Genomic DNA, 72,089 nt, shown 5'->3' with positions numbered 1-72,089 from the left:
TGTTAACTTGAGTAGCTGACAAAATAAGAGCATCTACATGTATTTCTGAAATAAAAGTAGTCTATAATCATTACAGTGATTTATAATTGTAAACCCTCCACATTTTCTTCCAAAATTGCCATTTTGCGGAGGGGTTATTAGGGGGAGAGCAACATTTTGAGCCAAAATTGGGGATAGTTGAGAGGTTTGGATATTCCTAATTCTATAAAGCGATTTATTTGCATGTACCTCTCAACCTCTTAATGCAGGAAATCTAGACAAGGCCAAATAAATATATTGGGGGAACATACAAACAGTACTAAAGTTTGTTCTTGTATAAACTTAAGACAATTGATAGAATAACAGGTCTTGCTTGAGCATACATTTTTCTGAAGGTTATAATGTCTGAAACTCAATGTCTGTCATTATTTAGTGACTTCATTCCTAAATGATTTGCCAGAAAAACACAAATTTTATGAGGAACAAACCAAAAATAAGAAGGAAAAATCTATTCATTCTGCAGAAATCTGGACAGCTGAGAGATATAGTTTAGCCAGGGCTGTCTGAGTTTGCTGCCCTTCCCCCCCCCCTCACAAAATCATGGTCGAATGGAGCCTCCCCCCTGCAGCCATTCCAATGTCCCATTCTTTGGTTATTTTGCCCCATTTACCATAAACAAGCTGTAATGTGCATACTGCTTTACTTCTACAATGATTTGGATTTCATTTGAAAGTTTTATTTTGCATTTTACAGCACAAACCCTAATAGATATCTGCTGAACAATGCAATGCAGTCTCCCAATGAAAATAGATTTAGCATTAAAACTTCTCTGCCCTTGAAACTCACATTCATTGAAACAGCATTGAAAACAACATTCAAAGAAAATACATTTTGCCAGTGGCAGATAAAGATTAACTTTGGGATATTTTCAAATCATAGGCCCCTTGAACACAAAACCTACACATGCTCTTTGATACACCTTCCTGATTGTATTAAATTATATTCCTTGTACAATACAATACAGTTGTTAGAGGGCATTTTAAATTTTTTGTTTTGAACAGTAAACAATGAAACAAAATGCATGCACCAATAATGACAAAACTGCCCAATTCAGAACATTCCCATCAAAAAAGTCTACTCAAACTTACATTTCCATCATAAAACTCCACTCAGACTTCTACAGTCCACCAGTATCAGTAAATATGCACCATCTCTGAAGAAGTAAAAGTAATCTAAATTCCGCATTAAATAAATCTGCAACTAATGAAAAGGTTGCTGCTAGCAAACAACTTTATATGTCATTGTTTCATCTACAAATAAAGTGGTTGTTGCCCTTGAGGAATAAATTACCCATGTTGCATTAAAAAATGATAAGCTAGTAATATCACAGTAGGGAATGGATGGCAAACTGATAACAGGTTCATAGTTACTAGGTGTCTTCGCCAAAAAGGACTGCAGCATCGACCCCATTTACAACACAGTACAGTATCAGCACTGCATCTCCCTACTGAGGGAGTAGAACCCACAGCCTTCTGCATCAGAAGAAGTACACTACCTGTCGTGCTATTAACAATGCAAGTAGACTCACCATAAGCAGTACTAAACATTTGTTCCCCTGCAGCTCTCAGCTCCTTGTAAAATCTATTCAACACTCCGCTGTATCGCTGAACTTTGCAGCACAAGAAATCTGGAAAAAGCCAACATTTATTGGGGGGACAAAAGCCCAAAAACCAGGGACACATTTTAAACATTGCTTGTATAATGTTGGAAAGTTGCTACAATAAAATGCTGTGTTACCACTATACATTTCACTGTCAAGTCTTGAACCCAGGGGAACCCTGTGGCCAAATCAGCTGCTTTGTGAAAGAGAGGAAGACTGAAACTTAAATGACTACCATTTAGTGAATTCAGTTCTCACCATAGCTGTCAACCACTTAGCACAAAACACCTGAACAAAGCCAATAATGGGGAAATACAGTCCCCAAACATATTCAGTGAATTCAGTTCTCACCATAGCTCTCAACCTTAGCACAAAAAACCTGGACGAAGCCAATAATGGGGGAATACAGTCCCAAAAATAAGGACAAATTTCAAATATCTATGTTAAAACAATGAGTGAAAAGGTCACTTAAAAACCAATCAATAAAAACAAAAATGAAAACTCCAGCAAAGCCAAAACTTCCACTGCGTGACCTCCGAAACCTCTTGTATCAGAGGCACATGGGATATATGCAAATGAACCTTATGAACATCAGGTGTTTCAGCTCAATGGCAATTCTGAATGCCCATGGCTTGTTTCGTCATTTTAATGGACAATTTCAGGCCAATAAAGCCAAACCCAATTAGCTGTGGATATACATATTTCGGCCTTGTTCTGACCTCATCAGCACAGCACAAGCAGAGTGTTTGACTAAGCATTAGAAACACAGGGCTTTTATACCCAGCTGATGTCCATTATCATTAGGGTCTCTGCAAAAATATCCCAAACAACAAACTAAAACAATGAGTGAGAAGGTCACTTAAAAAACAATAAGTAAAAGCAAAAATGAAAACTCCAGCAAAGCTAGAACTTCCACTGAGCACTGACTTTGCCAGGAGCAACAAACATACAGAAACCACAGATTTTATGAGGAACAGAACAAATATGATGCAAAAATCTGCAATTATTTTACAAATGGTGGTGGGTAGGGAATTCAGGCCCTTACAAGGTACAGGGTTCAAGCCTAAGTATTCTCTACCCACCACCATTTGTTCTCTCTAGCCACCAGTATGCAGCAACTGGGGCATTTCACACACACACACACACACACACACACACACACACACACACACACACACACACACACACACACACACACACACACACACACACACACCTCCATAGATCAAACTCCATTTGTCTGTAGCACCCTACCTCCATAGCAGCAACTCAGTTTGTCCTCTATAGCTAGCAGCAGATCAAAATTCATTCCTGTAGCAGCCCACACAAGGTGTTCTGGTTTCTCTGCAGCAGCTCACTCTAGAGAGATCAACCTCCGTAGTAGCCCGTGCAAGCTGTTCTCCCACGAGACGTCATGAGAGTAGGCTGGAGCCTCCAACCTGCGGGTGATGCAGTCCGGTGTCCTTCCAGTCTGTGCGGTCATCACTGCACAGACTTCTGGGCTGGTAGGGCAAAGATCCCTTTCTTCAGTATCTGGACTGCCTAACACAGCAGTCTGGAGTTCTGAGTACAAAGCATGCATGCGGGCTTGGAGTTCTGAGTATCAGGAACTCCAAGCACGCATGCGTGGAGTTCCGGGACTCACAATTTTTTTTCTTTTTTCTTTCTACAGGTGGGGGGACTCTTTTTAATTTTTATTCTTGTCTTTTTTCTTTCTACAGGTGGGGGGGGGCTGCAGTCCTATAGTCCTATAGCACGAGCCACCCCTGGCAAACTGGGAGCCATAACTGACTCTCCGGCTGACACAGACATCCTCCAAAAGTTCCTTGCTGAGATGGACACCTGGTGTCAAAGTCATGGCCTCAAGCTAAATGCCAGAAAATATATAGTCATCCCATTTGGGAAAAACAAAACACCCACGAATTACCACATAGGTGGCAGCCCCCTTAATACAGAAGAGGTAATAAGAGATCTGGGAACCCAGGTAGATAGTAATGCTGGAAAGACCACAAAAGTACCTCACCAAGAGGATTACTGGCCTCAAACATATGTCCTATGCAGCCCAACTGAAAAAAACTCCAGCTGTATTAAGTGGCATATTGCCTACTCAGAGGTGATCTCTGCCTGTCTTACAAAGCCTTGTCCAACTCAGAATTGATGGACATGCTCCACCTAAAGAAATCCAAGTCACTGTGAGCCACTCACTCTAGTGAGCTAAACCTCACCACAACAATAAATAGAACATACTGGAGGGATAGATTCCTGTCACAGAGACTCCCCATGCTTTGGAATAAAATTCCAAACTACATTAGGCAGAGCCCCTCACTAACACTCTTCAAGAGAAATCTTGATGAGTGGATGGGTAACAGAAAATACACCCCTGGGATCACTTCATTGGCTCTGCTTGACAGAGGATCAGTTAATTAATTAGTGGGGCAGCAAAAGCCGACACACTCTGGCTAGGCTTATAAATGCCCTCGGGCAGATAGCGTAGTACCTACCTATGAACCAATGAACCTATAAAACTAAATTTGAATAGGTCAGGGCTACTGTAGCTCCCAAAGAGATTCTGCTATTCTGTTTATAAAATGCTGAGTTGAAAAAAATGTTGTTTAATAAAGAATCCAATGCAGTGCAACTGGTGTTAATACTAAAGCTGCTCATAGTAGTTTTGTTAGATAAAAAGGTTCTTACAAAATCAATACCCTCCTCATTTGGTATACTGGTAAATAGTGAATTAATGCCATTTATAAACATAAACTCATTACCAGTTATGTTGCAAACCTGCAATTTTTCCACAGAATCACAGGAATCATGAATATAGAAATCCAAATTCTGTACTAATAGTTGAAAAATATTATTCTAAATATGTAGACATACATTCTGTTATACACCCGTGTTCTGCTACAATAGGTCTAAATGGCAAATTCCTGTTATCCTTATGACGTTTGGGGATGCTGAGCATAGCCCCTGTTCTAGGCTTCTCCACATACAAAAAGTTGTAAAAGATTGTGTCTGTATATTTATTAGATAATAATTCCAATGAGTTATTAAATTTACAGTGTGAGGCACGGATATCAGAAAGATTAATCTTATTATAATCTGTAACATTAGCCAGCAATTTCTCTGTGCCTTTGTGATACTGTTTAATAGACACAATAAACATAGCACCCACTTTGTCCACCTTCATAAATTGGACTTTATAGGTTCATAGGTTCATACTAGGCTATCTGCCCTAGGGCATTTATAAGCTTAGCCAGAGTATGTTTGGCTTTCGCCACCCATTTTAAATTAATTTTGCTATGCCCTTTTTTGAGACTAGTATACTGTGCCTCTGTCTAACAGTGACACAGAAGTGATACCCAGGGTAAACCTACGATCTCCCATCCACTCATCAAGATTCCTCTTGAAGAGAGTCAATGAGGGACTCTGCCTAACCTGGGCTGGGATTTTATTCCAGAGTGAAGGGAGCCTCTGGGTTATGAATCTGTCCCTCCAGCATGTCCTATTTATTTCAGTGCTGAGGTTCAAGTCTCTTGAGCGTGTAGCTCAATGGGATTTGGATTTTTTGAGGTGCAGCATGTCCCTTAATTCTGGGTTGGACATGGCTTTATACGTCAGGCACAGGTCACCTCTGAGCAGGCGGTATGCCACTGAGTAGAGCTGGAGTTTCTTTAACCGGGCAGCATATGGCATCTGTTTGAGCCCTTTGATCCTCTTGGTGAGGTACTTTTGGGGTCTTTCCAGTTGCTGCAGGTGTTTGGTAAGGTACATCCCAAAAGGGGCATTGTACTCGATTATGGGCCTGATGAGGGATGAGTAAAGAGGCACGATGACCTCCCCTAATATAGATGTGAATCCCTTCATGATTAGGTGGGCTATATAAAATGTTTTTCTAACCACTTTGGCCACGTGGTTGTCAAATGAGAGATTGCTATCAACTTGGGTCCCCAGGCCCCTAATTACTTCTCCTGTACTTAATGGATTACCACCTATGTGGTAATTTGTGGGCACTTTGTTTTTGCCAAAGGGGATGACTATACACTTTTTGGTGTTTAGCTTGAGGCCATGGCTCTGGCACCAGTTGTCTGTTTCTATGAGGCCCTTTTGGAGGATGCTTGTGTCAGCTGGAGAGTCAATTATGGCACCCAGTTTGCAGTCATCTGCGAACTTGGTCAGCCACAGTCCTTCTGTGTTGGCCTGTACCTCCGAGAAATATATACCGAACAAGAGAGGTCCCAGGACTGAGCCTTGTGGGATGCCACTTGTAACTGGTTTGGAGTATGACATGGCTCCAGCAATTCTAACCATGTGGGTTCTGTCCTTGAGCCAGTTTGCAACCCATCTAGTGACATAGGGGTTTATATTTAAGCTGGTGAGCTTATCTATAATGCCCGAGTGGGGTATTGTATTGAAGGCTTTTGTGAGGTCCAGGTAGGCTGTATGGACCACCTTCCCTTCGTCAATGGCCTTGGTGACTGTTTCAAAGAAGTCAACCAGGTTTAAGAGGCAGGATCTGCCCTTAACAAAGCCAAACTGGGTAGGATCCAGTGTCTGTAGGTCCCCAATATCTTTATTTATGAGGTCCATGATGATCCTTTCCATAGCTTTGCAGACCAAGCTAGTCAGGCTTATGGGGGCGATAGTTTCCAGGATCCGTTGAGGCACCACCTTTGTGGAGAGGGACCACTGTTGCTGTATGCCACTCTTTGGGTACATATCCTGTAGTAAGGCTGAGATTGAACAGTAGTTTTATGTTTGGGTTTAGCTCTTCTTGGAGTTCATGTAGGATGCAGCCTGGGACACCGTCTGGTCCCATTGATGCTGTTTTTTGCTTTGGAGAGGGCGGCTCTTACCTGAGCATCTGAGATGTCAGGGGGGCAGCACTCTGCTGGGATAGATATTTGCCCTTGGGGGGGGGAGTTTGCGCTGAACCTGTCAGCTAGGATGTTGGCAATGTCTGTGGGTTCGGTGTATTTTTTGTCATTTTGGACTAATTCTGAGCATATCTGGGAATTCCCACCCAGGTTCCTAACATAACTAAAGAAAGCCTTGTGATTTTCCTTAGCGGCCTGTGCAATTTTTCTCTCGAAGCTGGCCTTAGACGATTTTATGAGTGCCCTTAGTTTTTTGCTAATACTGATCAGAGATGCCTTCCCTTTTTGGGATTTTGCTCTATCATGTAGTAGCTTCCTCCTTCTATTGTATAGTTTGCTTATGGCTGTGGTCCACAAGACAGGACGTCTGCCTTTGGAGGATTGGGTCTTGGTTTTATTTGGGATTGCATGATCCCTGCATTCCTGAAGGTGTTCATAGAATGCATTTATAAAGGATTCTGCAGTCTGGGCTGTATTTTCCACAGGCCCGGGGGCTTTGAAGGATTCCACCTCAGTTTTGAGGAGTGTGAAATTTGCTTTAGAGAAGTTTTTCACTGTGGTTTTCTGGGCAGGGGGTGGGGTCGGGATGTGAATATCCAGTGAGATCAGTTTATGGTCTGATCTTACCGGTGAGGGATACACTTCTGGTCTGGAGCATAGAGTCCCCATGTTGGTGATGATCAGGTCCAGTATGTTTTCCCCTCTTGTGGGAGCGGTAACAAGTTGTTCCATAGCATTTGAGTTTATGAATTCTTGGAACCTTTGGGCTAGGGTGTTGGAGCCAGAGTAATGCTCCCAGTCTATGTTTTGGTAGTTGAAGTCACCCAATATAATGGTGTTTGGAGAGATCTTCATATTTTCCAGTGTTCTCAGGAAGGCCGAGTGGGGTTCCTGGGTTTGGGAGGGTGGTCTGTAGCAGGCTATAAACTGGAAGGCAGTTTTACCCACTGTTAGTTGCACATGGATAGTCTCTGATGCTTCGTGCTTTGCCACCAACCTGGAGGTGTGGGTATCTTTGATGAATATCGATACTCTCCCTCCTTTTGTGGTTATGTCCAAGTTTTGGGGCCGAAAAGCATGGTATGAAGTTTAACCTGGTAGTGCTGGGGTGCTCCCGGAAGCCCTGAACCAGGTTTCTGTTACTGCAGAGATATCGATGTTCTCCATGCTAAAGAGAGTTTCAAATGCGTGCATCTTGAGGTTTAGACTTCTGGCGTTGAGTAGCATTACTCTTAGTTTCTTATCCCTTGTGATACCTATGGAGGTGGGTTTATCTTTTGAGCCTTGCCTAAAAAAGGCACTATGGGGGTAGCAAGAGCCTTTGCCAATATCCGAAAGCCCAGGGGTGACAGGTGCAAGCCGTCCCTAGCAAAGCATCGTGACTTGTCGAGCATATCATCCCAAACTGACAGGCATTGGATCCCCTTTGAATGACACCAGTACTTAAGCCAGTTGTTGAAATTGATCATCTTGTCTTCATATTGTGGCATCATTCTTGGTGAGGGTAAGATGCTACTCAAGGTCAGGGTCATACCGGCCTGGGCTACATGCTCAGAGAGCTCCTCTATGTCTCTTTTCATGTAGTCCAGGGAGGTACGTCTCAGGTCATTCACACCAGCATGGACAATGACTGAGTCATATTTGTACTTGCCTTGGAGTGACCTGAGTGCTTGTGTTATGTGGCGGATCCTAGCGCCCGACAGGCTGCTCACCGTGACCTTCTCCTTGTTCAGCCTAGTGAGCGGGACGTCAGTGTGCCTGACGATAGAGTCACCAATTACAAGTGTATCAGGTGTGTTGTTTAGCCTTAAGGGCTGTGACTGTTTGGCACAGTGGCTTTGTGAGATATGTGTTGCACGTGTTTTGTTTTGGAGTAACGGTTGCTTGGGTGTCTGCTTTGGAGGTCTCTGCTGCTTAGGCAGATCTTTATTTAGAGCCTCTGAGTATGTTTTTGTGTGATTATGTGTTTGGTTTGCTGTTGTGGTAGGTCTATGTGAGACTGGAATTGTAGTGAGTGTGGTTTCTTTCTCCTCCTGACTGGTTATGCCAGTACTGAGTTGAGAGAGCTTAGCCTCCAGTTTGGCTATATGGTTGCATCTCTCACATGTGTTGGAATTTGTTGGGAGGAGGAGAGGGTTGTCTGTGTACATGAGGCAGTTGTAACATTGCCTCAAGATTCCCAGGTTCACCAGCTGGACCGGAGAGATTGACAACTGACATTTGGACATGCTAGAATAATATTGGGAATTCCTTTATAATTGAAAACAAGGGCCAATGGGGAGTGAGGGTGTAGAGCTTTTAATTTTTAGTGTTTACTTGTATAATTGCTTTGGTGAGCAAGTGCCAGGTAACTTAAGTGCAATGTGTTACAGGTAACTTAAATGCAAAAATGACAAACAGTAACTTTGTTTCAAGTGAAACAAGGAAATAAGTACAGTAAGCAATGCAGATATCACTAGATATTACTCATGTTCTTTAACTGTTGAATTGCTTCTAATTCCTGTTTATTCAAATTGCTCTGAGGAAAAGCAGTTTTGTTACTTTTTTTTTTTTTGCAGAATATCTTTCTCACAAAATGTTATTAAAATATTTATAGTAGGAACCAAAGGTGGATTGTATTCACTGAGTTTGTGAAGAGCATTTTGAGAAATGCAAATGTTCTGAAGCAAATATTCCACATTTAACTTCCTGGTGAACAACCTTAAATTAACTAATGAGTCCACTAAGTTAACTCTTTTTTAAAAATTAAAATCAAACATCAGATCATATAATATCTCACCTTTAACAAAGAGTCATCATGAGGTGAAGGCCTCATTTCTAGTGAAACAAAATGTTTTACTGATTGTCAACTCCATAGTGAGATAGGCAGATTCCCCACTCACTAGGCTGGACAAAGGCAAGGTGACAGTGAGTTGGATTTCCAATGCCTCAAAGGCCATAAGGACCTTTGCACCAGAAAAATATAACCATCACATGGTAGTTGAGCATGTGGGGTAAATGACTTGGGGCATAAAACCCTGAGGGAGATGCACAGAGACACTCAAATATCACAAACAAGACCCTAATATTTTTTTTCAAACACCTTTATTGAATTATCACTTGTAACATAGGCAAAGTTACATTCATATAAAAGTAATCAAACTATATTAACATAAACATGTAATCCAATGTAACTACTGTCTGTTTATTTTAACCGTGGAGCTTTTCTCCCCAGGCCTCCGCTGAAAGTGGACCTACGTCCAGTCGGACACTCCCAGTTAACAAATGTAAATAAATAAATAAATAAATAAATAAACATTATGCTGCACATATAGTGCTATATATTATATAACCTAAGCAATATTACATAAATTATTCAATTTCTGCCTTTTTTTAAACAAGACACATCTTTAAACCATCACTTACTACATAGGCAATTGTAAATTTATATTATAAATGAAAACAAACCACATCCATCGACATAATCCTAGTTGCAAGCATTTTACATCACAAACCATACTGACACACTCCCATTTGCAAACTTTATACATCACATATAATCTACCCAATCTTTTTCACTCAAACATTACATAGCTCATTTAAGTCCTGTTGCCTTTTTAAACTTCATCCCACCCTTGTATGTATTGTTCCCACAATTCCTATTTTTTTCCTATGTAGTTTGCTCCTACCCTTTTTTAAAGATCTCAACTTCAGTTGTTTTATCTCTCTTAATTTCAGTATATTTGGTTTAGATTTTGATTTCCATTTTCTAGTAATCGCTTTTTTGGCAGCCACCATTATTAGACACAGCATGGCCTTACCATGTCTAGTAAATTCTGATTCTGTATCATAGCTGAGAAAAATCATCTCCCTGTCCACTCAGCATCTCCAACAGTGCATCCCACAGGGAATCCTTAAAGTCCTCCAATTTACCACACTCCGAGAAAATATGTTCCTAATTACCCCTTTCTTCCCCTTCACACCTCCAACATTTGTTGTCTGCCTGAGGAAAAATTCTCTGGAGTCTACCTGGGATATAAAAATATCTATGTAAACATTTTCAGGCAAAAATCCAACATCTTTCAGATTTTGTTGCATATTTAGGGCGACATACATATATCCTTTCATTGTTTCTTTGTGAATTGCTTATCCACTCTCTCTTCCCAATCCTTTCAAACCTCCTCTGATTCTTATAGTTATGTAAAATTTTATATGCTCTACTAATTATTCCCTTTTTAATGAAAGCTTCTATTCTAGATTATATTAAAAACTCTATCGGTGCTAGACTTTTGTTTAGAAAACCCATATTTCTTTCTCTTTGCCTGTACTCATAGATTCATAGGTGTGTACTAGGCTAATGGCCCTGGGGCCTTTACAAGCCTAGCCCATAGAAGTGCCCTGGCATTGTGCCACCCGTCGTTAGTTCCCAGTGCCTCTATCAAGTAGAGCCACCGGAGTGATCCCCAGGATGAGCTTTCTATTTTCCATCTACTCATCAAGATTTCTCTTGAAGACGGCTAGTGAGGTGCTCTACTTGACATGTAAGGCAAGTCGATTCCAGAGCATGGGCAGTCTCTGGGTTATGAACCTGTCCCTCCAGCATGTTCTGTTGATTGTGGTAATGAGGTTGAAGTCTCTGGAACATGTGGTGAGGAGGGATTGGGATTTCTTTAGATGCAACATTTCTAATAGAGCTGGGTCAGACATGGCTTTGTAAGTCAAGCAGAGATTGCCTCTTCGAAGATGATATGAGACAGAGAATAGTTGGAGTTTTTTGAGTCTGTCTGTGTAGGACATGTATTTAAGGCCTAGGATCCTCTTCGTGAGGTACTTGTGTGTCCTCTCCAACTGTTGCAGGTGTCTAGTGAGGTACATGCCAAATGGGGCATTATACTCTGTGATTGGTCTAATGAGGGAAGAGTAGAGAGAAATGATGAGCTCTTTCTTCCTGGATGCAAAATCCATGGTAATGAGATGTGCCACATAGAAGGACTTTCTGACCACAGTGGCAATGTGGTGGTTGAAGGAGAGGTTGCTGTCAACCTGTGTCCCCAGATCTCTTATAATGCCTTCAGTGTTCAGTGGGCTCCCATTGATGTGGAAATTAGTGGGAACTGAGTTTTTCTCAAAGGGGATGACGACGCATTTTTTGGCATTAAGCTTAACGCCATGGTTTCGACCCCAGTCATTGGTCTCAGTGAGGCCTTTCTGTAGGATGTCTGCATCACTTGGGGAGTTAATAATGGCTCCCAGCTTGCATTCATCTGTGAATCTGGTCAGCCAGAGTCCATCCATGTTGGCCTGGATGTCTGAGAATGATAGGACCCAGGACCAATCCCTGTGGGACTCCTCTCAAGATTGGTCAGCAGTCTGACTTGGAGTCTGCTACTTTCACACTGTGTGTTATATCTGTGAGCCAATTTGCAACCCACCTAACAATATAGGGGTTGATGCCTAGTTTGGTGAGTTTATCAATAATTCCTGAGACAGAGGAATGGTATAAAAGGCACTGGCCTGATTGAGGTAGGCTGTATGAACTGCCTTACCTTCATCCACTGCTCTGGTGACTGACTCAAAGATGTCAACCAGGTTGAGCAGGGATGATCTACCTTTCACAAAACCAAATTCTGTGGGATCTAGAGTTTGGAGATTCTCTATAGCCTTGTTAATTAGGTCCTTGATGATGCACTCCATAGCCTTACATATCAGACTCATCAGGCTAATGGGCTGATAATTTCCAGGGTCTGTAGTCACTCCTCCTTTATGGAGAGGGTTGACTGTAGCAGTGCACCATTCAGTAGGGACAAAGCCTGAGGTTAGGCTGTGAGTGAACAGAGCACACAGATGTGGTGCAAGTTCACTTTGTAATTCATGTAGAACACAGCCAGGGATACTGTCAGGTCCCATGGAAGCTGTATTCATGGCCTTAGACAATGCAGTTTTAACCTGTGCTGCAGTAATGCAGGGTGCCTGGCATTCTTCAGGTATTCATATTGGTCCTTTGGGGGGTAAATTTGGCACTGAATCTGTCGGCCACTATGTTGGCATATCTGTTGGTTCAGTATAGGAGGTACCATTGTGCACTAACTCAGAGCAAATCTGTGTATTGCCATGGAGATTCTTGATATAACTAAAGAGGGCTTTGTGGTTGTTTTTAGTGTCTGCTGCAATTCTGCCTTCATAGCTGGCTTTGGAGGTTTTGATGAGGGATCTCAACTTTTTGTTGAGACTAATAAGGGAATTTTTCCAGTCTTGGGACTTCACCTTTTTTCTGCAACAGTTTCTTCCTTCTGTTGTAGAATTTAATAATGGGAGGGGACCACCAGACTGGCTTCCTTTTTTTGGAAGAGAGCATCTTGGTTCTGTTGGGTATGCCTAGTTCCATGATTTGGCAGTCATGCATTTATTTTCCCTTGGCATGGGTGCCATGAAGTTAGCCACCTCTGTTTTTGGGAGTCCAAAGTCAGCTTTGGAGAAGTTTTTCATGGTGGATACCATTGCAGGAGGTGTGGGTGAGATGTGGATTTCCATGGTTTGTGGTCGAATCTAACCAGGGAGAAATTGACTACTGCTTTAGAGCAACAGTTGCCCGTATTAGTAATAACCAGGTCAAGGATGTTGCTTCCTCTAGTGGGGTTAAGAATGAGTTGGTCCAGGGCATTAGAATTGATGAATTCCAGGAATGGTTGGGCTAGTGCATTGGTGCTTGACTAGTTTTCCCAGTTGATGGAGGGGTAGTTAAAGTTTCCTAGTATGAGAGTGTTGGGTTGGACCTTGATAGAGTCCAGGGTGCTTAGGAATGTGGACTGAAAGTCTAGGGACATGGTTGGGGACCTATAGCAGGCTATGACCTGGATCACAGTCTTACCTGATGTTAGTTGTACCTGAAATATCTCAGATGGATGCACTATGCTGGGCTACTAGTCTAAAGGTATGCATATTCTATATGAATATGGAGACACCAGTGCCTTTGGTGCTTTGGTCCAGGTTTTGGAGCCAAAAGGTGTGGAATGATTTATAGCCTAGTAGAGCAGGGGTGCTTTTTGCCACTTTAAACCAGGTCTCCATTACAGCACAAATGTTGATGTTCTCCATTTTGAGGAGTGCTTTGAGCGAGTGCATCCTGAGATTTCTAGCTTTGAGCAGCATGACCCTCAGATTGGATTTATTTATAGATGTTAATTTGGTCTTTGGAACACCACCTAAAAAAGGCACTATAGAGGATGGCAAGAGCCTTAGCCAGTACCCAGAAACCCAGGGTTGACAGAAGCAGGCCATCTCTAGCAAAGCATGGAGGTCTGTAAATAATTTCATCCCAAGCAGACAGATACTTGATCCCCCTTAGAATGACACCAGAAACTTAGCCTCTTATTAATTCCTAATGGGGAAGCCAATCTTTAACCTGCACTCCAAATAAATTCTTGGCATCTTCCCATTTTATCATCTTTCCCTCTATAGTTATTTGCTCCCGATACCTTGGTTCCTTTGCCAGTTTTCTCCAATAAATTACAACCCCCTCTTGCCTATGGTCTATATCCTTAATTGCAGTCATCCCTATCTGTAGAATCTCCTTTCTTCAGTCCTGTGTTGGTTTAGCTCTTAGAATACTTTCTGCTACTTTATGGATATAATATTCTGTATGATTGTTATTCTCCTTAAAGACCTGCATCCAAAACCCCCAGTCTCTCCTTGTTTCTTGAGCTGCCCCCTTGTAAACAAGACCCTGATATTGAACAGAATTCTCCTTTATCCACAAACAATGCATAGGTACAAAGAAGAGCTCATTGACTTTGACAAATTGCTAACTAACTGGTATCATTCTAGGGGGATCCAGTATGTGTCAGTATGGAATTACAGTCTTATATTTGTTTTGTAACGGATAATCTGTACCTCTTTCAAAGGATTTCACATACTGGTTAAAGACTTTGCTGCTGCAATAGTGTCTTTTTTAGGCAAAGTTCAGTTAATCAGCATTCCAACATAGCATATGTACCAGTATCAAAATAGGATTAAATTAAGGTGGCTCTGCTCACTGCCAGTTATTGAAACAACAAGCTGCCTGACCATGCTGCATTTGGAAGCTATCCATGTATGTGCAATTACTAAAGCATGGTTTAAATGCTCAGAAAGCACTGTCCCTATGCCTGGGTTGATCACCTGCCATGCCTACAGATAGAATGGCAACTGTGATGGCATGTCCATATTTTTCCATAGACCATATCACATCTAAGCAGATTCCTAGAGATCCACAAATGGAACCTACTGAACTGCAAATCACACTAAACAAAATCAATTATCAGTTTATCACCTGTCATAAGACACCTTCCATGACCCTGAAGGTTTATGTGAGATTCCTAAATGTCATGGATGAACTCTCCATAAATAAGAACTCCATCAGCTTTAGTTACCCACCAACTGACTGGAGTACCTACATCACCAACTTAAGATATGCACATAATAATTTTAGATACAATAAATAAAAGCAAATTAGACCAAATTAATACTAGCCCATCTGAAAGACAAAATATTACTGACTGGTAATTACAAATATAGCACCATCATGCACAACTCCACCAGTAATTCCCTCCCTGATTATTTCAGACCACAAGCTAACAACCTTTTCCAAACTATCCAAACCCACTGAGACCAATATATAGGAATTCAAGGACTTAAGTGCTCAGATCTTCTCAAATTCTACATCATCATCATCATCATCAGCTATCTTTTTGCCATTTTCTTCATGGTGTTGGGCTGTCGTGACACCTGTTACCATCTCTCTTTATTCAGTGCCACTCTCCTACCTTCTTCGATGGTCATGCTTGACTGTCACAAGTCTTCTGTCACATAATCCATCCACCTCTTTGTTTGTCAGCCTTGTTTCCTCTTGCCTTCTTCTTATCTGTCCAAGATCTCCTTCACCAGATTGTCTTCTGCTTTCCTGCCCTTGTGAGCAAACCATAATCTGTTCTCTTTGACCTTTTCTGCAACTGGAGCTACTTTGGCTTCTGCTCTTATGTGTTTATTCCTTCAACTGTCTCACAGTGTGCATCCTACCACCTGTCTCAGGCACTTCCTCTCCATTACTTCTATCTTCCTCAACCGCTCTGCCTTTACTGCTCAGGTTTCTGTACCACACAGTAGTACTGGTCCCACCACTGTTTTGTACACCTTTCTTTTCAGCTTCCTTGGCATTCTGTCATACACTACCCCTGATACAATGTGCCAGTTGGTTGATGCCCCTCTGATTCTAGCTTTGACCTCCTCATTCAGACTTCCCTTCTCCTTATCCATCCCTCCTGGATACTTGAAGCTGTTGACCTGCTCCACTATTTTCCCTTCTATATCACTTCTCAGCTTCTTCGGATTTCCCCCATTATTGCCATTAAAATTGTTTTATCTGTACTCAGTTTCATTCTATGTGCTTTCAGTTTTGCATTCCATTCCCCTACCCTTTGCTGAAGTTCTTGCTCAGTCTGCCTGTAATGCCACACTATCTGCATACAGAAACTTTATTGCTCTGCCCCCTCCAGTTTGTTGCTAATGTAGTTCATCACTAGTATGAATGGCAGTGGGCTCAGAGCTGAACCCTGTTACTCACCCACTCTCACTGTAAATCCCTGTGTAAGACTGAACACTGTTCATACTTGAGTCATTGGTCCACATAGCTTGCACTAGTTCTACCAATGTTTCTGGGACTCTCAACTGCCGCAGGATTGCCCGAATCAGCTTTTTGGGACCTTGTCATATGCCTTCTCTAAGTCTATGAATGCCTAGTTGGACTCTTTCCTCTTTTCTAGCTTCATCTCAAGTATCCGTCTGACTGGAAACATTGGGTCAGTTGCACTGCATCTTGATCTGAATCCGAAGTGTTCATTTCCTATCTTACTTTCTACTGCTCTGCATATTCATTTAACAATCATCCTCTCCAGAACTTTCTTGCAGTGTGATAACAGTTAGATACCGCTATACTGTCTCCTTTGTTCTTGAACACTGGCACTAGTATGCTTATTCACCAGTCATTGGAGATACACCTTTCTCTCCATACTGCTTTGAGTAACCTCAGGAGCCATTTTTCCCCTATCTCACCCAACATCTTGATCATATCTACTGTGACCTCATCTGAGCCTGCTGCTTCTTCTGGCATCATTTTCCTTTGTACTGTTCTTACTTCTTGTAGGGTGAGCTCTTTTTCCTCTCTCACCATAGGCTGTGTGAGGGGTAGTGCAGTCGCTGTGGGGTTCTCTTCATTCAGAAGCTGCTGGAAATACTCCTTCCATCTGCTTTTGATGTCCTGTGGACTGGTGAGCAGGTTGTTGCTGGTATCCCTTACAAAGGGTGTCTGACTATCTTCTTTATCATTCTGTCTTTGCCTTGCAACCTGATATAGTTTCTTTGTGCCATCCACTGAGGAGTGGTACAAGAAGGTGGTAATCAGAAGTGAGATGGAACATAAGTATTGGGAAATGCCATGGGGCGTGCAGGAAATCAGGGATAGCACAGAACTATATGTACATTATACAGCTATTTTAGTAGGAGCTTTATTAAATGGAGATTGAGTGTAGTTCATGTTATATCCCTATGCATGTACATGTAGGCGCTTAAATGTTTCCCTGGATGAGCTGAGGCCTTCCTCTTGGACTTTGAAAAGCACCCGACTGCCTAGATTTGGATTACTTATGGGAGATATTGAAGTTTATTAGGATTTCAAATTATTTCTTGTGAGCCATTCAAGCTCTATATAAAACACCATCTGCAGCAATGTTAGCCAATAATAAATTATCTCATGTCTTTCCTTTACAATGTGGCACTCACCAGGAATGCCCCCTCTCTCCATCACATTTTCTAAAAGCCACTGAACCATTAAATCATATCCTGAATCTCTCGAAAATGATGACATGGTGAGATATCTTAAGAGTAGAAACAACTGCATTATTCTTTGCTGATGGGTGTGTGATGTTTACTCAAAATCCTGTCCAGGATGAGCATACCCTGATAGATGTTTTTATGTATTCTCAACACTCTCTGGGCTGCACCTTAATGTGAAGACTGAAGCCATTTCTATCAATGCTGCTGCTGTAAGATTACACCAGTCTGACATATCATTTTCTTTTGATGGGGGGGGGGGGGGCAGCAGTCACCCTTAATATTTAGGCATTATTTTGCATTCAGACCCAAGCCAAATGATTACTTAGTGTTCAGAACCTGTCTGGAAGAAAGTGTTTCTCTGGATGCATGCACGTTTGGTATAATCTTCATTTTCATTTACTAGGAAGAGTAGCTTCAGTGAAGATGCTTGTGTCTCCCTTGATGTACTGTATTTATCGCCACTTTCCAGGTATGCATAGGAACCATTGGAATCAAAGGATTAGTAGTTTGCTCCAGCTTACCTGGAATAATCATAGAAAGAGGCTCAACTGTGAATAAACAGAGTCCAATTAAAATATCTGGGACTTGGTATACCCAAATGGAGACACTACAGTGTGGTCTTTACAACCTTACACAACTAAACTACAGCAGGGCTCTATCCCCAATTTGAGCCCACATGGAGGTTAACTTATTTTGACCTGAATAATCATGGGCTGTACCGTGGTATAATAAAGGCTTCCAAAAGCTCTATATCAATGCACCAACTGATAGAAACCCAAGCCGCTCTCAAGTATATAGCCTGGCTTCTTTCTAAGTCTGAAATTTGGGTCTCTATGATCCCCTTATGGGGTTGTCCTTATCTACAAATAGGAGGCCACCCAGGTAAAGCAAGGTAGGCTATGAAATGTATTCATTGGTTACAGGATTTGATACAAGTGCTCAGGGACAGTAAGGTATTCACTTCCTTCCAGTACCCCCAAAACAGATAAGGTCTCCTGTCGGGAAACCACTGGAAATCTTTAACTCTAAGATATGCAGTACTGTGATCTCCTCTGAGGAACAATTTTGACCTCTTTCCTTTTTTATTACTTGTGTAAAGAGATTTGCAGGTCAGTTTGGAGCATCTTCATAGAGGCTTGAAAATGGGAGATATTTTACTTATTGTTACAGCAAGATATGCATAGAGACACAGAATTATCCACTATAAATGTTCATGCATTAGACACATTCTGTAATGATATATCAATCAAAATCTGCAGAATAGTGTAGTTAATTCAAGGAAATGGCCATATAGTTATGAAAAATCTGTCTTTTTGGACAGGGTTTATTGGCTTGCTAGGGATGACCAAAGCAAGTAATTTTGAGACAAATCTCTCTGTCTCATATGCTACTATATGTTAAACCTCCTGCACGTTTGATCAGGCCCTCTGATTTGCCACATATGGGATTGCATGAGATGTTGGCTACAAAGCATAATTGATGAACGGCTTCCCTTTGGCCCATCATTTTTTTATCTCTGACAAACACTCATTTTGCCAAATAGGGAGTAGATTTTCAATCATGATTACTTTATGTGGCCACCAAAGTGAGAGTTTACATTGCTAGTGGTGATGATAATACCCCTCAGAATGTATCTGTAGAGGGACTCAAAAAATTGATGTGTTGATGAGGTTCAGGAGAATTACTGCCAGAATCTGACAGACATAATACCACCATGTAAGATAACCTATTTATACAGGAAAATGGTGGCAGACCATGCTTAAAATATATTATGAGTAATAACCATCTCATAACACTTTGCCTATAATCTATGTGTTACAAAACATTATACAGAGAGGGAAGACCTTTAGTTGTTACATTTACATAGTGTTATACCTACCTGTCTTGTGCATAATGCTTGGTGTTATTTTACATACCTTGTATGTTATTACATTGTCATGTTGAATTAAGTCTGGAATACTTAATAACACTGTCTGAGGGTTATTGTGTTTTAGTTATGGCTTAATAAATGTTTTGGAAAAAATGTTAATAAACTGTCCCCACTGTCCTCCTTCGTTTCCCAGCTTTTTCATATTCTTTTAAAATGTTCAATGTTTCCTCCTGATTAATAATGTTAAATGCTTTAGTCACATCATGCACTGTTTTGTTTCCTTCTCTTTCTCCTTTTACTGTACACTTCTTTTACCATCATTATCATTCCACACACTTTGTTGCCTTTAACCCCACATACCCCTTCATCCATTCCTTCTTCCTTAACTCCCATAATTCTTCTCTGAATAATTTTCATAAATATTTTATAATCAGTATTTTCCAATGTAATTGGTTTCCATTTTTGTAATTCTTATCTTTCTCCTTTTTTCCTACATCAGTTCATAGGTTCATAGGTTCATAGGTAGGTACTAGGCTATCTGCCCGAAGGCATTTATAAGCCTAGCCAGAATGTGTTGGCTTTTGTCACCCCCTTAGATTAGTTCCCTGTCCCTCTGTCCAGCAGAGCCACTGAAGTGATCCCAGGGGTAAACTTTCTGCTTCCCATCCACTTGTCAAGGTTTCTCTTGAAGAGTGTTAGTGAGAAGCTCTGCCTAATGTAAATTGGAATCTTGTTCCAAAGCATGGCAAGTCTCTGAGACAGGTATCTATCCCTCCAGCACTTCCTATTTACTGTTGTGGTGAGGTTTAGATCCCTAGAGTGTGTGGCTTGAGGGGATATGGTTTTCTTTAGGTGGAGCATGTCCATCAATTCTGGGTTGGTCATGGCCTTGTACGTCAGGCAGAGATTACCTCTGAATAGGCGGTATGCAACTGAGTACAGCTTGAGTTTCTTCAGTCGAGCTGCATAGGGCATTTGTTTTAGGCCAGTGATCCTCTTGATGAGGGACTTCTGTGGTCTTTCCAGCTGTTGCAGGTGTCTTATAAGGTACATCCCAAATGTGGCGTTGTACTCTATGATGGGTCTGATGAGTGATGAGTAGAGGGGCACAATGACCTCTTTTGATCTGGATGCGAACCCTTTTGTGATTAGGTGGGCCACATAGAAGGATTTTCTAACCAATTTGGTAATGTGATTATCAAAGGACAGATTACTATCTACTTGGGTCCCCAGATACCTTATTATGTCTTTTGTATTTAGGGGACTACCACCTATGTGGTAGTTTGTGGGTACTTTGTTTTTTTCCAAAGGGGATGACTATGCACTTTTTGGCATTTAGCTTGAGGCCATGATTTTGACACCAGGTATCTGTCTCAGTGAGACCATTTTGGAGGATGTCTGTGCCAGCTGGAAAGTCAATTATAGCCCCTAATTTGCAGTTGTTTGCGAACTTGGTTAGCCATAGTCTTCCTCTGCTTGCCTGTACCTCTGAGAAGTGTATGCCGAACAGGAGGGGTCCTAGGACTGAGCCCTGGGGAACAGCACTTGTAACCGGTTTAGAGTCAGACCTAGCTCCCGCAACTCTCACCATGTGGGTTCTGTCCATGAGCCAGTTGGCAACCCATCTTGTGACGTAGGGGTTTATGTTCAGGTTGGTGAGCTTGTCTATAATGCCAGAATGGGGAATGGTGTCGAAGACCTTTGCGAGGTCTAGGTAGGCTGTGTGTTCCACCTTTCCCTCATCAATAACCTTAGTAACTGTCTCAAAGAAGTCCACCATGTTCAGGAGGCATGGTCTACCCTTAACAAAACTGAACTGGGTAGGGTCCAGTGTTTGGAGGTTCCCAATGTCTCTGCTAATAAGTTCCATGATGATGCACTCCATAACCTTGAAGACCAAGCTAGTCAAGCTTATAGTACGATAGTTCCCAGGGACTGTTGTGGCTCCACCTTTGTGGAGCAGAATAACTGTTGCTGTGCACCACTCTATGGGTACATAGCCTGTGGAGAGGCTGAGTTTGAACAGTGTGTTTAGGTGAGGGGTTAGTTCGTCTTTGAGCTTGTGTAGGATGCAGCCTGGGACACCGTCTGGTCCCATTGCTGCTGTGATTTTGGCTTTGGAGGGGGCTGTTTTAACCTGAGTGTCTGTGATTTCAGCGGCTCTACATTCTTCTGGTATGGTTATGGGCCCTTTTCGGGGTGAGAGGGGAGTGAAGTTTGCAATGAACCTGTCTGCCAGGATGTTGGCAATATCGGTCAGTTCAGTGTATTTTGTGCCATTCTGCACTAACTCAGAGCAGATCTGAGCATTGCCACTTAGATTCTTGACATAGCTAAAGAATGCCTTGTGGTTATTGTTGGAGTCCTTGGCAATTTTTCTTTTGAAGCACGCCTTGGATGATTTTATGAGGGATCATAGTTTCTTGCTGATACTGATCAGGGATGTCTTTCCTTCTCGGGATTTTACTCTTTTCTGTACTAGTTTCCTCCTTCTATTGTATAGCTTGTTTATGGCAGTAGTCCACCAGACTGGTTTCCTTTTCTTGGAGGAGTGAGTCTTGGTTTTGCTTGGGATAGCATGATCCATGCATTCCTGTAGGTGCCCATAGAATGCATTAGTAAAGGATTTTGCAGCTTGGACTGCATTGTCCTTTAGCATGGGGGCTTTGAAACTTTCCACCTCGGTCTTAAGTAAAGTGAAGTTTGCTTTTGAAAAGTTTTTCATGGTGGTTTCCTTGTCCGGGGTGGGGAATGTGGATATCCAAAGTGATTTGTTTATGGTCAGCTCTAACCAGCGAGGGGTTGACCTCTGGTGTGGAACACCGGTCGCGTATGTTGGTGATGACCAGGTCCAATATGCTGTCACCTCTGGTGGGACTGTTGACCAGTTGATCCAGGGCATTTGAGTTTATAAATTCTAGGAAATGTTGGGCAAGGGAGTTAGTACTTGAGAAGTTCTCCCAGTTTGGGTAATTGAAATTGCCCAATATTAGGGTGTTTGGTAGGACCTTTACGTTTCCCAGTGTTTCCAGAAATGCAGAATGGGGGTCCTGGGACATGGTGGGTAATCTGTAGCAAGCTACAATTTGAACTTCAGTTTTGCCTATTGTTAATTGCACGTGGATGATCTTTGAAGCATCGTGCTGTGCCACTAACCTGGAGGTGCGGGAATCCTTGATGAATATGGATACGCCCCCGCCTTTGGCATTTTGGTCTGGGTTCTGTGGCCAAAATGTATGATATGAGTTGTAGCCTGGTAGTGCTGGTGTGCTCTCTGGAGCCTTAAACCAGGTTTCTGTTACTGCACATATGTCAATTTTCTCCATACTAAGGAGTGCCTCCAGTGCATGCATTTTGAGGTTTAGACTTCTGGCATTGAGTAGCATTACCCTCATTTTTTTGTTACTTGTGCTATTTACGGTGGTGGGTTTGTCTTTTGAGCCTTGCCTAAAAAAGACACTATGGGGGTGGCAAGAGCCTTGGCCAGTATTTGAAAGCCTAAGGGTGACAAGTGCAAGCCGTCTTTAGTGAAGCAGCACGGCTTGTCGAACATGTCATCCCAGGCAGAAAGACACTGGATCCCCTTTGAATGACACCAGAAACTTAGCCCATTGTTGAAATTGCTAATTTTGTCTTTATACCGTGGTATCATTCTTGGTGAGGGCAGGATGCTACTCAGGGTCAGGGTCTTACCGGCCTGGGCTATGTGATCAGAGAGCTCTTCCATGTCTCTTTTCATGTATTCCAGGGAGGTATGTCTCAGGTCATTCACACCAACATGGACAATGGCAGACTCATATTTGTACTTGTTCTGGAGTGACCTGAGTGCTTGTGTTATGTGGCGGATCCTGGCACCCGACAGGCAGCTAACAGTGACCTTGTCCTTATTCAGCCTAGTGAGTGGGATGTCAGTGTCCCTGACTATAGAGTCACCTATTACTAGTATGTTGGGTATGTTATTTTACCTTAAGGGCTGTGATTTTGTGGCACACTGGTTTTGTGAAGTATGTGTTTCATGGTTTGTGTTGGGGGCTGGAGGTTGCTTGGGTGTCTGCTTTGGAGGTCTCTGTTGCTTTTGCAGATTTTTATTTAGTGCCTCCGAGTATGTTTTCATGTATTTATGTGTGTTTTTTGCCAGTGCTGGTTTAATGGGTCTATGTGAGACTGGTGGTGTGATGCAAGTATTTCCCTTCTCTTTTTGACTGTCTGATCCAGCCTTGGGTTGAGAGAGCTTAGCCTCCAGTTTGGCTGTGTAATTGCATCTCTCACATGTATTAGTGTTTGGTGGTAGAAGGAGAGGGTTGTCTGTGTACATGAGGCAGTTGTAACATTGCCTCAGAATGCCCAGATTCACCAGTTGGACTGGAAAGTACACCTGAAACTGCCCTTTGGACATGCCTGGATAGGTACAGTGAACTGTTTTACTGAATGGCTGGTAAGGTCGAATACAGAGCCTTGTCCTTCTGTACAGTATAGGGGGGGGTCTAGTGATAGGGTTTCTAAGTGCTTGTTATGAGTTTTGAGCAAGTGTCAGGCTGAGAAATGAATGGCTTGAGTGCTTAAGTTGAAAGTTTGTCTAGTTCCCAGAGAAAAATTGAAGAGGAGACTTTTTGGAGCCGGGAATAGTTATACCCTAGCTAACCAGTGCTGCCCAGCATGTAAAACCTGGCAAATGCAGTTTTTATAGCAGGGAAATGAAAGAAATAGAAATTAGCGCAAAATGGCCAATAAACTACTAATTTCTGGGCTGAAACCACTCTTCCAGGGGCTGCTCAAAGCTCTCCTCTCTCACAGGTGAACAGAGAAACTTCCTTCTAATCAAGTAAGGTATGGGCTAACACAGAGATTTGTAACACAGCCCTGAATTCAGCACCGACCTGAAAACTGGACTATACTAGCTTAGAAAGGTGGGAAACAAGTATATATTTTTTCAGGGTTTTTTTTTTTTTTTTCAGAAAATAAAGCAGATACAATAAAAAAACTTTAAATGCACAGAAAAGGATACTTATTGTTATATATCTCAGATCAGAGTTGTAGTCAATGCCCTAGTAATAAAGTAGGAAGAAACACAAATAAAGTAAAAGCAGATGAATAAAGTGCATTTTTGTTATATATAAAACATTAGAAAACAAACAAACTGATTTAAACAAGTTACCCAATTAACCAGAAAAAAGCTCAAAACTGAGACCTGTTCTAGCAGTCTTCAATCAGACAAGCTCTAACTGCAAACTCCTGCCACTAGGGTGCAGGGGAAACTTCTCCAAAAAAGATGGCCTGGATCAGTGCTGAAGTTATACAAACAAGACTAGATCCAGCAGGCCTGAATCTGGTCTATGCTACAGCAACAAAGGGCACCAATTTCAGAAAGAAACGGTTCAAATAAGCAGGCACAATAAGCCTATGACCAGAAATTCCCAGCTCAGAAGGACAGAATCCAGCCTCTCCTCCCACATGAGTGCAGACCACAAACCTTCTTAATGTAGAATAACTGGCCTGAAGCCCAAGTGCTTAAACCAGAACTAATACACTTTTAGAATAGCAAACACTGAGCCTTCAATCAGGAATTCTCAGCTTAGAAGGATGTAAGCTACCTGTTCTGCTACAGCAGTGCAGACCACAAACCTTCTTAATGTAAAACAACCAGTATGAAGCCCAAGTGCTTAAACCAAAAGAATTAGAATAACAGTTACAATTTAAACAGGCTACTACCAAGCAGTAATAAATGCAGCAGAATAAATAAAATTGAATACTTTTAAGAAGAGGCAAAAGCAAACTAAAGTAGGAGGAAACACAAATACAGTAAAAGCAGATGAATAAAGTGCACATTTTTTTTTATTAAAGTGCACAGAGAGAGGAAGGAAGAACCTAAGTGGGTTGGCTATTTCAAATCTTCTGTCTGTATGAAGTAGAGTGAACACTAGACTCAGAATATGATCTCACTGTACTCGGTTAAGTGTGCAAATGAGATGGACCCAGGAGGAGTGTTCAAATACAGACTTACAGGAGGGCGGGCAATTCCAGAGCCAACAACAATAACACCAAGACAAGAACAGGCAGGGTGGGTGGAGAACTAGCTGCAGAGAGACACACAGCACACTATTCAATGAATCAATTAGGTAAAAGAAAAAAAAATGAAACACAGTACTTTTAAAACTGCAAGTTTGTACTTAACAGAAGACTAAAATACAATATTGCAAGTTATAACTCCTATACACATCTCTTCTTCTATTGTACTTTCCTCCATCCATTCATTCACTATATCCAGGAAAATCCTCCTTTCCATTATCTGACATCTCTTTTTAAAAGCTATACTCTAATCCATCTGGACCTAGTGCCAAGCCTTCTTTTCCTTCCTTTATAGCATCCCCAACTCTTCCCTCTCTATTCTTTTGTCCCCGTCTTCCACTACAACCTTTTCATTTTCTTAATTTTCTGTAATTCCTTTTAATTCTTCTCCACTATATCCATAATTAATTTTTATGTATATTGTAGATGCCATTTTTCATCCTTTATCACATTTATTCTACTTTCATTATATCTCAATTTCTTGCCTAAAATGGTGATGCTTTCTTTTTTCCCTTTCTAGTAATATTTTTGTTTATTATTCTTTCCGTTTTTTTCTTTATTACATTTATATAGTTTCTTTACCTCCTCTTCAGTACTCCCACCCCTTATCCAATATTCTTTTTCACATTTACTTTTGCTTATCATGTGTCACTTTTTCATTCATTCATTACTCCCTCCATACTTTTAAAAGTGTTTTTCTGACTTTCATAGTCCATGTGGGTGTAAATGACCTGAGATGTACCTCCTTGGATTATATGAAAACAGACATGATTGAGCTCTTACAATATGTGTCATAAGCAGGTATGAGTCTAGCATTGAGCAGCATTCTACCATCTCCAAGGGTGATGCCTCAATACCAACAGAAAATGACTGGCTATAACAAGTCGCATACCTACTGGTGTCATTCAAAGGAGTCCAATACTTGTCAGCCGGGAGGACATGGTTGATAGGCCATGTTGCTTTGCTAGAGATAATCATCACCTGTCACCACTAGGCTTTTGGATATTGGCCAAAACATTATCCACCCCTTTTAGTGACTTTTTTAAGCATTGCCAAACAGACAAACCTTCCAACATAGCAAAAGCTACTCAGGACAAGTTAAAGGTGTTACTGATCAATGCTAGGAGTCTCAATAAGAAACTACACTCCCTAGAAGTGCTCCTTACACTGGACAATTCTAATGTCTGTACATTTACTGAAACATGGTTCAAAGCCATGGAAAGCACTCTAGCTGTGCATGGTTATAATGCCTTTCATACATTCTGACCACCCACTAAACACGTAAGAGCAAAAGGTGGGGTGTATCTACTTAAAGGATAAGCACACCTCAAGGCTGGTCAAACAATGTGACATGCTTGAGCTACTCCATGTCCAACTTATGAGAAAAATCCATTACCATATTATTGATAGATAAAGTCCCCCACCATGAGCCAGGAAACCCATACATCATATCTGAAGTTACTAGAATCACTCACCATCCAGCCCAATACTATTCTCATGGGTGATTTTTAACTACCCCTCTATTAACTGGGAGGCATACACATCCGTAAACATACAGGCCCAAAGATTTCTTGACTTGTAAGCTCAAATGGTCTAGAGTAGCTAGTCAGCACATCCACTAGGGGTACAAATATTCTAGATCTAGTACTCACAAATATGGATGAGCACTGCATCCTCCCAAGTGTGTTGTCTTCATGGATCATAAAGAGGTCTCCTTTGAAATAAAGGTAAAATTAAACCCTCCTCCCCACCTAACTCCAAAAATGTTAAGAACATTTCTAAGGCAAAATACCTGCTATTGAGAGATGGCATAGCTAGTTTCCAAGTTCCCCCAAACCCATAAAACACAGAAGCCTAAACAGAGGTACACACAAAAACCCAGTATGAACATACAAACAACTGGATAAGAAACGAGAGTACCAGACTGAAATAAGCCTAGGTCAAGCCGCAAAAAAACAAAAGCCATCTTGGTGGAACCCTGGTATTTATAGGTTGTACAACAAACTAAAGAAACTCATGTTGAGAAGTTAGAGGGAGTGTGCAGCACAGAACAAAATGTCTGTCATTAGTCTAAACAAGCAAATCAGGGAACTAGTAAAGACTCTGAAAGCAGACTTTGAAGCAAAAATAGCCTCCAAAGCTGAGGATAACAGTAAGGCATTTTTCAGTTATGTCTGTGATCTTAACCAAACAATGTGCAGAATTAGTTGTGGACGGTATCTCTTATACTCAGCCAGAAGATATAGCAAATCTGCTGGCCGACAAATTCAGCTCAGATTTCACTTCCCCATCACCCCCAGCTCTCCCTCAAGAAATACCCTCCACCACTCCCCACCAATTATCACTAAAGAACAGGTCGCCACTGTGCTCTCTAAAGCTAAAAACTCGGCTTCAGTGAGGCCCAACAATATACCAGGTTGCCTCTTAAACAGCTTGAATCAGGACCTATCAGGCCCATTGGGATATCTGTTTAATCACAGCATCTAGACTGGTTTTGTCCCGATAGAGTGGAGGACAGCAACATTCATCAATTGATCTGGGTAATTAAAGACTCACATATTTGACTAGTATTTTATGTAAGGCCCTGGAAAGAATAATTATGGACCTGATAAATAATGCCATAGGAAACCTTTGTACAGTGTACCCAACCCAATTTGGCTTTGTCAAGGGCAGGTCATACCTACTAAATCCAGTGGACTTTTTTGAAAAAGTCACTAGGGCTATGGATGAGGGTAAATCAGTGCATACCACCTACCTTGATCTGGCCAAGACATTTGACAAAATCCCACACTCAGGTATTATAAATAAGCTCAGAAAATTGGGCATAAATCCCTATGTTAAGAGATGGATAGCCAACTGGCTCATGGGACAAGACACGTGGTTAAAGTGGGTGAATCCATATCCAGTAAGAGGCCATTTACTATTGGTGTGCCACAGGACTCAGTGTTGGGAACACTCCTGTTTGGATTATACTTTTCTGAAGTCAAGGCTATTGTGGAAGGTCTCTGGATTACAATGTTTACCGATGACTGCAAGCTGGGGCAATCATTAAATCCCTCAGCAATGTAGATATCCTTCAGGAGGGTCTAAATCAGACATATGATTGATGCCAGAACCATGGTGTAAAACTAAATGTGAAAAAAAATGCATTATTATTCCCTTTGGGAAGCCAAAGACTCCCCTGAAAATTGCAACATTAATAGCACACCCCTAAGACTAGACTCAAAAGTGATACATCTAGGTACACAGAGAGATAATAACCTGAACTTTGACTGCCATGTGTCCAAAGTGGTGAAGAAGCCATCCTATGTGGTACAGCTTATAATTAAAGGCATGGCATCCAGATCCAATGAAGTTATAGTCCCACTGTACTCAGCCATCATTAATAAGAGTACAATGCGCCATTTGGCATGTAACTGACTAGACAATTACAACAGCTGCAGTGACTCCAGAGGTTCCTCATAAAGGAAATACAGAGTGTAAACATGTTCAATGCTGACAGACTAAATGCTCTATCCCTCTGTCTCCTCCTGACTATTAAAAGGTGAGCTATGCATAACTTACAAGGCACTCACAAATCCAGCATTGTTGGAGCTGCTAGACATCCACAAGACAAACAGTACTGGGGTCACCCAATTTAGGGATCTAAACCTAATCAGTGACTCAAACCAAACATGCTGGAGAGAGACAAATATGTGTCACAGACATTATCCCTTCTTTGGAATAGGATCCCTATTCATGTTAAACAGAGTTCTTCCCCTAGTCCTCTTCAAATGCAGTTTAGATCAATGGATGGGGAATCATAAATTCACACCTGGGGTAGCACCTATTTCCCTTAGGAACAGGGCCAATCTGGAAAATACTCAAGGCATATGCACAAACCTAAGCCATATTCTTGCCCCTAGGGGCCACATATATAAAACTGAGTTATACTATCTAGTTTTATAAGGGCTCTTAAGCCATTAGCCTAGTAATTTCCTATGAACCTATGTTTTATGTCAGTCATTTAAGCCTTTCCCCTCTTTTATTACATTCTTATTATATTCCATTACTTCCCATATAGCCCTGTGATCAGAAAACTTTGCTCCTCAAATTTCATCAGTTATTTTTCTCATGTCTTGTGGAAACAATGTATAATAAATTCTTGTATGATGTAAACTCCTCTTATAAAAGTGTGCTCTCTCTTACCCTTTTTATAGGTTCATAGGTAGATACTAGGCTATGTGCCCTAGGGCATTTATAAGCCTAGCCAGAGTGTATTTGGCTTCTGCCTCGCTATTAGATTAGCCTACTGTGCCTCTGTAAAGTAGGTCACAGAAGGTACCCTTTTAAGATTAGTTTACTGTGCCTCTGTCTAGCAGGGAAACAGAAGAGATCCTAGGGGTGAATTTGCGATTTCCCATCCACGCTTCCAGATTTTGCTTGATTTCCCTAGCTTAAATCAATATTAGGTTCATAGGTTCATAGATCAGTACAAGGCTAATTGCCCTTGTGGGCCATTTTAAAGCCCAGCCAATTACCCCATGTGAGAATCGAACCCTGCACCTTGGGTATGTAAGATAAACACCTTAACCATTATGCCAACCTCCCACCCCCTTATGCCGACCTCCCTTGCCTTTATCATTTTGCATCCTGTGCTATTTTTCTTTTCTCTTTCCTTTAATTGCAATCATAACTTCTACCAGTATGATACACATATTTACTACAACATAATTTAGAATCTCCTCAAACATTTCTTTGATTTAAATGTGTGAATATATGCAACACCACTGGCATAAACACTGTCGGTGTGTTATTTAAGTCACACACTAAAACTTCCTTTCACCATTGCCATTATATCTAATATTTTGATTTCTTCATTTTTCAGTAATACTGCAACACTTGAACATGTATCACTATATATAGTTCAAAGCATTGTTTTCCACATCATCTTCATACGAATCACATTCGGTGATGCTACACCTTCCTTTTTTGTGTTATTTTTTATTGAGTTTTGTTTTCCTTCTTCTCACTGAACCCCCAATGGAACCTTCCACCTTTTTTCTGTCTGAATTCTCATCATCTTCATTCTGTTTCTAAAACCACAAACCTGTCCTCCATTTTTATACGCTTTTCTTTTGCATTATTGCATTTTTAATGTTTTTTTAAATGATTTTAGTGCATCTTTTTCTATATTTTCACCTTGTAATCTCTTTCCCACCTCCTTTCTTTTAACATTTTATGCCTCTCTTTCTTGTGTTAATACCTGTTCTTCACACTCTTTTTTCTCATTTTTATTAAGTAGTGGACAATCAAACTAAACATTCCACATTTCCATATGTTCTATGATATGGCTTACAGTTTTTCCAGAGTGCCCAAACTCCCCACACTGTCCACGCCTTATTTTGGCACAATTCTGAACTAAATGCAATTCATTCTGACAAGAAAAAAATAGCTGCCCCAAGTGCTTAACATTCTCGCTTTTTCATTTATTACTACCAAATTAGTTACGTGTTGCAACTTGTTATTCTCAGTTTTAAAGTTTCAAAATTTCTCAACCCCCAGTCATAATTTTCTGTCAGCCACGTTTTCTATTTTTTAAATACGTTTATTTAAAACACTTTCAATTAAAGAAACCAAAAAAAAAAAAACATATATATTATTGCAAGATTATAAACACTAACAATTAATTTAGAAAGCACAACAGAATCCTAACATGCACTTACTTACATAAGTACAGAAAAAATATTTTATTTCATTCATTCTAAAATGTAACATAATTTTTTTTTTAACAGTACATTTAAATTTTGATATACATCATGCAGATAGAGACTGTGCACTCAGTGGAAGTCTAGAGGAGGGGGAGTCTGCTTGTATGTAAACAGCAAGTGGTGCAAAAGCTGTGACACTGTACTGGGCTACTGCTCTGCAGACATAGAGTTCCTAGCAGTCAGATGCAGACTCTTTTATATTCCCGGAGAGTTCAATGGTGCCATAGGTAGTGTATACACCACCAAGTGCAAACAATAGTAAAGCTCTGACTACGCTGTATAGCTCAATTTGTAACCTACAAAATAAAAACCCAGATTTTGCGCATATTATTGCAGGAGACTTCAGTCAGGCAGAGTTGAAGTCAGTATTAGCCCATTACTACCAGGGGAAATAACACCTTGGACAAAGTATATACCAATATTAAGTTGGCATATAAAGCTGTGCAACATCTGCTTTTGGGTAGCTCAGACCACCCTACCATTATGTTAATGCCAGTATATAAAACAGCACTAATCTGGGAAAAGCCCACTGTGAAGCAAGTCAAGGTATGGCCAGAGGGTGCAATCATAGCAAGCCAAGATTACTTCGAGCACACAAACTGGAACATATTTAAAGAGGCTGCTGCAGTCAACCAACATATCAACTTGGATGAATACACAGAAACAGTAGTGGTGTATATATATATATATATATATATATATATATATATATATAAATACGTAGAGAATGTGACAGTGAATACAAACATCATCATAAGAGCAAACCAAAAACCATGGCTAACAGGCAAAGTATACGAGCTTGTAAAAGAACACAATGTGACATTCAAGATGAATGGCAAAGATGCTCATAGGGTGGCAAAGGCAAAACTGAAGAGAGGGATAAGGGAGGCAAAGTGGGCATGTGGAAAGAAAGTACAAAACCATTTCACCATTTTACTGACATGAGGGACTCCAGAAGTATGTGGCAGGGAATAAAAGCCATAACCGAATACAAACCAAAATCAGCTCGATGTGAAGACAGCACAGAATTCCTGGATAGGCTGAACACCTTCTACAGTAGGTTCAAGGAGAGGAACTGCTCCAAGGCAATGTTAGTCCCTACAGACACAGGCAATGAAGTGCTCATTCTAAACCAAGCTGATGTGAAAAAGACCCTGTGTCAGGTGAATCCAAGAAAAGCTGCTGGGCTGGACAACATCTTGAGTAAAGTGTTAAAGGATTGTGCTGAATAACTAAGCACTGTACTGATGGATATATTTAATATCTCCCTCACCAAGCGAAGGTACCCAACTGCTTTAAAAACACAAACATTATACCACTACCAAAGAAAGCCACTCCCTCTAGCTTTAACGATTATAAACCAGTGACCCTCATGTCTATCATCATGAAAAGTTTTAAAAGGTTGGTCAAAAAACACTTGACAGCAAACCTCCCAACAGCACTCGATCCACTGCAGTTCACATACTGCGTAAATCGCTCCTCTGCAGATGCCATCTCTATTGCACTGCATCTTAAAATGGCATACCTATAAAATGAGGACAGTTATGTCAGAGTTATGTTTATTCCACCTTCTCCATTCCAACTTCTGTTACCAATCTACTGTAAATAATCATAATGTTCATCTCCAATTTTACCTCTGATAACAATCCAGTGTATGTATCATAATGTTGTTGTACTTGCTGCTGTTGTATTATATATCCTGTATCATTGTAACATATTTCTTGTCTATATGTGTTAAACGTGTGTTAAACATGGAGCTTTTCTCCCCGGGCCTCCACTGAAAATGGGTTCTTCTGGCCCAGTGGACCACTCCGGTATTCAAATGCAATAAATAAAAATAAATAAATAAATAAATATTGATTTCAGTTCAGCTTTCAATACAGTCATCCCACAACAGATGATAGAAAAACTTGTCCATCTAGGTGTTAATAACTACATGTGCAACTGGATCCTGGACTTTCTGACTGGAAGACCTAAAGAGTATGTGTGGGCAAGAATTCCTCAAACAACATCACTATTAAGAAAGGAACACCTCAGGGCTGTGTGCTAAGCCCACTGTTTACTATCTTAACCCACAACTGTAAAGTCAGATTGAACACCAACCACATCATTAAATTTATGGATGACACTACAGTTGTGGGCCTCATCAGCAAAGAAGAAGAAAAAGCTTACAAGGAAGACATGAGTTCTCTGACTGAGTGGTGTGTCAGGTATAATTTTAACCTCAATGTCAACAAAACTAAGGAAATCATAGCAGACTTTAGGAGAGTACAACCAGCTCAATCTCCTCTCACAAAAAATGGGGAGGTAGTGTAAAGGGTAAAAAACTCAAAATTCCTGGGAGTCTACATAGCAGAAGATCTTTCTTGGTCAACCAATACCAGTCACATTATAAAGAAGGCCCGTCAATGCCTGCACTTCCTGAGAAGACTGAGGAAAAGCAAGCGTACCTCCCTCTATCCTTTCCACCTTCTATAGGGATACCACAGAAAGTATCCTAATGTGCAGCTTCACATTGTGATATGGGAGCTGTTCAGCTGCAGATCAGAAAGCCCTATAAAAAGATAGAGTTGCTGAGAAAATAACAGGATCCAAACTTACAGAGATAAAGGATCTGTACATGACACATTACAACAGAACAACAAAAATAACAAGTGATCCAAACACCCTGCTTTTGAAATGTTCACATGCCTGTCATCTGGCAGAGGACACCTCAGCGTACGCTGTAAAATGATCAGGTTCAAGACCAGTTTCTTCCCTCAAGAAATTAGATTCTTGAACTCTGATATTAATCTCATGAGACACTGACAGAACTTGTGATAACCAAACAATAGTGCAACAACAATAAGATAACACAACCAACTTATCAGTTTACAAGAAAATCATGTGCAATACAAATTGCTAGATATTCTGATAATATAGAGAACATGAGAATTACATTGTAATAAGTACAAGTGCAATAAGGAATCAACCAGCTGCTATAGTGGTGTATAGAATAATTGTAGTAATAAGTAATAATATAAATGTCTAAGAGAAAGGTTAATTTTAGGTCTGATACATGTGTAACTGCATGTATGGATATGCATCTTCTGTGCATGTGTAATTGTCTGTATGTATTTGTCTTTTCAATTCGAGCATGATGCATGTCATTTTGTTTAGATTTCTCTTGTGGTGTCTAAATGACAATAAAGTTTACTTTGACTTTTGACTTTGACATAATCCTTTGAGGAATATATGCTCCACATCCTTTCACATTCATTAACAAACTTTTCTACTAGTGCAAATGTCTCAAAGCTATTTCCCAGAAGCGTTCAGTTTCAATGTGTATTAATGCCTTCAGACAAACTGAATCCTAAGGCCATTTCAGCATTGTCTAAAACAAAGTGCCTGTTTATCTGTTGCTAATTATTTGTTTTCATGCTTACTATTTGCCCCAGAAGTGTAGCTAGCTTTTTTGAAATTGTACTCTAAAGGTCCCATGCTGCTACCCCCTGTGTCACTGGTGCCTCACCTGTCTGACTCCATTCATGCCCCTCCCAAATTGATAGCTCCACCTTCAAGCTGATATGTGGGCACGCAATACAAAATTACTTAACTTGTGGTTGCACACTGACTCACAACACAATGCTATCATGCAGCCTCCTGTTTGCAGTGTTATAACACATTCATTCAATAGGTATTGCAGTGCTGGAAACACATGAGCTATGACAGGTAGGTGCACAGATTTCCATCTACAACCTTAACTAGCATTTAATAGCAGTGTTAAATTATCAAGCATATGAGCCACATCAAGATAGCTAATCCTATAGGACTCTGCAACAAACCTCATGCTTACAGCAGGTAAAACTTGTCTTTCTCCTTTAACTAGTACAGTGAATTGTTTAATACTCTGGTTTTGGTTCACTAACAATGTTAACAACCTAAGCCTTTTGCAACAAACAGCCCCTGGATAGTCCGCATCCCAGCACAGCATACTCCTACCAGTTCATTTATCCATCTACTTAAACCTAAAGGATATACCTCTCAATTGTCTTTGATTTTGCTTCATACTTTTGACCTTCCCCAGTAAATCTTTTCTGGTAAAACACTGTGGATTGTAGCCAGGCAATAATGTCAGATATTAGAGTTGCATACCTCATATTCTTCAGGAAATGGATGTTAATGAAAAACCTGTCATTCTATTAACTTTTTAAGTGAGCTAGAGTAATATTTATAAGTTATCTTTGATTTGGGGCCTATGTCCCCAAATTATTTTTGTCTTTGTCCAGAATTCTTGAGCAAAGATTTTGACAGATATAAGACAAAACATCAGCTGTTGATCAGGTATGAGGCTCTGAGTTAGTATATCACACCCTTTGCCAGACCCCAAACCATCAAACATTTACTTTGGCAACTGTGGTGAGCTGTTTGGTGCTCTGGTTTTGGGTCATTTAGCAATGTTAACAAACAAAACCATCCACAACAAAAAAAAAGCACACGGGCAGTCCAAATCTAAGCATAGGCTACATTAAGTATGCTATAGAACAGTGCCTTGTCCATTCTGTAAGTCACCAACTCAAACCAAGAGGGACATCAGCTGTGGTACAATTTCAGACACAGTGGTAATTAAAGTTACCACTGTGGTGCACCACACAGTTTCCCAGACCTAAAACACCAGAGTAAAGTAACTGTCATCACAACATACTTACAGATAGTTATTCTTAAGTACTGTAGCATTGTGGGTGTAGTTCACATAATGATGTTAACCTATACCATTTGCACCAACATCAACTGGCCAGTCCAATTCAAACACAGTGTACAATAAGTATGATACAATAAAAAAAATAATGCACACAATATTACCTGTCCATTAAAATTCTGCACACGTACAATACAAGAAAAATACAGAGGAAGATTAATTGGTCAGTATTAACTGTAGCCTCATCTGCAGAATTTCCACAACATATCAAGTGCCAGCAAGATAATGACTATTTCAGTTACAAAAAAAAAAAAAAAAGAATTCTTCAGCAGCAACAGCACAAAAATAATATGAAACCAGAAGAGTGTACTCCAGTTATTTCATCCCAGACAAATAATTTCACAACTGCTGCAAGACAGGAGACATAAATAATATAAAAGCCTTCCTTGCCAGCATAGGAAACCATATGCAACAAATAAGGATTCCTTACTTTCTTATATCGTGACCATATATATAACACAGAACTATCACTTCACAGAGGACTTAAAAATATTATACACTTGAGAATGTTATCATTTATTTTATTTCATGCTTCTGTTGACTGGCTTAGTCCCATTAGGCCAGTAGTCTCTTTTCAGGAGAGACCATACCTCTCAACCTCTTAGCATAAGAAATCTGTACAGAGGCTCAAAAATAGGGACAGATTTTAACAAATCCTCTAATAAACTTAGAATGTTGTTACAATAATAGAATTTGTGTTAGCATGCATTTTTGAAGGATATGAAGTCTGAAACTCAAATGTATATCATTATTTAGTGACTTTAATCCTTACTGATTTACCAGAAAACTACAAATTTTAAGAACAGACCAAAAATATGAGGCACCTAAGCTATTACAAACTCAGGCTTAACATTTTAACAAAAGGCCGGCATATTCAGGAGTGCTGCACACTAAATTGCCAGCACCTGGAATGCAAATAGAACCCACAGCCTTCATATCTGCCAGCATCAAAGGCTAGTGTACTATCTCTTGAGCTACTGTCATAGCTATATGTGTGAAGAGGCCCATATTTATATATTTCTCAAAAACTATTAGGTTCGTACTAAGCTAACTGCCCTTGTGAGCCATTTTCAAATACTCCTCCTTTCCAATACTCAGCATGGTTTCCGACCAAACTATAGCACCACCACTGCCTTACTCTCCTTTACTAACACTATCCTTCAGCATAAAAACAATAGCTATCTCTCCTCTGCTACTTTCCTAGACCTATCTAAAGCATTTGACATGGTCCCACACAAACAACTTATCTCTGTCCTCAATAACCTATCCTTCTCACAATCGGTCATCAACTGGTTTCAGAGTTACCTGTCTGACCGCCAACAATCCGTTCTATGTCAGAATGACATATCTCCCCAACTACCTGTCTCCATAGGGGTTCCCCAAGGATCCATCCTTGGACCCCTACTCTTCTCTGTTTTCACCAATAATCTAGCCTCTGCCACCAAACATGGCACACTCATACAATATGTTGATGACTCAATCATCATCTGCTCAGCCCAGTCCCTACCCAAACTGCAAAAAGTCACACAGGAAGCCTTTTCCTCTGTTGAAACTTGGTTATCCGATGCCCAATTAATACTCAACCCAAACAAAACTAAACTACTCATCTTCCAACCCACCAAACATACTCAAAACAACTCTCACTTTAACATCACAGCAAAAGACAACACCACTATATACCCAACTGAACACACCAAATTGCTAGGAGTGGAAATAGACAATAAACTAAAATTTGACATTCACATATCCTTGACCATAAAAAAAGTCCACAATAAACTAGGAGCGCTATACAGAAATAAGCAACTTCTCACCAAAGCAGCAAAAATTTCAATAGCAAATTCCCACCTTATCTCCACCCTACTTTATGCCTGTCCAATATATACCAACCTAAGGCAATGCGATTTAAACAACCTAAAGACCTGCTACAACAAAACTGCCAAATTCGCCACAGGGGCATCCTACCATAGTCACCACTGTCTCTCACTTGCTGAACTGGGCTGGCTTGAACTCCCTCACGTCCTTCAATGATATCAACTCTCACTTGCCCACAAACTAGTAAATCATCCACTAAATGTCCCATCCCTCCAGAATCTACTCCAACCCTATCGCACCACCAGACCACTAAGATCCAGCAACAAAAATCACTTGCAGATCACTAAAGCCAATAACTATATTTGCATTTTATTTAACACTCTAAATCTCTCTCTCAAATCATAAATAACATTATGATTCTACTGTTACTAAAAAAAAAATTATTATTTTTATTTTCATGTTTTTAATTACATAATTTGTATTACATAGTTAGTATTATCTATTTGTTATTAGAATAGCATCACCTGACCTGAACTAATTTCCTTGTATTATTGCTCTTTGCCTATATCACAAGTGTCTTTTTTACATGTATTTCTATAAACATGCTTTAATCTGTGGAGCTTTTCTCCCCGGGCCTCCACTGAAAATGGACAATGATCCAGTTGGACTAGCCCGGTCAACAAATGTAAAATAAATAAATAAATAAAAAATAAATAACTCTACTGGTGAAGCACTATTCTCTTGCACCATAGCCAAATTATGGAACTCCCGCCCACCCGCAATTACCTCCATACCATCATGCACCCACTTCAAAACTTTACTAAAAGCGCACCTAAAAACATGCTGGCTATGCCCTTGCAACTCCCACTCTAATATCACCCTCCCCATCCAACCACTACCTTTCTTTCCACTCCACTAACTACCTTGATTATAGCAAGCTCAGATGCTCATAAGCCAGTACTTATTATACAGCAGGAACTTCTTCTTGTAACATTTGTTAATGTCTGTTATGTACTTCACAGATAAAGATTCTAGTTGTCTACTGATGTACTATGTTCTTCATCTGTAAATATGTTGTAAGTAATTGCTATGTAAATTGTTAATCGCTATGTAATCCAATGTAACTACTGTCTGTTTATTTTAACTGTGGAGCTTTTCTCGCCGGGCCTCCGCTGAAGTCGGACCTACGTCCAGTCGGACACTCCCCGTCAACAAATATAAATAAATAAATACATTTTAAGCCTAGCCAATTATCCCTTGTGAGACTTAAACCCTGCACCTTTGCAAGGCAAACACCTTAGCCATTAAGCCACCCTCCCAACCCTGACTTATTCTGACTTAACTATAAATAGCTATAGCCAATAGCTGCTCAGTGTGTGTTTGTAAAAGAGAAATGTCCTAACACAAAGTGCCTGCACTACTAACTGACAGTACAGGATGGTAAAAATGTTAAAATACCGGTTTAAAATAATTTATTGGCTGTGTGGTCAGCAGAAGTTACAAAGTATTAGGCCAAATAGGTGACACACAAAAGGAGAAGGAAACATTGTTTCTATATCAGACTTAACTCCTACAAGAGTAGGAGTAGCAGGAGTGAACATGGATACAAGTTAGAAAGGATACATACAGTTCAATTCGGGTAGGAAAAGCTTTTTACCAGATCAAGCAGGACTGAGAAAATAAAACAGCAAACAGACATCATTAAGGATATTATTTATCTGAGAACATTAAACCATAGTTCATATTGTGTTGCTCACATAAAATAGGGTTACCTTATACAACTTACAATTATGAAATAATTAACTAAATGCTAATATAAATTATTAAATGCTACAATAATAGGACAGAGAAAGAAGTAAAGCTGTAGCAATGATCTAATGGAGATAGGAAGCAGTACTGGAATAAGGGACCTACTAAAAGAAATGTATGTGCCTATTTATGTTTGCTTGTTTATTTTTAATTGCTATGTTTTTACTTTTCCTTCAATGCAGAAGGTCAGGGCTACAAGCTGCTGAGCTCTTAATGAGTTACTTTTTGTAGTTCCTTAGTCTGTATTTGCCTACTGTGTGACTCTTGAATAATTCACTTAAGTGAATAGTACTGCTAGAGTAAATCTGAAAAAGGCCCACATAGATTAGGCTGACGAACACACACACACACACACACACACACACACACACACACACACACACACACACACACATACACACACACACACACACACACACACACAAAACATACGCAACTAGGGTAATACAAGACCCTTTTTAGCCACCGCCGAAGGAAAAGGCAGAGCTTAGCAATACTGGGTATTAAATAACAGAAGTTTTACCACATCTATGTAAATAAGTTACACTATGGAGTACAATAGATGACAGAAGGCAATTAGTGGTGGAGTATATCCTTTTTCAGATTGAAAGAATTTAACATTTTCAATGTGTACAGAATAATGCTATTGTTATTTACAGTACAGAAAATAAAAAGAAGAGAAAGTGAACTCACAGCAGCTGCCTATCATATATGTATATGTATGAACTTACTCACGTATAGTAACATACATCATACTATTGTCGCTTCTTCCACTTAGTCACCATCTTTCTTCACAGTGCAGGGCCTGTGGTCACTACATCTGACCCAGATACTGCAGAAGCTCTGTTACAAGACACAACTTGGAAACATTTTCACTGAGAATTTTGTCATTGTACAAAAGTCTGTGGTCACTGCATCTGACCCTGATACTACAGGAGCTCTGCCATAAAGCCCAACTCGGAAATATTTTCCCTGAAAATTTTGCCATTGTCTCTGGTCACTATATCCAGAAAAAATAGTGCAGGTGCTCTGCCACAAGGCCCAATTTCTAAATGTTTTCACTGAGAATTTTGTCATTATACAATAGCTTGTTTTCACTACATCTTACCCCAATACTGCAGGAGCTCTGCCATGAGGTCCAACTGCCAAACATTTTCACTGAGAAATTTGTCATTGTACAATAACTTATGGTCACCACATCTGACCACAATACTGCAGGATCTCTGCCACAAAGCCCAACTCCCAAATGTTTTAACTGAGAATTTTGTCATTGTAGAATAGCTTGTGGTCACTACATCTGACCCCGGTACTGCAGGAGCTCTGTCAAAAAGCCTAAGTCCCAAACATTTTCACTGAGAATGTTGTCCTTGTACAATGGAATCAACGTTAACTTGAAGAACCTTGCTGTGTATTAACTTCAGCTATTCAAACACATGCCTGTCCTCTGCTGGAAATTGGCTTTAACACACCACCCCCACTTCAAAGGACTAGTCCTTGCAATTGAAGGGCCACTATTTTGGCCACAGTATATGCCAGTTATTTAGTCTCCCTAAATGACAAGTTTCTGCATTCAGGAAATGAAAGACAAACTGTTTTACTTGTGCCTGTGTGCTAATTGCTTCATTGCGTCATACAGGCTATAAACTGATTACTGTATGTTATAATTTGACCTGAGGGTGGGAGGGACACTGTAGAAGAATGTATTGTATTGTCTCCTCTTCCACTCAGTCACCATTTTCCGTCACAGTTCAGGTATGTGTCAGATGTTATTATATTTGTAAAAAATCAAAAACTGCTACCCAAATGTGAGAACTCCTGTATAAAAATACGAAAACAATAGTACAAAAAAACAGGAGTGCAAAGCGACAGAACAGGATCCACATAGACTAATCTCCATACTGAACCAAAATGTACAGCAAGCAGTATACAATTCACCAGGCTGAGCCAAAGTACAAAACAGGCAGTTTTCACTTTACCAATTAATAAATACAGTCTCACATATATTGGCACAAAGTAATCCTCATTCGATGCAAAAGATAAATTTATTCAACAAATAAATAAGAAATGGCAAGCGCTTTCACCCGACTGGGCTTCTTCAAGCCAATATAAAACACCACTTTTAAAAGAAACTATTTATACTGTGGAGAGCTGACATCATTTCCTGTATTCCAATTAATTAATCAACAATTAATAATTAAAGAACAAGTAGTTCTTGATCACTGCATACTCATTATTTAACATCATAAACAGTATAAGGCTGATCCAATGCCTCTAAAAATATATTAAAAACATAACTAAAGATACAAGACAATATTATTAAAATACATAAATAATGCAAACCTGTTATTTACAAAATAAATAACACATATATATATATATATATATATATATATATATATATATATATATATATATATATATATATATATATATTTAAATCTCCTATGCCTTTTAACATGGGTCTAATGGGTACTCTATCATTCAGACCTGGCTCCTTATCTGCCCTCAACCTAACAGTCCATTTGGCTTCTCACTGTTCAGTAAAATTGGTCACATCACCCCTTCTTATAGAGGGTGAATTCACTTGTATAGCAAGAAACTTAAAAGCATGCTGTTGAGATGTCTCCATGACATGCTTGGAAAGGGCATTCCTATCAGATCTAATACGAATATTGTATACATGCTCTCTAACCCTGTCTCGAAGCCTTCTGTCTGTCTTGCCCACATAAAAAGCTGGGCAAGTCATATAGCTAGCTAAATAGACTATATGCTCCGTATTACAATTGGCCTCAGCATAAAAATGGAAGCATTGTTGACTCACAGGGTGTACAAAAGTTGCAGTGCTATCTATAAAGCAAAAAAAAAATACATTTTCTACAAGGTCTAGTAATGGATTTAAACTTATATATCATGATTATTTCCATTGGGTTAACATAAAATCCTATGGAGGGTCATACGATTCTTATAAGCAAACCTGGGCGTGTCACCCTCAATGTCACAAATCACCGGGTCAACAGTAAGAATACCCTAATGCTTAAAGTAGATATTTCTAATCTCATTAACATCCTGTGTATAATAAATAGAGACCCTAGTACTATCCTTGAGTTTCATTGTCCTCTCTACTACACTGTCACTGTGTATTGTCATAGCATCCCTGCTCATAAAATACGGTGCTGCCCGATCTCTCCTCAGTACCATACCTAAAATTTATCATGAGTGCTTCACTGGCATCAATTCCATTCTTGGATGTATTTATTGAGAGACTTCCATGTGGACTATTGAACATGGGGGTCTATCGTAAGTCGTGTTATAGAAATTCTTTATTACACAGGGGCAGCATGCATCCTAACTTTGTTTTTAGGAATATAGTGAGAGGACAGGCGATGCGGGTTTCCTGCCTTAACCCTACTGAACTTGGTTTTCATAATGAGTGGACAAATCTCCATGACCAATTGCTTGATAGGGCTTATAGCACAGAAAAGATTAGAGAAGGCTTCAGTGGAGTGGACGCACTGAGGAGAGATTGGGCAGCACCGTATTTTATGAGCAGGGATGCTATGACAATACACAGTGACAGTGTAGTAGAGAGGACAATGAAACTCAAGGATAGTACTAGGATCTCTATTTATTATACACAGGATGTTAATGAGATTAGAAATATCTACTTTAAGCATTGGGGTATTCTTACTGTTGACCCAGTGATTCGTGACATTGTGGGTGACATGCCCAGGTTTGCTTAAAAAGAATCGTATGAACCTCCATAGGATTTTATGTTACCCCAATGGAAATAAACATGATATATATAAGTTTAAATTCATCACTAGACCTTGTAGGAAATGTAATTTTTGTTGCTTTACAGATAGCACTGCAACTTTTGTACACCCTGTGAGTCAACAATGCTTCCATTTTTATGCTGAGGCCAATTGTATTACGGAGCATATTGTCTATTTAGCTCGCTGTATGACTTGCCCAGCTTTTTATGTGGGCAAGACAGACAGAAGGCTTCGAGACAGGGTTAGAGAGCATGTATACAATATTCGTATTAGATCTGATAGGAATGCCCTTTCCAAGCATATCATGGAGACATCTGAACAGCATGCTTTTAAGTTTTTTGCTATACAAGTGAATTCACCCTCTATAAGAAGGGGTGATGTGACCAGTTTTACTGAACAGTGTGAAGCCAAATGTATTGTTAGGTTGAGGGCAGATAAGGAGCCAGATCTGAATGATAGAGTAGCCGCTAGACCCATGTTAAAAGGCAGGTGAATTAGGATTTAGTTTTAATATATATATATATATATATATATATATATATATATATATATATATATATATATATATATATATATATACATGTATGTATATGTTATTTATTTTGTAAATAACAGGTTTGCATTATTTATGTATTTTAATAATATTGTCTTGTATCTTTATTATGTTTTTAATATATTTTTAGAGGCATTGGATCAGCCTTCTACTGTTTATGATGTTAAATAATGAGTATGCAATGATTAAGAACTACTTGCTCTTTAATTGTTAATTGTTGATTAATTAATTGGAATACAGGAAATTATGTCAGCTCTCCACAGTATACATAGTTTCTTTTAAAAGTGTTGTTTTATATTGGCTTGAAGAAGCCCAGTCGGGTGAAAGCGCTTGTCATTTCTTATTTATTTGTTGAATAAATTTATCTTTTGCATCAAATGAGGATTACTTTGTGCCTACATATGTGAGACTGTATTTATTAATCGGTGAAGTGAAAACTGCCTGTTTTGTACTTTGGCTCAGCCTGGTGAAGTGTATACTGCTTGCTGTATGGTTTGGTTCAGTACGGAGATTAGTCTATGTGGATCCTCTTCTGTCGCTTTGCACTCCTGTTTTTTTGTACTATTGTTATTATATTTGTATTTGTTCTAAGACTGTGTAGAATAATGAAAATGGTAGTGTGTTGTATATGTATCAATTTCATTCAAATGAAATAAGTTTTATATATGTTGAGCCCATGCCCTTTAACCAGTACGCAATATCAGTTGCTGTAGTTTTGGTATATATAACACTGTTTAGAGATACTAGTTAATCTCATGGATGTTTACAAAGTTATGGTTTTATCTTAAGCTTATCAATGTAGTGCTATGTTATGATAACTTGCTCTGTACAGCTCTCTATATACACTGTACTGCTGTAGTTCTCTATCAGTTTACCTCCTATTAACCTACTTTGAGCTATCACTCCTAAACTTTCTATCTCTCATACACTTATATTTTCTTGCTCTAACTCACTGTGGTCCTTCCTCCATCTCTTCTTATAATGAATATTAGCTTTATTATCTCAATGTAATATGAAAGTTTAGTAGAGCTTTTATCTTTTATTTCCATTCAGAGCCTGTGTTCCCTACATCTGACCCTGATACTGCAGGAGATCTGCCACAAGGCCCGACTCCCAAACATTTTCATTGAGAATTTTCTCATTGTACAATGTAAGCAAATTTGTTTGATACAAGTGGGCCTATTCATTAGTTGCTGTGTACTGGCTATCAATTGATTACTCTTTGTTATAATTTGAACAGAGGCTGGAAGCCCACTACAATTCTGTCAATTTGTTAAATGCCTTTTACTGGCTATAAACTGATTACTCTCTGTTATAATTTGACCTGAAGGTGAAATCCTGCTACAATTCTGTGTATTTGTTAATTGCTTTTTACTGGCTATAAATGGATTACTCTCTGTTATAATTTGACCTGTGGGTGGAAACCCACTATGATTGTACTGATTTGTTAATTTTCTTTGTACTGGCTATAAACCAATTACTCTCTGTTATAATTTGACCTAAGGGTGGCAGCCTGCAATGATCAGCCTCCCTATGCTCAACTTTGTTTTGCTGCCCTACCCTAGTCCCAGTTCCTACCTACCCCTCTTACTCTACTATTATCCTTCCCACATACACATTTCACTTCTGACTCTTATTCCCTAATCCTCCCCAAACAACCTTACTATTATAATACAAACACTCCTGTTTCTTTTTATCCAATTTCATAACATCCATTTAATCATTTAGCACCATTCCCAACTACCTTTCTCTCTCCCATGCTGCTTTGCACTATATACATTCATAGTTACACCCATCCCTAACAATACCTATCTATTTTATATTGCATCTTCTACTTTTCCCAATAAACCCTCAGTTCTTCCTATTTTAACTTCATCTTCCTACTCTAGCCTTTTAAACCCCTCTATTCTTCATATTACAGAGAAGATAGTAGGGCAACCTAACTCTCTTCCGTCATGGAAAATACTTCTTCTCTACCTACCCTCTATCAGACTCCACAACCACTAGCTATTCGACTGCCCTGCAACTTCTTTTTCATTCTTGATCCATATTTCCGTGTTACCTGTTATCAGTAACATACAGATCCCTTTACTTAATCATTCTACTCCTCGGCTTATCATCTATTTTTCTCCTCCTACTGGGCTATCTCTCATCTTATCATGACTCTATAATAGCTTTCAACATCTCTCCAACTCTTTCCCAGCCATCTATTCATACTTCTTCCCTACACTCTCCACACATTATACCAAACCTATTTAATGATGCCTCTCACCTTTACTCCAAATACAGACTGATTAGCTCAATTTCAACTCAAACTAAAACAAAAACAAAACATAATTAAGTGGGACATACTCTCTAAAAGCAACTCTCAATAATTCCCCAACATTCTAAAATCCTTCTAGGAGGAGACAGTCACCCTAATCCTGGTCCCACCTACCATAATGAACCTCAAGACTTTCTTCCACTCGCTACTCTAAGCATACAATGGTCAACCCCCAACCCCAGTAATCTAACTTTTGCTGCCATAAATGTTAGAAGCATACGAAGTAAAATTGCTGAACTACATAACTGGATTATCCAATGTAAGCCTGATATTCTCATGTTAACTGAAACTTGGCTTAAATCCAGCATAAACAACTCCAAAATGACACCTTCTGGCTGGAATATCATCCATAGTGACCTTAGAAACATGAAAGGTGGCAGTATTACTTTAACATTTCACAACTACCACATTTCCCCTTACAAAAAATCAATACCAAACTTGAATTCAGCAGCGCTTCTTTTTACTTTCTTGAAACAGAACAAGTGCAAACAAATATGACTTACTATTTTTTCATTCCTCTTGGCGGCAGTACAAGCATACTGGAAGATTTCCTACACTGGATATCCAAGAAAAAATAGTATTATGTGACATGAATGTCAACTGACTTGACATAAACTCTAACTCCAAACACCAAAAGCATGCACAGAGTCCTATGGCAGTGGCAATATAACGCCAATTCAATTCCACAATTCCACAAAACTGATGCCAAACGTGAATGAAAAACGTTTATTAAAATGACGTGAGCGCTTTCACCATGAGGCTTCTTCAGACGTTCATCAAACACAACATACTAACGTCTTTAAAAACTATTACAAGTCTCCCTATTGGTTAGAGACCAGCATCACATGTGCACTCATTGCATGGGCTAAACGACCTTATGCAACTACAAATAGTACATTTAAAACATAAAAAATACAGTTATATGATCATTAAAAAATATGTATATGTAATAATAATAATAAAAGACTGAGAAAAACAGTAGTAAAAACTACAATAAAAACTGCAATATAACAGCACCAATACTTATACATAAAGTATCATGGCATACAGTTAAGTATATCTATCAGCGCTGGCAATACTAGAAACTAAAGCTTGTGAGAGATCAAATAATCATAAAGATATGGGCATCCAAACAGGGACCACAAGACTACTTCCTTGGTCTTAAACACTTTTTTCTTTAATATGGGTTTCAAATTCACCTTCTCATTCAAACCGGGTAGATGATCTGCTCTACATCTAATAATCCAGCGGAGTTCACACTCTAGTGTGTAATTGATCAGATCACCACCCCGTATGCTTGGAAAGACTTCCTGTATCACACAAAACAAAAAACTATGTTGGGGGCCATGAAGCTTCACATGTTTAGCCAGTGAATTCACTTCTGTTCCAATTCTTATGTGGTATTGGTGTTCCCTAATCCTTTCGCGTAGGGTCCTATTGGTCTTGCCAATATAAAAAGATGTACATGCCGTACATCTGGCTAAATAAACCACATTCCTACTCATACAATTGGTACATGTCTCAAACCTGAAAACATAGTTGTTATGTGGATTGACAAAGTTCATTCTATTATCTATCAAACTACATTGATTACAACTCCCACAACTTCTGGTGTTGTAGCCTCCCATAATGCCACCTTTAGGTATAGTTGTTCCCTTATAACATAATAAACTTTTCAAATTAGACTTGTTCTTATATACAACCAAAGGGGCCGGTCCCACTAACTCACTGATGTGTTGGTCCAGACCCAAAATCTCCCAGTATTTACTCATCAATTCTTTCAATACAAACGCATCTCTTGTATAGAAAATTGGTGCCCTAACAAACTTTGGGGCAAGGATCTCTTGATGTTCCATTTCAGGTATAGTATCAGAGAAATATGGTCTAGCTGTAGTGGTCCTACCCCTACACACCTCATCCAACACCAATTCGAACATTTGTTCGTCATACCCCCTCTCTAAGAACATATTTCGTAACTTGGTAACCTCTCCTTCAAACCCAGATGCACATGGGTTCAACCTAGACGCTCGCACTAGTTGGCCCTTCATTACATTATTGAACACATAACGAGGGTGCATACTGCACCTGTGTAAGAAGGTGTTCTTATAACACAGTTTACGATGAATAGAGGTGTTCAACATACCTGATGGGAGCCTCACTATGTTCACATCTAAGAAAGATATCTGTTCTATGGAAGAAGTACACGTGAACCTCAAAAAATCAGTCGAGGTGTTTAGTGCTTCCACAAAAGAACTCAACTCATCCCTATTACCATGCCAAAACATAAAAAGGTCATCAACGAATCTTTTATAAAAACCAACTCGTTCTCTAAAAAGCCTGACCTTAAATAGAAAAGAGTCCTCCCACTGCGCCATAACTGCATTTGCATAACTGTTGGCGCAGGGTGTCCCCATTGCCACACCATCCCTTTGGGAGAATAATGAATCCCCAAAAATAAACACATTATTATGTAAGATAGTTTCCATAAACAGAGAGATCAACTCCACCATATTAGGAGTTAAATTAGACCTAGATCTCATAAAGTCTTGAAACCATGTCATCCCTATTCCATTTGGTATCGTCGTAAAAAGACTGACCACATCTAGAGTAACCATGATATACTCAGCATGGTCATCTAACGTCTTGGTATACTCATACAACTGTACCAAAAACTGTTTACTGTCTTTCAAAATGTGTGTGGTTGCATCAACAAGGGGTCTAACATGATGTTCTACAAAAATAGACATAGGTTCTGTCAACCACCCTTGGGCAGCCACAATAGGCCTCATCGGTGGTGTTGACAAGGATTTATGAACCTTAGGAAGGCCTTGAATCACCGGTATTCGAGGATTACTTACTTTTAAATAAGAATGTAACTCATATGTGATGTATTCAGACATCAATAAATCGTCTAACATTCCAAACACTTGAAAGACCTTCTCAGTAACCTGAGACTTCGTGATCATCTCATAGAATTTGGGTCTGGACCAACACATCAGTGAGTTAGTGGGACCGGCCCCTTTGGTTGTATATAAGAACAAGTCTAATTTGAAAAGTTTATTATGTTATAAGGGAACAACTATACCTAAAGGTGGCATTATGGGAGGCTACAACACCAGAAGTTGTGGGAGTTGTAATCAATGTAGTTTGATAGATAATAGAATGAACTTTGTCAATCCACATAACAACTATGTTTTCAGGTTTGAGACATGTACCAATTGTATGAGTAGGAATGTGGTTTATTTAGCCAGATGTACGGCATGTACATCTTTTTATATTGGCAAGACCAATAGGACCCTACGCGAAAGGATTAGGGAACACCAATACCACATAAGAATTGGAACAGAAGTGAATTCACTGGCTAAACATGTGAAGCTTCATGGCCCTCAACATAGTTTTTTGTTCTGTGTGATACAGGAAGTCTTTCCAAGCATACGTGGTGGTGATCTGATCAATTACACACTAGAGTGTGAACTCCGCTGGATTATTAGATGTAGAGCAGATCATCTACCCGGTTTGAATGAGAAGGTGAATTTGAAACCCATATTAAAGAAAAAGAGGTGTTTAAGACCAAGGAAGTAGTCTTGTGGTCCCTGTTTGGATGCCCATATCTTTATGATTATTTGATCTCTCACAAGCTTTAGTTTCTAGTATTGCCAGCGCTGATAGATATACTTAACTGTATGCCATGATACTTTATGTATAAGTATTGGTGCTGTTATATTGCAGTTTTTATTGTAGTCTTTACTACTGTTTTTCTCAGTCTTTTATTATTATTATTATATATACATATTTTTAATGATCATATAAATGTATTGTTTATGTTTTAAATGTACTATTTGTAGTTGCATAAGGTCGTTTAGCCTATGCAATGAGTGCACATGTGATGCTGGTCTCTAACCAATAGGGAGACTTGTAATAGTTTTTAAAGACGTTAGTATGTTGTGTTTGATGAACGTCTGAAGAAGCCTCATGGTGAAAGCGCTCACGTCATTTTAATAAACGTTTTTCATACACGTTTGGCATCAGATTTGTGGAATTGTGGAATTGAATTGGCGTTATATTGCCACTGCCATAGGACTCTGTGCATGCTTTTGGTGTTTGGAATTGTTATTTATCTGCTGAGCACTGAGTCCGAGCTCCGTTGGCTCTGTGTGTTCTTTTGCTGCTTTATCGTGTTGTTTTTGTTTTCACACGAGCCCAGGAGGATGGCGGAAACACCTGTATGTAACGTAGAACTTCCCTACGTGTTGGAGTCGGAGAGGACCAATCGGAGGGCCGAAAGGTTTGAACGGTGCGTGAGAGGAGCCGATAATCTGCTGCTGGTATATGAACCTAGCTTGGAGACAGAACAGGACAGTACTGACAATAGTTTATTAGCGACTCTAACTGATGAGTTAAATCGTTTAGAGCTGGACTTTATAAGATTAAAAAAGCTTCAACTTGAACGCCAGTATTTTGAGGCTTGTATTAGTAAGAGGATTGTTCCGCGTGGGTTACGAGTATTAAAAATGCCCACCTCAGGTAACACCTACCCAGAGTTGCTATGTAAATGGCAACAGTTGAATTTAGAATTATCTTTTAACTACATGAAACTGTTAAATGAGTTTAATTTGAGAGAGGAGAATGAGCTGAGGTTGTCTGTTAATCAGTTTTATCATGCTGTAAGGGCTAAATATTCTGACGAATTGCTTGATACAAGACTGGATAAAGTGATAGATAATGTTTTATTGTTTGAAAAAAAGCTCTTGGAACAAAAGAAGAGTAAGATTCTAAGAGATACAAGGGATTTTAAAAATAATTTTGTTTTTACCTGGCCCAGACCGTTAAATAATACACGTGAAGTGAGTTATACGGCTGGAACAGGTAGATATGTAAGAGATGTTAATTCTGTAAGTGCTGGCAATACGGTTAGAAATAGGAGTTTTAATGATGGTAATCAAATGGTTCCACATCATGTGGAGGATGATGGGGTTAGAACTCTTAATGAGTTGGTAGATGTTGGTGTTTCGAACAATACGCAGAGGTTGTATGGGCCGGTTGTACAGCCTCCATTGGCTTCAGTAGATGGTGTAATTACACAGAACAGGGAGATAGCTCCGATTATTGTTGGCGTGGAGCCCTCGAACACTGATACCTCTGTTAGGAGGAAGGTTCCTTTAACAGGGGGAGGTGATGGAACTACACCTACTAGTAGCTCTAACAACTCCTTTAATCCTTTTCCGATAGCACAGCAACGTGCAGGGAGGTCCCGTTCATTGAACAGAGGCAGATACAAGAGGAAGGGGTCAGACAGCGAACAGCGAGGTCCCACCCTGAAGAAAATGTGGGAGAGGGTCGGGAATCGCTGATTGTAAATATTTCTACCAGGGAGTTGACTGTTCATGAGCAACAGGTGTTGAACATGGGTTTAAGTTTTATTCCGACAACGTTTAGTGACCCAGTTGATTCTATACTGGATATCCGTATGTTTGTCAGGAATGTGCAATTAAAGTTAGAGTTTGGTGGTTATGGAGCAAATGTTTCTAACACGACGTTTAAATGTAACAGTGTTTATACACCTCAGTTGCATCCACTTTTAGAAACATTTTCACAGTTAATGGAGAAGGGTATACATGAGTATTCTAATTTGAATAGAGCGGCCCATAAGAGGCGGATGGGTAACTTAAATTTTAATCAAAGGAAGGCATTAACAGCCTTGAGATCCGACCCGACTATTATGATTAGGCCTGCAGACAAGGGAGGCCCGGTAGTTGTAATGGATCTAGAGTGGTATAGAAAAAGCATGATGAGTCTGTTGTCTGATGCTAAATTCTATGAGATGATCACGAAGTCTCAGGTTACTGAGAAGGTCTTTCAAGTGTTTGGAATGTTAGACGATTTATTGATGTCTGAATACATCACATATGAGTTACATTCTTATTTAAAAGTAAGTAATCCTCGAATACCGGTGATTCAAGGCCTTCCTAAGGTTCATAAATCCTTGTCAACACCACCGATGAGGCCTATTGTGGCTGCCCAAGGGTGGTTGACAGAACCTATGTCTATTTTTGTAGAACATCATGTTAGACCCCTTGTTGATGCAACCACACACATTTTGAAAGACAGTAAACAGTTTTTGGTACAGTTGTATGAGTATACCAAGACGTTAGATGACCATGCTGAGTATATCATGGTTACCCTAGATGTGGTCAGTCTTTTTACGACGATACCAAATGGAATAGGGATGACATGGTTTCAAGACTTTATGAGATCTAGGTCTAATTTAACTCCTAATATGGTGGAGTTGATCTCTCTGTTTATGGAAACAATCTTACATAATAATGTGTTTATTTTTGGGGATTCATTATTCTCCCAAAGGGATGGTGTGGCAATGGGGACACCCTGCGCCAACAGTTATGCAAATGCAGTTATGGCGCAGTGGGAGGACTCTTTTCTATTTAAGGTCAGGCTTTTTAGAGAACGAGTTGGTTTTTATAAAAGATTCGTTGATGACCTTTTCATGTTTTGGCATGGTAATAGGGATGAGTTGAGTTCTTTTGTGGAAGCACTAAACACCTCGACTGATTTTTTGAGGTTCACGTGTACTTCTTCCATAGAACAGATATCTTTCTTAGATGTGAACATAGTGAGGCTCCCATCAGGTATGTTGAACACCTCTATTCATCGTAAACTGTGTTATAAGAACACCTTCTTACACAGGTGCAGTATGCACCCTCGTTATGTGTTCAATAATGTAATGAAGGGCCAACTAGTGCGAGCGTCTAGGTTGAACCCATGTGCATCTGGGTTTGAAGGAGAGGTTACCAAGTTACGAAATATGTTCTTAGAGAGGGGGTATGACGAACAAATGTTCGAATTGGTGTTGGATGAGGTGTGTAGGGGTAGGACCACTACAGCTAGACCATATTTCTCTGATACTATACCTGAAATGGAACATCAAGAGATCCTTGCCCCAAAGTTTGTTAGGGCACCAATTTTCTATACAAGAGATGCGTTTGTATTGAAAGAATTGATGAGTAAACACTGGGAGATTTTGGGTCTGGACCAACACATCAGTGAGTTAGTGGGACCGGCCCCTTTAGTTGTATATAAGAACAAGTCTAATTTGAAAAGTTTATTATGTTATAAGGGAACAACTATACCTAAAGGTGGCATTATGGGAGGCTACAACACCAGAAGTTGTGGGAGTTGTAATCAATGTAGTTTGATAGATAATAGAATGAACTTTGTCAATCCACATAACAACTATGTTTTCAGGTTTGAGACATGTACCAATTGTATGAGTAGGAATGTGGTTTATTTAGCCAGATGTACGGCATGTACATCTTTTTATATTGGCAAGACCAATAGGACCCTACTGAAAGGATTAGGGAACACCAATACCACATAAGAATTGGAACAGAAGTGAATTCACTGGCTAAACATGTGAAGCTTCATGGCCCCAACATAGTTTTTGTTTTGTGTGATACAGGAAGTCTTTCCAAGCATACGGGGTGGTGATCTGATCAATTACACACTAGAGTGTGAACTCCGCTGGATTATTAGATGTAGAGCAGATCATCTACCCGGTTTGAATGAGAAGGTGAATTTGAAACCCATATTAAAGAAAAAGAAGTGTTTAAGACCAAGGAAGTAGTCTTGTGGTCCCTGTTTGGATGCCCATATCTTTATGATTATTTGATCTCTCACAAGCTTTAGTTTCTAGTATTGCCAGCGCTGATAGATATACTTAACTGTATGCCATGATACTTTATGTATAAGCATTGGTGCTGTTATATTGCAGTTTTTATTGTAGTCTTTACTACTGTTTTTCTCAGTCTTTTATTATTATTATTACATATACATATTTTTTAATGATCATATAATTGTATTTTTTATGTTTTAAATGTACTATTTGTAGTTGCATAAGGTCGTTTAGCCTATGCAATGAGTGCACATGTGATGCTGGTCTCTAACCAATAGGGAGACTTGTAATAGTTTTTAAAGACGTTAGTATGTTGTGTTTGATGAACGTCTGAAGAAGCCTCATGGTGAAAGCGCTCACGTCATTTTAATAAACGTTTTTCATTCACGTTTGGCATCAGTTTTGTGGAATTGTGGAATTGAATTGGCGTTATATTGCCACTGCCATAGGACTCTGTGCATGCTTTTGGTGTTTGGAATTGTTATTTATCTGCTGAGCACTGAGTCCGAGCTCCGTTGGCTCTGTGTGTTCTTTTGCTGCTTTATCATAAACTCTAACTCCCCTACATTTAGCATGGGCTTGTATGGTTTCACAAAATGAATAGCCCTAAACCTTATAGTAAGACATCAAATTCCCTATTAGACTGGATCCTTGTATCAGTCCCTGGCAATTACATCACCACAGGTACGATGTCTGACTGTCTCATTGATCATCTCCCAATCTATACAATGGGGCATCTCACACATCCACTTAAACAGCATGTTTATAAAACAACACACAACCTTTCCAAGTTTATCCCAGAAATGTTCATTACTGCCCTATCATTAGTGAATTTGAACTTCCAAAATATCCTCCACATAGATGATGCTGTAAATGAAATTAGTCCAACTTTCCTGCATGTCCTAAATAGCCTTGCACCTTCTAGAAGGAATAGACTAAAAACAAATAATGCATTTGGCTATGCAACAAAAGAGTAGAATGCTAATGCAGGATAGAGAAAATGCATGGAAAGAATGGCAAAACTATAAAACACCTCTCAATATCTTGAAAAATTCAGGATGCTTCTCAATCATACTAAAAAGCAAACAATTGAAGACAAAAATATACTTTAATAACTTTCAGAATAATAGTAAACACAAACCTAAACAAAATATGTATAGCTGTTAAAAAAATCTTGCATCCTGGTTAAAAATCCATCCTTATCCCCCTCCCAATAACTCACCACTTGAAACCACAATACAATTCAACTATTATTTCATAGCTAGTGTAGCATTACTAACCAAGGATTTCCCAACATCTAATCGTAATCTTGCCCAGCAACCACATATCATCACATCCACTTTCAAACCTGTGCCCACATCATATAAAACTACTCTTAAACAAATGCAAACCATACTGTACTTCAGCTGATAACCTTCAAGCAAATACCTTAAAATGTAAGCCAATAGCTTTGCCTAGCCTGTCTCAATCCTTATAAATAGGTCACTCCAGGAATTTCACATTCCATCTCTCTGGATAAAAGTCACACATTATCAATCTGTACAAAGGAGGAAATTCAACAGCCATTGCTAACTTTAGATCTAATAGCAATCTTATCTTTGTCTCCAAAATACATGAAGAATATTCTTGCAGAAAGAACTCCTATCCGCTAAACAACATGGCTTCTGTCTTCCCTTTAGTACTAACACTGCACTTTATAACCTATATAGATACTTTGAATAAAGCTAGACATAGTGGCAAATGAGTCTACTCCTTATTTCTAGAACTTGTCCAAAGCCTTTGACACAGTTTGTCACAGCAAACTTCTACTTTGAATGTCATCATCAAGTCTCTCTCAGCCCACCCTTCTATGGTTCAAAAGTTACCTAAACAATATGTATCAGTCAGTAAAATGGCACTCCACCCTCTCTCCATACCTCCCAGTCACCACCAGTATACAACAAGGCTGTATCTTTGGTCTCTTCCTCTTTTACTTTCTTACCAACACCTCCACACATCCATGCAACAGGCCTCCTTAATACAGTACACAGATGACTCCACACTTATTTGCACATTTGACAACATGGTACACCTCCAAACATTTACTCAGGAAGCTTTAACAGTGACTGAAACATAGTTTTGTAACCCACAACTCATACTCAACCCTAAAATAATACTACTTTTTCTCTGAATCCCTCTCTCATGAAAACCTTAAGAAAGGATAACATATCCTCCTGGTTGACCCCCCCAGCCATACTCACCCTCTCACCCTCTTCCTCACTCTCTTGCTATCTCTTACTTCTATCCCTTCAAGAGGAATTGTAACTCCTCCCTATGGTTCTTCACCTGCTAATACTCACCCCAACAGTCCACTAATGTTCACATTCCAACTTGAAACCCAACCTCTACTCACAAAACGAACCCTAAAATCTCACCTCAACCTCCTCTTACTTATGTTTGTCTCAGGCAATGTTATTAATGGAAACCTGTACATTCTATGTAACAATTGTACTTTTAAACTTTAAAACTATGGAATCTCTTGTTAAATATTACGTTTACCAATGAATATTGTACTTTTAAACTTTAAAACTATGGAATCTTGTTAAATTGTGTGTTTACATATGAATATTTGCATGCTATGCATAAATCTCATACTTGATTGTTATTAATCTGTGGACCTTTTCTCCCCGGGCCTCCACTGAAAATGAACATGTATCCAGTTGGACTCTGGTCAACAAATGTAAAATAAAATAAATAAATAAAAATAAATGAAAAAAAAATAAAGTCCTTTCACTTGATAAAGCAAAATTTAAAGTAACTTCTTATAGTAAATTCTTAAGGATGATAGTGGATGATTATCTTAAATTCAACCAGCATATACAAATTTGCATAAGAAAAACGCATCAAAAACAAGGATGCTTTATAGAGCCAAAAAGAATTTACCATTGTACTTCGATATGTTGCAGATACATGTAACTCTGTATTAACTGCAGGAGGAGTCATTTTAGGGCATATTGCGGGTGCTGCGAAGAGCACTTCTGGCTGACATCAAAGATTGAAACAATACGTATTTCATGAACTTTAATCATACTTTGATTTAGGAATTGGGTCCATTTCCATCATGGTATTAGAAACTCAAAAAAGACTTGGAGAAATTAAGTAAGCCAACAATTTTCTCAGCAACTAAAACTACGCTTACCATTATTTACCTCCTTTTCACACTTCTCTATGGTGCACCCATCCTTATTAACCTTCTGGCATCAGAAAACTCAAAACTTGAACAGTGCTATAACAAAGTTGCTAAATGTGTAGCAAATATCCCTTTCAGAAACAACCACTGTATAGCACTAAAAAGCTTAAACTGCATGCAGCTGCCCCATCGACTAATATATATACAACTTCTTACCACCTATAAAATTATTCAGCATTCATCACTAAATAAGATTCAACACAGTTATGTTCCCAGTAAGTCATTATGATCCTATGACCAAAAACTCCTGTCTGTCCACAGATCTGGTGGGTATTGTTTATACTCATACCAGGTTGCTAAGGCCTGGAACTCCTTACCTGTATATATAAGGTCAATACCCTCCACACCGTCCTTCAAAACCATTCTAAATGATTTCCTAGCCAAAAGCTACCTCTGTTCCTGCTCAACACCAGGATAAACTATATCCCTAAATGTGAACAGAATACCTGGTCATACCTTACATCTCCTTACTCTCCCTTCTTCACTCACTTCCTTACTTCTATCAATTTCTCTCACCAGCTTTCTTTTATATATACCATAAGCCTTCTTTTCCCTCACTTCATATTGCAATTCCTGTTTGTATTATACTAACTTACTTTTAACTTCTCTATATAATAGTTGAGTTGTCTAAATATTAAATTATTGTCATATAACTTCTATCTGTACTTAGACAATGTTTTCATATTATGTCTAATTTGGTATAATTATCTAAACCTTTTTTAAAGACTGTAAAATCATTGCTCTTATTTTTTTATTCTCCTTGGACCTCTACTGAAAATGGGCTCCTACCTAGTTGGACCCAGTAATCAAATGTCAACAAATAAATAAATAAATACACTGTAGAAATACTATCACAGCCAACAGTATTATTGCCACTAGTATTCACTGACCCTGAGAAAGGAGTTGGATGATTTGGGTGATTAGTGGTCCAGTCCACAAAGTGCTTAATCTGTCTGCTTGCTTCTGTCCTTTTCAAGGTTGTTGCTGACTGACACCAGGAGACAGGAACATTTAGGAGGGAATGCTGTTGCAGTTCACTTTTCCTTCTGCACATTCTTAATAAAAAATGAGATGATGTCTTCCTGGCAAAGTGCACTTGGGGTACAGAATTAGATGAGCAGCTTAAGTAGTTTCATCAGCAGGCAGGAAAAACCCAGAACAATCCAACAAGGAGTCTGAAAAATAAGAAGACTGGAACAGAGGCAGAGCAAATTCAGCAAGGCAACAAACCAGCAAAGCAAATGTTAACTCATTAGCCATTAACAAAATAAAGGGGCTTGTAAATCAATTACACTAGCATGTAAGGATATTCAGAGTCTTTAACTGCCTATACAGCATCTGCAGGCAATAAAAAATAATGGTCAGAAACATCAATCAGCACCCCACCCCACACTGCCCATATAGTATCCAGTTTGGGGTTTCATAACTATCATATGGTTTTCTTCCATCTTGTCCTTCCCCACCTTCTAGCCAAAGAAATTAGGCAATGATGAGTCAATCACTCAGTACCCCTCCCCCAACAGTAGTCACTTAAAAGAAAACTCCAACTTTTCCTATAGTTTTACTCAACTCTTAGGCTGCATTTCTTCCTACAATATGGTTCCAGTATTACATACATACCAGAAATCTGCTTGTACATTATTAAACTTTCATTTCCTTGGATTGGAATCAAAGAAAGGGAAAAGCTCACCTACTTTTTTTTTAAGCTTAACTTCTCACATACTTTGGAGAAAAAAATTTGTCTGTGCCTGCAAGACATACCATAGACACAGAGAAATCTGTAGATTACCCTGTCTGGTACTGCTGACAATATTGGATGAGCAATTACTCCTGTGATGTCAGGAGGTCAGAAGCTTCTATAAACATGACACAGCTGAAAAACTAGTTTATGTTATCTTTATTGTTCTTTATACTACTTTTGTATTAAGATGACTTAAATGTAGTATCAAAGATGTCTGTGACATTTAGAATAAAGTCAGAAAATATTTTTTGTTGTAAAGTATTAACGCATTTACCATTGTCATACCCCCCCACCCCCTCCTGGACAGAACTAAGACTGCTCTGCAGGAAGAGAGACAAATGACATCACTATCAACTAGGTGCACTGATACTGTTTATAAAAAGTTTTTTTATGCTTTGTTGTGACATCTTTTCATGGGAGGATGCATATCTTATGCTCATATGCATTGGAACTATAAGTATCTCTCAGTACAGTGACAGTTTTGACAGCTCAGGAATGGGGAAGGGGTCTATCAATTCATCTTAGACTACAAAAATATACTTTGAATAAAGGCCTGCAATTTAGCAACTTTTTTTGATTGCAGCTGTATAATTCCTTAGTATAATGTAAAACCGGCTCTGAGACACACATAAATGAGGGTCATTCAGGAAAAGAAAGAAGCAGTCTTGTTACAGGTTTATAAGATGACAGTGGCTGATACTCGTCCCTTTATATGTCAGTGGGAATGGAATACACCACTATGTCCTTATGTCTAACGTGACTCATATAAAGCAGACTTGAAATGGATTATGGGAAAGAGAAAGGACTGAAGGAAAACAAGATCACATTAATATGTCAAGCCATTTTGTGGAAAACATAATTATATAAGATACACTTAGACTGATTTTGAGGTGTTAAAATAACTCAGAAAACAGAGACAAAATGACTAAAACTATTTTTTTTTTCATTCTGAGATGTAGTTTCCCTTTAATAAGAATAAAACAGGTGTGAAAAAAGTTTAACACTTGTACCAGCATCTTTATATAGAATGTAAAGACTTGTTAACAGGTCTTGGTGTGTGCCTCTCAAGTGGTTTTAATAATTTGCAGCATTCTTATATGGGGAGATCAGGATTGCTTTAGTAAAAGCTAGAAATATCAGAATAAATAATTCAATGATCTTTTTTTTGTACAGCATGTGTGATACCTCCTTTGTTGACAACATGCACACTATAGTGTACACAGCATATGCCTGCCAACATTCCTGATTGTACTTTTCCTCCAGCTTTCAAAAGCTCCAGCCTGTCTCTGCTGCACCTGTACATTTTTTTTATTTTGTGACGTCTTTCATCATATCTCATAACTGCTGCTGCATACATTTTTCTTCTGAAAGCACCACTGTCAGTCAATCTCCCTTTGTACCAGTCTTTGCTCCAACTTCCTGCAGCCCATTACAGAGCACAACCTTAAAATCTATTACTTCACTGACCAGATATGCCTACTCTATATCCACACTATTGGTTATACCATCCCTGTCTTATTCTTTCACATCCACCATTCTTACTCTATCCACATCACCAAATATTTTGTTCATCACCATACTCCACTGCAAGGCTTCAGATTTCTTCATAGCTTCATAGGTTCATAGGAGATTACTAGGCTTAAGAGCCCTTACAAGCCTAGCCAATATAACCTGATTTTACTCAATATATGGCCCCTAAGGACAAAAGAATGGCATGGGTTTGTGCCTATGCCTTGAGTATTTTACAGATTGCCACTGTCCAAAAGGGACATAGGTGTTACTCCAGGTGTGAATTTGTGATTCCCCATCCATTGATCCAAATTGCTTTTGAAGAGGGCCATAAAAGGGCTCTGCTTAGCATGAATAGGAAGCCTGTTCCAGTGAAGGGGCAATGAGACACATATCTGTCTCTCCAGCATGCTTTGTTTAAGTCATTGACTAAGTTTAGATCCCTAGATCAGGTGACCCTCATGCTATTTGACTTGCGGATGTGTAGCAGCTCCATCAAGGCTGGATCTATAAGTGCCTTGTAGGTCAGGCATAGGTCACCCTTTAATAGTCAGTATGAGAGATAGTAAAGGCATAAGATTTTTAGTAGATCTGCATAGGACATGTTGTTTACACCCTGTATGTTCTTTGTGGGAAATCCCTGAGGTTGCTTCAGCTCCTGTAAGTGCCTATTCAAGTACATACAAAATGGTGCATTGTACTTGATTATTGGCCTATCATTTTTTGTAAGATACAGTCAATGAGACCCCTTGATGCCATGATGCTTACCTCCAATTCCTCATTCTTCTTCTGTATTACATTTTCCATTCTCTCTCTTTCTTTTTCTCCTAACCATTGACATTCACTGTCTTGTATTCTGTGATTGGTGGTAACTACACTCTAGCACCACCAAAGAGTGACCACACAAAGAGTAGAGGAAGTTCCCCACTGCCCTGACTAAATACTAAATTGAGTGTCCCCTGAAAAAAAGGCCAGTAGCCTAGTGTAACTACCTTGCTTAAGAAAAAGTTAAAGAAATGAACAACTTAGTCAATTAATCAAATAAATAACTAAATGATGAAAGCATTAGGTAGTGTGGCACATGGTGCTTTAGTGTATGGTGGGGTGAACAGGTTTTAATGGGGTAACTTTTTTTTCTTTCTGTCATTGTTTTAATTTGTAGTGTCGATTATTTTGATATGTGTTATATCTAATGGGAGATATTGCTGTATCTGGGGGGTGGGAAAATTCATTGGTAATGTATGGAACTGTTTAGTATACTGTCATGTTTTGATTCATCCTGTGTGTTTAAGGTGATGGAGTTTTTCTAAAGTTTGTGGTTTAAGCGTCAGCAATTTTGATCATATTGTATGTTTAAAAAAAGAAACAGCATTGAGTTAGATGCCTGCAATAGATAAAAAAAAAATACATTCAGTAAATAAATAAATACTGTGGCAGGGGAGATTTTTATGAATCTAAGACTTTTGTTAAGTATTATTGACCGACATGATTACAACCGCTTATTTATACTAAATGGTTCACTATGCATCATCAAAGTAACGTTTAAAGAAAAGGATTCCCAGTATTTTTTGATGAATACTTTAGTGATTAAAAAGTGTCTGAACAGGAGGGTGTGGGACTGTTTCAAATCCTTATAGGGGGAAAGACCCCACCCCTACATGCTAATCTCTTGAAGTACTCTGTACTCCATTGGGAGGAAAAATCTGATATCCTTCATACACTAGTTTGGTAGTTGCAGTGAAACTCATCAGTCCTACTACAGAAAACATATAAATGTCAAGCTGGCTGCTGTATTATTTCCATAAAACACACAGTATGTTAATGGTGTAATTACCCTTCAAATACTTCAATTTAATTTTAATTAGCTAGTTTATTAAACAGACAGATAACCTAATATACTTCTGATTCCTTTCAGTCATTGCATGGAACACAAGAACAAAGATACATAAAAAATAAATCAATTAGACATGCATTTGGCAGTGATAAACGCTGACTTGTATTTGAGGAATATTGCACAACCAACCTGTGCTGAAGAAAATGGTAACACCAGATACACAACAAGCTAGAGTTAAAGACAACTAAAAGATAAATAACCAAATTCAATAAAGCCTACATGGTCCATTTCTACCATGTGTGCAGATTCAGTAAGCGCCATGTAGAGCCTCGAACCACCACACAAACAAGGTAAACACTGTGGCATGCTAATTATAGCATAATCAGCTGAATTTTATGCTAATCAACTGATCCAAGATGGAGGAGCTATTCAACAAGCTCTGTGAATTCCAAAACCTATTGGAATACAGCCACAGAAAGGAGTCTGAATGGAAAGAATGTTAGAGGCTGCTGTTGCTTTAATTCATTGGCCTGTGCAACAGGCCGATGTCTATGCTGCTGCTGCTTCCAATAGACCTAGGTCAAGAAAGAGAAGAGTTTTCAGACCCTGTTTAATTTTTCATAACCTACATTATGTGGAAATTGTAGAGTACTGCAGAGTGAATAGACACACTACAGGAACTCTGCAACCTCTGTCGTCCTCATCTCAGACCCAGGGCAAATCAAGGGGAACCCATCCCAGTGGAGACAAAGTTATGTGGAGCACTTAAAATCTTAGCTACAGGTACCTTTCAGAGACCAACATTAGGCATGCTGTGGGTGTCACATGCATCAGCATCCAGGATCCTACATCATTTCCTGAATGCATCAGTTACTAAATGCTATGTGCTAACATGCCAAAGAGCACATATATTTTTCCTGTAGTCCTGATAATAGGGCCAGAAATATGCAGGAGTTTTACCCTGTAGCACACTACCCCAAAGTACTGGATGCCGCAGATTGCACACATATAGACATTAAGGCACCACCGAGGGAACAGGGAAGGCTCTGCATAAACAGAAAAGACTTCCACTCTATTAGCTGTTAGTTGTGTAATGCCAAGGGAATCATCTTGAATGTGTGTGCTGGCAACCCTAGCAGTTACCACTACTCACATATCTGACACACCTCCCAACTGTATGAGATGTGTGCTAGGGGGGATATCCTACTGAGTCATTTACTGTGGGGATGGAGGTTATGCACTGGAATAATGGCTGATGACTACCATCAGAAATGCACACCCACCCACTGAAGAAAGTCATAATGAGACACATGCTCAAACCAGAAATATCATAGAGCATGTGTTTGGGTTGCTGAAATTGCAATTTCAGTTCTTAGATACATCTGGGGTAACCATGCAATTCAATCCACATTCAATGTGCTGAAATATATGCAGTGTTTGTGTGATGCAGCACCTAGCACAGTCACGTCAATGGAGGAAATGAATGGCAAGTTAGGCTGTGCTTATCTCAATTGCACGAAGTGCAGCAGTGCACAAACTGAACAACTGGGCCACCCAGGAAGCAGACCAGACACAGGCAGCCAAAAATAGAAACTGGATACATTCAATGAATACTATTGGGCACCGTGCAAACCCACTAAGTGGTGTTGCATGGCAGTTAACAGAGAGACCTTAACAATGATTAGCAAATTAGGGAATGTCATGTAACTAGTCCTGTTGCAGCAGGTATAAGTGTAGGGCTGGAGTACAGATGGTCCTGAGTTCTAATACAGGGTGTGCAACATTCTTTTTTTACTGTTGTGACATTGCAATTTATAGCAATAAACTGAAACATAGACAACCTGCTCTTTTAACTTTCTTGTGGCAACAGGTGTAAGTGCAGGACTTCCATACACATGGTCCTGAGTTCTAACACAGGCTGTTCCATGCACGTTTACTGTTGATCCACTTCCCATTATATTCATTGTAATTTATAACACTTTAGATAGTGGCGCCGATATTAACTATATGTATGAGGGATGAGGCACTATTATTGTGTTATCAGATGTATAACTGAGGGTATCCTCTGTACTGTAAATATAATTCTGATATCTGGACTTGCATGGCCTTTATATTTGCCTAAGACACATACACAACTGTTTCTATGTCCAATAAACTTGTCAGGTCACACAAATACATGTGTAACAGCTCATTTTGTGACCTGTATTTATGTCTGATTCCTGACTATGTCTGAACAGCACTTCTTCTGTGGCAAAGATGGAAAATCAATACTGTGGAAGAAAATATTTTGCTATTTATGCCTAGGTTTGAATCCTACAGTGTAAAAATCTGTTTTATCAGTGTATAAAGGTAAAACAAATGTGTATGGTCATTACATTTATGCCCCTAGTGCATATCTGCAAACCTAACTCGCCTAACAGTTACCTTCCAATTTCTAATATATATTTCCAGGCTACATCAGTAGACACCCCTCAAACTAAGGTCAAGTGTCAGATTAATCTTCCATTTGAAATTATTTCATTTCTCACTGCTTGGCACTGCTGCTCCCTACTGACCATCATGCTACTTCTTCATTCAAACACCTAGCCATCTATTCATTAAATATCACTAAAAAAATCACTGAACTACACTTCTGGATAGCCCACACCTCCCCAAATATTCTAACCCTATGTGAAACTCAAATAACAAAATACTCCCACCAGGCTACAATATTTACTACTCTGATAAGCTCCAAAGGAAAGGAGGTGGGGTCACCATCCTCTACTCTGATGGGGTTAACCTCTCACCCTCGCTACCCCTGACTTCCAGCCAGCTAAAGTAATCATTCTTAACTGCTATCTTAACTCACACAAGAAATTTGCAATCGCTTCCATGTATAACCCCCCCGGAAATAACACCCCAACCCTGGAATATATGTTATCCTGGTTTTCCCACAACATTCACTATGAAACCCTCATCCCTGGTGATGTCAGCATTGACTGGTCCAATCGCACTAATGACTCTCCACAACTTAGCATAAACTTACAAGGGTTCCATCAGCTGATAACCTCTCCCACCCACCTGCACAAAACCTCTTCCTCCCGTTCCACTACCGACTGGATCCTCACTAACTCCCTTAACCTCTACCATAATCCATCTACTCTACCTGACTCCTTAAGTGGCCATCTTCCTATCACCATTCTAAGACACTCTGCCCAACTACCCAAACCACACCTCTGTAGAGACTGTCGTAAACTGTCTAACTTTAGAATCTCCCAATTCAATTCTATACTGTCTAGTATTGACTGGTCCGTTCTCAGGGAAATGCCGCTCAGTGATGCAGTGAGTAAATTTAATAGCATCTTCTTGGACACCCTGAACTCCCTTGCCCCCTCTAGGAGAATTAGAATCAAATCCAACTATGCCCCCTGGCTTTCTAAAGATACTAGATCCATAATACATAAAAGTGACAGCACCTGGAAGGCGTGGATCAAAACAAAAACAACACTCCTGTTACAAAATTACAGAGAACTGGGGAATCTTGTCAGTAAACTAATCAATAAGGACAAAAAATCCTACTACATCTCTTCCCAAATCAATAGCATAGCCAACCCTTAAAATTTTTGGTCATCCCTAAACTTCTTTCTCCTGGCTGCCCTTCCAACCCCTCCCCCTTCCCAAATAAACCTCCTTCAGAAACAGCTACCCTCCTCAATAAGCACTTTATTGACACAATTCAAAAACTCACCACCTCCAGCTCTAACACAACTGTCCCCCTACACTTTCTAACCCACCCAACACAAACCTCTTCTCCTTTCAACCTGTTCCCACTTCCTACATCAAATCTCCACTTCTGAACTTAAACTCTGCTCTCCCTCCACAGATAATCTTCCTCCTTCCTTCCTCAAACTTGCTGCTGAAACTATAGCCTATCCTGTATCCATACTAATCAACAGATCCATTCAAGAAGTAATTGTCCCTTTCTTATGGAAATCCATCTTCACCATCCCCTTGCACAAATGGGGAAACTCAACTGACCCATCCAACTACAGACTCATCGCCATCCTATCCCCTCTATCCAAGATACTCGAAAAATAAACCTCCTTACTTCCAGTCAGCATGGTTTACAGCCAAACCATAGCACATGTACTGCCTTTCTTGCTTTCACTCATACCATTGCTGAGGCCAGTGACAATAACCAACTCATATCCTGTCTTTTCCTTGACCTCTCCAAAGCTTTTGATACAGTCTCCCACTCTAACCTCCTATCTAAGCTATCCATGCTCAACCAATCTCCTACCTCTTTATCCTGGTTCTCCAGCTACCTATCCGGTAGGCTACAATCTGTCAGATGACTCTTCTCCTGCTCTCCCTCCATTCCAGTCACAGCAGTTGTTCCACATGGTTATATCCTGAGCCTCCTTCTGTTTAATATTTTTACTAATGAACTGTACACATCCTGCAAAACAAATCAGCCTAATCCAGTACACTGATGATTCATCCCTCATCTCCACTGCTAGCAATATCTCTGAACTCTGTACCCAAACACATGATGCATTTCTATCCATTGAAAAGTAGCTGTCAGACAATCATCTCATCCTAAACCCTAAGAAAGCCAAAGTTCTGCTCTTTCTCCCACATTCACTCTCCCATCATAAGTCCACATTTGTCATCGTATCCTCTAATAATGCCATCATACAACGTGAACCTCACACTAAGTTTCTATGTGCCATCATTGACGTTTAACCTACATATACGCCATTGTATAAAAAAAAAAACACACCAGAAACTAGGCCTGCTCTATCATAACAGAAAATTTCTTACTTCCAATGCTAGACTCTCCCTGGCACAGGCGCTTCTCCTCCCCTCCCTTCTTTATGCTGCCCCTGTCCTAACTAACATTCAGTCCACAACCCTGTCCAAACTAAAACAAACATAACACAAAATTGCAAGGTTTATCACCAATTCCCCTACAACTCTCACCATTGCCTTACACTCAACTCCCTCCAATGGCTTGAACTCCCCACAACTACTCCTTCAATCACAATTCCAAATAATACACTCTGTACTATATAAACCTTCTTCCTGCCCAGGTCTCGCCTCCCTGGTATCCACCTACACCCCCCCCCCGGAACACCAAAGGTGGAGGTGTGTCCATATTCATTAGGGATATCCACACCTCCAGGCTAGTTGCTCAGCATAATGCAGCCGAGGTTATCCAAGTGCAACTAACTCTGGGCAGAACTGCAATCCAAATTGTAGCTTGCTACAGATCACCCACCATGCCCCAGGATTCCCACTCCTCTTTTCTTGATGTACTGGAAAATATTAGGGTTCAGCCAAACATCCTAATAATAGATGATTTCAACTACCCCACCATTAACTGTGAAAACTACTCATGTACCAACTTCTTCGCTCAACACTTTCTGGAATTCATAAACTCCAATGCCCTGGATCAACTTATCCACACCCCCACCAGGGGCAACAATATCCTAGATCTAGTCATTACCAACATGAGTGACCGGTGTTCCACACCTGAAGTCAACTCCTCATTGGTCTGATCCGACCATAAGCTAATTACCCTAGATATCCACATCCTGCCACCACCCCCCATTAAGGAAACCACTGTAAAAAATTTCTCCAAAGCCAACATCATGCTTCTTAAGACAGAAATGATGAACTTCATGACATCCATGCAAATGGACAATACAATTACGACTACTGAATCCTACACAATTGCACTTTATAAGCACTTACATGGATGCATGGATCGTGCTATCCCAAACAGAACCAAGATGCTATCCTCCAAAAAAGGGAAGCCAATCTGGTGGTCCCCTGCTATAAACAAACTGTACAACAGAAGGAAGAATCTGTTGCAAAAGAGAGTAAAATCCTGTGAGTGGAGGAGCTCCCTGGTCAGCCTCAGTAAGAAGCTGCGATCCCTGATAAAATCCTCCAAAGCTAGTTATGAAAACAAAATCACCACTGATTCTAAAGACAACCACAAAGCATTCTATAGCTATGTCAAGAATCTCAATGGCAACACTCAGATCTGCTCTGAGTTACAGCACAATGGCACTAAATATACAGACCCAACTGATATAGCTAACATCCTGGCAGGAGAGGTTCAGTGCTAACTTTACCCCCCTCTCACCCCCTAAAGATCCCATCTCTACCGGAAGAATGCAAAGTTCAAGTAATCACAGCTGCACAGGTAAAAACCACACTCTCCAAAGCCAAGAACACAGCATCCATGGGACCAGAAAACATCACAGGCTGCGTTCTACATGAATTACAGAATGAACTGGCACCCCACCTAAGTACCATGTTCAATCATAGCTTCACCTCAGGCTCTGTGCCTGCTGAATGGCTCCCAGCGATGGTTATCCCACTCCAGAAGGGGGGAGCCACCACGGACCCCGGGAGCTACCGCCCCATTAGCCTAATGAGCCTGGTCTGCAAGGCCATGGAACGTATCATCATGGAACTTATAGACAAAGACATTGGTAATCTCCAAACTCTGGACCCCACCCAGTTCGGGTTTGTAAAAGGCAGATCATGCCTCCTAAACCTGATAGACTTCTTTGAAGCAGTCACCAAAGCTGTAGACAAGGTTAAGGTGGTTCACACAGCCTATCTAGATCTTGCCAAGGCTTTCAACACCATGCCCCACTCTGGAATTATAGATAAACTCACTAAACTAGGTATAAATCCATATGTCACAAGATGGGTTGCAAACTGGCTCACTGACAGAACCCACAGTGTGAAAGTAGCAGACTCCAAATCCGACTTCAGACCAGTGACAAGTGGAGTGCCACAGGGTTCAGTCCTTGGTCCTCTCCTGTTTGGTATCTACTTCTCTGAAGTACAGGCCAACACAGAAGGTCTTTGGCTAATGAAGTTCGCAGATGACTTCAAACTAGGAGCCATAATCGAAACTCCTAATGATGTGGACATCCTACAAAAGGGCCTCACTGAGACAGATGCCTGGTGTCAAAGCCATGGCCTCAAGCTCAATGCCAAAAAGTGCATTGTCATCCCCTTTGGTAAATGTCTGTACCCATGAACTACAACATAGGCGGTAGTATACGTAACACCAAAAGTGTGATAAGAGACCTTGGGATACAGGTGGGCAGTAGTCTCTCCTTTGATAATCACATCGCCACAGTAGTCAGGAAATCCTTCTACATGGCACACCTCATCACAAAATGTTTCTCATCCAGAAAAAAAAAGAGGTCATTGTTCCCCTCTACTCATCACTCATTAGACCCATTATAGAGTACAACGCCCCTTTTGGTATGTCCCTCACAAGACATCTACAACAACTGAAGAGGCCACAGAAATACCTCACAAAGAGGATTACCGGCCTCAAACAGAAGCCCTACGCAGACCGTCTCAAAAAACTCCAGCTTTACTCCATCGCATGTTGCCTACTCAGAGGTGATCTCAGCCTAACATACAAAGCTATGTCAAACCAGAGCTGCTGGACATGCTCCACTTAAAGAAATCCCAATCCCTCTGAGCTACATGCTCTAGGGACCTAAACCTTGTCACCACAATAAACAGAACATGCTGGAGGGATAGATTCCTGTCCCAGACACTTACCATACTCTGGAATAAACTACCTATCTATATCAAACAAAGCTCCTCATTAGCACTCTTCAAGAAAAATCTTGATGATTCGATAGGAAATAGGAAATTCACCCCGGGGATCACTTCTGTGGCTCTGCTCGACAGTGGCACAGGAAAATAATTTTCTTGGGTGGCAAAAGCCAGGGTACCTTTTTGGCTGGGCTTGTATAGGCCCCAGGGCCGATAGCCTAGTACCTACCTATGAACCTATTACACTTCAAAAAAGAGCTCAAACTCTACCTGCTTAACAACAAAACTTGTCCCTGTCAGGACCCTACCTAACTCCTTGTCTTTTTACATTGCATTCCCCTCATATGTCCACTTATTTTAGTCTCATCCTTTTTCACTTTGTAATTTACTGATATTTATCCAGAAACTATAACCTCTTGATAGCTCATATATTTCAATCTGACATTGCTATTTATGTGCAATGCTACTGTCTATTTTTTCTGTTGTTTTTTTTCTCTCTACTTTGTTTTTCATTTTTTTTTACCTGTATTGGTAATTATATTATCTTGGAGTATAAATCTGTATAATACTGTACATTGTTTTTGCAACAGGAGCTTTTCTCCTTGGGTCTCCACTGAAAATGGGCTACTATCCCACCTGGACTAACCTGGTTAGCAAATGTCAATAAATAAAATAAATACATAAATAATGCATTGCTGGGGTGTGTGCACTCCAGTATACGCGATTAGTGGAATTGGAGTGAAAGCATCAGTCTCCATTTCTCTAGGTCTGTTGGTAGACATGGCTGGCATTAGTGGGGAAGGTGCTAGGTTTGTGGCACAGATGTGGGGTGTCTAGGAGTCCAGGATATTTACTGGACTCCTAGTAAAGCAACACAGATATAGGGTTCTCCAGGGGGACTGTTTTGGCTCCCAGTACAAGTCTGAGGCTTGGAATGTATCCAGCGCCACTGGTATTCCATGCACTGGAGAGAAATAAAGGCATCACTTTAATAACCTACAGAGGAGGAAGAGGAATACTCTTGACCATTGGTTGGAGGAATGTAAGACTGAGGACATCCAACAGCTGTGTTAATATGAAATTAAGAGAGCACTTGTAAAACTTAGAAAGCTTAATATAGGCAAGACTGGCATGCATAATGCACTTCTGTTCTTGTTTCAGCTGCCAGAGATTGGGAGTTCAATGTCTGGGCCTTTGAAATTCAATTGGAGAGACTGAGGGAAGCAAGTGGTATGTATTCAGCAGAAGAGAAGTCTTATTGTAGCATTAAAAGTTAAAGGTAGTTTGTTTTGGTAATTTATAGAGTTGTATCAAATTAAGTATGCATATCCCAGCTATTCAAAGCAAGTATGCACACGTAAGTCTGCAGCGCAAACCAACTGTAAGAGTCCAATATTAGACTTTAGACAGAGGTTGTGGGTTCAAATATCACAATTGACAACTATACAGTACTGTTATTTCTTCAATAATATTTACATTAAATTAAAACCTCTATACCAGAGGCAGAAAAGCCCTGCTGTAAACTGTAATCTGTATAACTGGAACTTGCATATGTGCAATATATGCACATCTGGATTACATGTAGCAATCTATAGTACAGTGTGTATCTGTTAGGAGGTATATTTAAGATGATGGAGTTGTATAATTGTAGTAATGCATTGTATGTCACATATGATGGCACTAATTTTATCTCTTTTTTCTCTTACACTAACCCTTATCTTTCTTTTTTATTTTCCTTATTTTTATTTTATTTTATTTTTAAAAATATTTTTTTACTTTTTGTGTTTAAAATATTTTTTATTTTATTTTGTTTAAAAAAATATTTTTTAATTTATTATTTTATTTTTTATTTTTTTATTTGAATTATGTATCATCAAAATGTGTCCATGTCATCCATATGTACCACATCACTAAATGCTCCACAGTACAGTGAGGTAGGCCAGCCCCATTGGATCAGCCTGCCCCCACTCTACCGGCTCCAGCACCAAAGCCCATTACATCTGGGAGCCAACCTGGTAGCACTGCCCATGCACTACCTGCACCCTCTGGTAGTCCTGCCCTGGAGGCTGATCCAGTTGTATCCTCTGGGAGCAGTGGCGGAAGTGGTGATTTCATCATGCTTAGCAAGTTGCCAAGGATGGTGAGTAGAGTGGTGTACTGCATCACTGGTGCACTCCTACACCAGAAGGAGAGGCTGCTCTCCCCCTTGTTCCATAGGAGGAGGAGATGTCAAGCACTCCAGTCACCTGAAGAGTAAGGTGACATTGATGACAGTCCAGTGGGTGAGGATTTGATTCTCACTCTTTCCAAGCTTGACAGCCATGGGCTTGGGTTGTCCCCACCCTCACCCCAATTATGGTATCCCCCAACATTTTCTATCCATCACTGTGCCTGTCCTTTTTCTTGTTTGTCTTGTCTGTCAGCAATTGCTAACTCACCTGCCCAACTTACCT

The sequence above is a fragment of the Protopterus annectens genome, chromosome 1.part1, assembly GCF_019279795.1.
Source record: "Protopterus annectens isolate FY-2018-M chromosome 1.part1, PAN1.0, whole genome shotgun sequence".
NCBI lineage: Eukaryota > Metazoa > Chordata > Ceratodontiformes > Protopteridae > Protopterus > Protopterus annectens.
Note: the sequence above shows the minus strand (reverse complement) of the source record.